The sequence below is a fragment of the Lontra canadensis genome, unplaced genomic scaffold (genome assembly GCF_010015895.1).
Source record: "Lontra canadensis isolate GAN:19392208 unplaced genomic scaffold, GSC_riverotter_1.0 scaffold8, whole genome shotgun sequence".
In the NCBI taxonomy this organism is placed as follows: Eukaryota; Metazoa; Chordata; class Mammalia; order Carnivora; family Mustelidae; genus Lontra; species Lontra canadensis.
Genome location: NW_022631002.1, coordinates 3,662,300 through 3,730,491, shown reverse-complemented (window position 1 = coordinate 3,730,491; position 68,192 = coordinate 3,662,300). Strand labels below are relative to the sequence as shown.

The following is a 68,192-nucleotide window of genomic DNA, read 5'->3' as shown; positions in this document are numbered from 1 at the left end:
GTTACGTGGGAGTATTCACTTGGTGAGAACCAGTGAGCGCTATAACTATGATTTATGCACTTCTTGAATTTATTTCTTTAATTACTTTGAAGAATAAAAGAGGGTCCTCTCTTGTCTCTGCATAATGACAACAGATCATGAGAAGCCTAACTAGGAGCCATGATGAGGCATCCAATTTCAGGAATATTAAAATGAAAAAAAGGGGGCACCTGCATGGCTCATTCGGTTAAGGAGTCCGGCTCAGGTCATGATCCCGGGGTCCTGGGGTTGAGCCCCGCATTGGGCTCCCTGCTTGGTGGAGAGCCTGCTTCTCCCTCTCCCTCGCTCGTGCACTCTCTCTTTCTCTCTCTCTTGCTATCCCTCAGATTTTAAAGATCTTTAGAAAAATAAAATGCAAAAAAGTGTATTTCAGGGCAATGAAATACAGCATTTACAAATCAACCCAGTTTTCACAATATTCAGGCCCCATGTGTCCATTTCAGAGCTGTAATGAATTTGTCCAGCGCCTTGCTGAAGGTATACCCCAGTGTACAATTTGCACAGTATCCCCGGCATCTACGAGTGTGTAAGACACGAACAGCGCTGGAGATGAGGTTGGCTCAGAGTGTGACCTTGTCCTCACTACTTCCCTCTCTCGGGGCTCACAGAGCTGCCCTGCTAGTTACCTCTAGATACTCCATGGCTCGGCATGGTTTCAGATTTGGACACGACCATACGATGTAACCCACAGGACCATACCACAATGGTAGCTCACTGTGTTCCATGGGCCACCCCATTGGAAATGTCTGGACTGTCCAAGGGCGCTTCTCTCCCGGCCTCTACTTAGCAGAAATGGACCCAGCCTCCCAACACGCTCCTTGCCAGCGGGTGTGGTCTTGCTTCTTCCGAGCCTTCATCTCCACCAGGCCCCTACCCTGTCATGTGCTGGGGCCCCCTGCCTGTCGGGACCATTAGATCCTCATCTTACTGTCCCTCCTGTGCGTGCATCTCATAAAAACTGGGTCTGCAAACTACTCTTCTTTGCACCTAGGCAGAAAACAGGTTTGTTTCCGTTCTATTGTGGAATGTGTGGGTTATGTTGGAAGCCCATTGAGGTCAGGAAATGCGTGGTCTCCCCATGCAGCCTAGCAGAATGCCTTAGGGGCAGGACTTGCCAGCTTTATGGACTGAAAGGTCAGTAGTTATCCTACAGTTTTTCCTGCTTTCAGTTGTAAAAGTGTGGGCAGTGGCATTTTTTTTTTTCTGTCTTCCTTCAGCTCCTTCCTTCGTGGAGGCCAAGGGCAATGGAGGAAGCATGTGCCCGTGATTAGGACTGGGTGGGTGGGCGGGTCAGCTAACTTGGCATATGCAGCCTGTGACCTGTGATCCCCTTTGAACTCTGGCCTGGGAGATTCCCACAACAACAGACACTCCCTGTGCAATTATTCTGTGCCGGAAGCCTCTCCTGGGAGAGCGCAGCCCTGAGGTCACTAACCCCAGGCCGTGAAGAGGCTCGCCCCACTAGAGAGTCTCCCCAACACTCTGGAGTCAGAACACTCCTGCCAGGTGCCCGGCTCAGATGCGTGCCCTTGCAGAGGGCCACCCGTGAGCAGCCCGTCCTGCGGGGAAGCCAGGGGTGCCCGAGCACGGCTGTGGAGACAGGGTGGGGAGCTGCCGCCACCCTCGCTAATGAGGGGGGTAGCCCCTGCAGCCAGCCTGCTGCTGTCTGTGTCCGAGGGAGGGTGCCAGCCAAAGGACCGTCCTCCCCCTGCTGGGAAGGGCAGCATGTGGCTTCCGTTGGGTTATCCCATCAGGACGCCAGCACGCCTGATCTTCACCCCAGTCGAGTGCTCCGGCCAGGCTAACACCTGCGCCGAGCTGATGTAACCTACGCCTTCAGACTTTCGGAGAGGCACTTAAAAATGTATGTTTCAACCTCTCTGTTTCTTTAATGGAGCCTTGTAACTCTTACAGACCTCAGGACAGAAATCAGCAGTTTCCTCATATGGGGACTTCCTTGACAATCTCGCTTTTGACTTCAGTGTCTGGAAACAGTTCCTCTGCAGATGAGTGCGTCAGAATGAAAGAATTGTATGACCCAGTGTGCGTCCTGATGTAGGAAAGAACGTTAGGGTTCGGAGCCCCACTGCCCAGAAAGAATTCTTGAGACATTCTTTGGTGCCAAAAGGTGGTTTTATTAAAGCCCAGGGACAGGACCCGGGGGCAAAAGGAGCTGCCCTGGGGTCATGAGGACTGGCCCTTGATAGACTTTCAGGTTGGGAGGGGGTTAGGGATAGCATCAGTCTCAAGGAATTTTGGAAGCAAGGTTTCCAGGGCCTTGAGCTATTGATGGGAAAAGGTCATTTATTACCGTCTAATAAAACCTGAGTCATGAGACCCTTCAGGTGTATATCAGTGGGCCATATGCTTGAGGGGTTTAGAGATAAAGGAAATTTCTAAAGGCATTTTGATATGTTAAAGTAGACTTAGAGGATCCTGGGTGGGAGGAGGTGGGGCTAGGGTAGCCTTCTGCCCTTAGCAAAGTATGATCGAGGAGGCAGTTGAGTCCCTAGAGGAATGTCCCTCTGCCTGTCTCAAGGACTTGTCCACGGGCTGTAGGGAGTAAGGAAATGTAATAATTTGTCTTCTGCCTTGGTTTTCCACATCACTTCTCTTTTTCGCTTTGGCTGCCAGGAAACTCCACTAAGCTCCTTGCCCAGCTTTGGGAATGGGTGTCGTTGTTACTGTTGTTGTTTGATTCCACGGGCCTCAAGTTGCCCTAGATCCACACTGACTAGATAGAAATCCGTGTCCAGCAGCTGCCCGAACACACTGACATCTAAAAGGACACTGGTGACATTTCCTATTGGACACGGATTCATTCCCTGGAATGACTACTGCTTCGTAGCCCCCGCCGGCCCAGACCTCTCTTCCTGCTTCAGAGGCGCAGTCCGCCATCAGCCGGCCAGAAGGCCATGAGCAGACGGACTTGTCGGGAGCCCGACGGCTGAGCCGCTCCGCCCCCCACCCCCCAACCCCGGGCAGAGGCAGATGAGAGCCCTCGTGGTCTCATGGCGTGAGAGGTTCTGAGCGACAGGAAGCGTGTTCTTACCAGCTGGGGCTAGTGACTGAGCTCTGGGGGCACTGGAGGGCCCAGCTCTACAGGGGGGCTCTGGGGGCTTACTGCTGCCCTTCTCTGACTGTGGGGCGGGGCGCGAGGGGAGCAAGCATTGTGTGGAGCAAATGCCCACTGAGCAGGGAGCGCTGCGGCTGAAGCTGATTGTTTGTGGCAGGCTGGCGGGAGGAGGGGGATGTGGAAGCAGCTCCCACACAGAGAGGCCGACTGAGAGGCGGTGAAGGGAAGGGGCTTCCGGATAACCTGGTGGCTTAGGCATTCAGCCGTCTCCCAGCCGTGCCTTTCCCTACAGGATGATGCCACTTAGCTTTCTCTTCCTTCTCCGCCTCCTCCGCTCCAGGGGTTTCAGTAGGCTCGGTCTTCCTGGAAACCATCCCTTCTTAGGTCTGATAATAGCAGAGCAAAGCCAGGTAACAGTGACCTCATAATTGATCGGGTTCGCCTGTTTCAAGGCAGCCCCGGAGACCAGAAATCTAAGCCAGGGGTCTGTCTCCCCTTCATTTCGGCCGCGCCCTGTTGACCTGCCCTTAGGTCTACTGGAAATTAAACGCTCTTTGGGGGACGAGTGAAGACCCCTGAGTGAGGTCACCTGTGTATTTGCAGATGGGAGAGGGTCAGCCAGGCCCTTGGCAGACAGCACACTCGGACCTCCCTCGGCGTGGTCGCGTACAAGCACCAAGACAGGAAGGAAAGACACAGAAATGGAGATGGCCTTTGAGGCATGCTGCTGTCCAGAGGCTTTATCCCCCCCTTCTGTTTCCAGACTTTTCTCTCATGATGTGTTCACGATGGAGGGAGATGGAAACCGCGTGGTTCCCACGAGCTCCACTTGATTCTGGGCCGTGTCCGTTCCACAGGGATCCGTGTGAAGCCTGGATCGGGTTCAAGGCCCACGTGGCAGACACGGGATTTGGCTCAGGCGTGGGCCCAGGCCTGGAGGTCACCACGCTCATGGCACTGTAGTGTCTTTCTTGTTTTGCCCTGACACTTCTAGGCTAAAGCAAATACTGGGTACCTCTGTGGGTCTTTATGTCCCAACCACATACTAGCTGTGTTTGTTAGCTTCTTACAGCTGATTTAATGAATTTCCACAAACTCTGTGGCTTCAAATTTCACACATTTACTGTCCTAGAGTTCTGGGGGTGGAAGTTCAAAGTCAGTCTGTTGGGGCTAATGACAAGGGTGGGTAGGATGGGTTCCTTCTGGAGGCCCCTGAGGAGACATATCCCTCGAGCTTTTCATATTCTAGAGGCGACTGAATTCCTTGGTTCATCTGCCTCCTCCATTCCAGCTCCTGCCCTGACTCTGGCCCTCCTGTCTCTCTCTCCTAAGGACCCTTGTGACTGTGATGGGCCCCCCCCTGAATCATCCAGGATCATCCCACGGCCCCACACTCAATCCTATCTGCAAGGTCCCTTTGCCGTGGAAGGTCACGTATTTGTAGGTTCTGGGGATGAGGACGTGGGCACCTTTAGGGAACCACTCATCACCCCATGACACCATTTGAAAAACCATTTTTCATTTCATTCTTCATTGGACATGGCCATTCTCTTTCCTTGTTCCATACTGATCTTCAGGCACTATGTGCTTTTCATAACTGCAGAAAATTCTGTTTCGCAGAGACGAGAGTTGCAGAAAGGAATATGGCGTGACCTAAGGGTGAAACTGGGAGCTACTTTGAGCCTGTAGTTTGGTCCGTGTCTGGAGGATGTCGAGTACTGCTGTGTTTTCCCTCAAAATAATTGTAATATCCCACAGCACCCCTGTGAGTTTGCTCAGGTATCCCAGGGTGCCCTGGCACTGGTTAGGGAACCCCGGCTGCGGGGTCGAAGCATCTTTGCTCAGTTCCTTGGGCTGTGCTTCATGGGGTGAGGATTGGGGGCACCCCCTTAGCCAGGCCGCCTGTTCTGGTTGAGCTGTGTTGGGTACAGAAGGCTGCCTGGTTGCCGCAGGGTGCCCACACCTGGGGGCAAACCATCCTTCAGGGGGTAAATCCCAGAGCTTACGTGAGTCCGATGGCTGCCGGGAGGTGCTGATATTCTGGTTCCTACCCAAGACCCTCACCTTCTCTGCGATTGGACAGGGCCTTCGCTGGAGGCGCGTGGGATTGAAAGTCTTGGGACTCGTGTCTCAGGGTCAAGGACTGTTCGTGATCAAGATCGGGGAGGGGTGTGCAGGTCTCGGTTTGCACTGGCCCTCTGCGACCCTGAGGCCAAGCAAGGCGGATTTTCTGTGGGAAGGTTAGCTCACTACTTCAGGTGAAGCCCTGGCACGTGACGTTCACCTGGGGGCTGGAGAGAGATCAAAGTGGAGCAGAAGCTCAGGTAGCCACTGACGGACTTTTGACCTCTGGTCCTAGACCAGTAGTTGGTCCAGCTCCGTACCTGCCCACAGGTGACTCCACGCAGCCATGCTCCCACCTCCCCCAGCCGCAGACTTCTCGTCTCTGAAATGGCGATAAAAACATAGTCGAGCCCAGCCGCTTGACGGAGGGGCCCAAGACAATGTTCTTATGCATCTTTGTGCCTCAGAAAGTGTTGACTGTTCTGATAATACCGCATCAGCGTCGTCTCTCAGCCGTCTTGACGTGGCCGTGGCTGGGCTCTCGTTTAGCTTCTCCCCATGGGTGAGGAGGTCAGTAACACAGCTCCGTAGCCTGGCCACGTATTATCTCATTTATCTTGCTAATACTCCAAATGAGTCTAGAAAAAGAAAAATTCACATTCACGTTTTCCAGAAACAGGAACTGGTCCTGACTTCAGTGACTTTCCCAGGGGCGCCTGGCCAGCTCCAGCTGGTGGGGCCCGAGACTCCTGATCTCGGGGTTGTGGGTTCAGACCCCATGTTGGCTGCAGAAATTGCTTAAAAATAAAATTTAAGAAAAAAATGACTTTCCCGGTGTGAGTCGGAGTGGAGCTAGAGCCCAAGGGAGGAAGCTGGCTTTCTCTGTTCCGGCCAGTCGTCAGGCAAAACACTCCAGCACACGCCGGTGTCGAAGGCTAGGGCTCGTGGAGGTTATGCTGCAGAGACACAGCTGGCCTCATTTTCCTCTTCTGCAGAATGGGCCCGCCCTTCCTTGCAGGCTGCCCCGAACTTGACCCAGAGTGAAACAAATGGATCAGAGTTCTGAACCTGGGAGGCAAGGTGGCGTTTTGACCTTACAGTTGAAAGGAAGGTGCAGATGTGAAACCCACCCGGTGTATGTAGCCGCAGTACAGGCTCGGGGAAGGTCACTCGGTAGCGTTCATCGTCAGCCCTAGTCACGTGCAGAGCTCTGATCCAGCAACACCACTTCTAGAAATGGAGCCCCAGGGGAATACCAAAGAGGTAGCTGTAGGGGGACGAGGTGGTGGTCAAGGGCAGGGGCTTCTCGGTCGACATGTGGTTGGATTGTGCATGTTGTCGCTTCCTAGCTGTGTGCCTGGACCTGGGAGTGAGCCTCTGAGCCTTGACTGACTGGCGTCTTGAGGTGAAGGATGGGCTGGCTGGACACAAGTGTGAGCCAGCGTGTTAGGGACGCGGGTGAGCGAGGGAAGACAGCACATCTGATCGCTCTCGGAGACACTAAACGAGAGGGAGTTTCCTGAGGTGGATGGGAAGGGGCAGAGTTACAGAAAGTTCCGGATTCACATGCAGGGAGCCTCATCTGATTGCTCAAGGTCTACCGGCTGGAGAAATCCTGGTGCGGGTTGCTCCGGGGTGCTGGGGGAATCAGAGTTTGAGCAGGGCCCTGTGGGGATGTGGTTGGGCAGCTGCAAGAGGGCAGCCTCCTTCCCAGTTCCTTCTGCAGCTGGGGCCACAGGGGCGGGAAAGGACGGGGGGCAAGGGGATGGGGAGGGGAGGGCAGGAGGTCGGGAACTTCCCACCAGGATGTTTCCACCTCGGCCAGCCCCCCCTCACCCCCCACGCCGCCCCTGTGCTCCTGTCCTGTGCACACAGCTGCCGGTATTTAAGCTGGTCCCGCGGCTGCCGTGAGCCCGGACGGACCCCGGGGTGGGGGGCCGACAAGCCCTCCCCGCACGCCTGGCCAACCTCTGCTCCGTGAGCGGTGCCCCTCAGCTCATCAGCCTCCTGATTCCTGGACTTCCCAGAGTTATTGCTGCTGAGGGCCTCTGTGCAGACCCTCACCTCCACCCAGACTTCTCTCCTGTCAGAGGACCCTTGAGTCTTCTTGGCGGGTCCGCCTTCCCTCTCAGCTCGCATCTGCCTCCCCTGCTCCCAGTCCGAAGAAGCGCTTCTCTGGGCTCTCAGAGACGTTGCCTGGAGACTCTCCGTAGTGCTCAGTGCCCCCGAAAGTTCTTGTTTGGGTTTCCATTTTATAAGCTGTCTCTTACGAGACCTCCCCCTGCCCTTCGCCACCGCCACCACCCCATCTCTTAGCCTGCACCCCCACACGTGACCAGGTGCTCCTTCCCGCCTGTTCACGCCTGCGTTCCCAGCTGCTGACGTCCTCGCCGACGCAGAGCAGCTGCTCAGCAAACACTGTCCAGGGCGCCTGGCTGGCTCAGTCAGCAGAACACACGATTCTTGATCTCAGGGTCGTGAGTTTGAGCCCCACATTGGGCGTAAAGCCTACCTAAAGAAAAGATAAAGAAATACTTGTTGAATGAGCACGTGGGTGGTTAAGGCCTTTGGGTTATAGGTGGACTTAGAATTTTCTCCTAGTTTGGTTGGTAGAAACTCGTGCTGTGAGGCCCCGGAAATGAACGGCAGAAGTATAATTGCAGGAAGGTCTGTTCTGCTTCGAGGCTCCGGGAGATCATTTTTAATATACACGGTCTGGAGTTGCAAACATCCGGCTGTGAATTGATGGCCTGGGTCTCTGAGCCTGTGGCCCTGCCGTGCCTCCGGAACCTTCCTTCAGAGCACAAGCCAGAGGGTCTGGGTGCAATCCGCAGGTGTGTTTTCTTCGGGCCGCTGCACGTTCTGAAGAAATGCAAACTAGTTGCCGGGATTGCGGAATTGGAGGGTCTCACGTAGTGCGTTTCGGGCATTTTTCAGAAGGTTCTTTAGATCTGGTGCGGCTGGGCCGGCCCTCCCGAGTGTAGCTCTGCCCGGGGACGGCACGGCTGGTTCCCGCTGAGCCCATTTCCTCTGTGTTCTCTGGCTGGCCCAACACGGAGTCACGCGAGGTGTGCAGTCCTGGTGTGTTCAGAGCGACCGTCGCCTCGACCTGCGCTGAGGCCCGTGATTACATTTCCTTCCTGAAGGAAGAGGGTGGGCGTGCTTCCAAGGCCCCTACCCACACACGGCCGCTCCCCCTGGTATCTCAGCTCCGTGAGCAGACACGGCCCCCCTGCCTTCTCTCTGCGCCAGAGAGGAGATCTCTGGGCTAAGGGGGCAGCAGGGTGTGGAGACGGAGGTCTGCTCTGCACACCGCAGCCCGCGGGGCCCTGGCACACCGAGGCTCGGGTTGCCCGCCACTTGTCTCTACCCAACAGTCAGGCCTCTCACTTTCTGCCTCTCCCTGTCACTCTGTCCCTCCTGCCTGAGCCCACACAGGAGGCTTCTGGGAAAGGATGACTCACACGCACTTCCAGAATTTCGAGTGAGGGAGATGCTGGGAGAGCCGTTTGCCAGCCTCAGGCAGGACCAGAAATAGCCAGGATGGTTTGCTCTGATCCTGCAGTCCTGATGCTGGGGTGTTCTGCTTGGTAAATTGGTGCAGCCCTTCTGACCGCTGGAAACCGTTTCCAGATACAGAAATTTGTTTCCTTTTCCCTTCCAGTGTTTTATTTATTGCAAACTGTATCATTATGATCAAGAACAAAATCAAAAGGAAAAATGACCTCAGTTACAGGACTATAATACACTGTCTTCTTTTCCAGCCCTTTTTATACGTGTGCTTTATTGTTATTTTAAAAAAATTAAAATTCATGCACTCCAGGATTCCTAGCACCCACTCCAAAGGACGGCGTGCTATGGGATTCAGTTAGTACTCGTTGACTGCAGATTATTTTGTTTACTTAGCTGCAAAGTGAACATCATTCACTGACGTTCTGATTGCTTACAACTGCATCACTCGCTCATGACGATTGCATCAAATTGTTAGAATGTATTTGCCATTTTCCTGTATTTAGGTTTCCCCCACCCCAGTTTATCAGGATTAGAAGTACTGTTGCAAGGAGTATTTTTTCCTCCATGTAACCGGTTTTGAGGGTTTAAATTATTTTCTTAGGATAAATTTCAAGAATTTGAATTCCTGGATCAGAGGATAAAATAATAAAAATCACAAAAAATAGTTTCTAGGGGCACCTGGCTGGCTCAGTTGAAAGAGCCTGCAACTCTTGATCTCTGGGGTAGTGAGTTCAAGTCCCACATTAGGTATGGAGAGTACATGCATAAATACATAAGCAAGCAAACACACTTTCCAGAGTCTTATTTATCCCTATTTTCAGGACGGCTTGAGAGTTTCAACTTTACCATAACCTCATCAGTATTTTGTTTGCATTTTAAAGTTTTTGCTCATGTAATAGTGTAAGATGCTACCTAGTTGTTTTAACTTGCCTCTCTGCATGCGCGGTTACCAGTGTAGGCTGAAGCGTTGTCTAAGCATTTAGTAAGAGAATTTCTTACGTGACTTGTCTGAGTCATTTGTATTCCTTCTTAGAACACAGTTTTCAGTTGGTTTCAGGGGAATTTATAATACAAATAATTTTGACCCCATTTTCCTATCATAACGACGGCGAACGAGATCTTCCTAGTGTGTGATTTTTCCATTTTGAATGCCCAGTGTGTCGTCATAGGTGCGATTTTCTGTGCTCTGGAGAGTCTGAGAATGTGGTGGCCAGAAGGACCTTAGAATGTGAGCCCAACCACAGTGTCTCAGACGGGGAGACCCTGGCCCAGGGAGCGGAGGCCACGGGCACAGGTGGCAGGAGGGGGACCAGGGCTGAACGGGCCTCCGACTGGCCCCCGCAGTGTCCGCCTCTCTGGGTGGTGGTCCTGTCTCCCGAGCTCCTCACAACCCTGTGTTTCTTTCCTGGCCCCAACGGCTCTTTCAAGTGGAGGTTTATGCTTCTCTTTTTTGAACCAAGGTACGCGTCGTAGGATCTCCTCAAAGTGTCCCGTTCCCACTGCGATGGCGAGGAGCCAGCCAGCCATTCCATCTCTCTGACTCAGGGCGTTTAAAAATATCCTGAGCTGGGCAATTTGGAGGAACCCATGATCGATTTGTGAACATTGAGTTCTTAACAGGCAGCAGACGCAGTCTAGTATAGAATTACTGTCAGAAGATGCACCAGTGCCGCAGCGGCGGCCACCTGCCTGCTGGGGGTTGGCCTAGAAATTCGGGGTCTGCGGAGGGTGCCGAGGGGGCAGGCCCAGTCTTGAGGCTGCCCTTGCCTGGAGGAGCTTCTGCATCAGAAGGGCTCTTGCTTCGTGCTGAGCTGTCTGCGGCTCGCCCGGGGAAGGCGGGTCCCAGACCTGGTAGGCGACACCCCCAGCTGGCAGTCAGGAAACCTGGTTTAGATGCAAAGAGTCCGACCTCTGCCTCCTGGAGCCCCGTCCCCAGCTCTCGGGGTACGTTCACACGCAGCCCTGTCAGTCCGTTCACAGACGTGCAGCAAACACCCGTAGTCGAGACTGCACAGGACAGCCCATGGCTCCAGAGGTGCGTAGACTGGCAGGACGAACAGAAATGGGAACACCTGTCCGTCACACAAGCGGCACCATGACTGGGGGTAGGCACAATGCTGGAGGCGCGCGCAGGCATCGGGAATAGTTTTGACCAGGGCTGGAGTGAGCTGCTCGGAAGAGGCGTCACCGTGTCCCCCTGGGAGATGGACAACATCCGGGCAGGGTGAGGCAGGAAGACGGGGTGGAGTGGGGAAGGGGGAGGGCGGAAGGACCAGGCACCGCAAGACACGTGCCTTCATCCGGGTGTCCTCATCCTGCAGGTGCAGGGGGAGGGCGGGAAGGAGAGGCTGGGTCTGGGCAGCAGATGACCCGCAGAAGCTGGTGGCGGGGTGGTGAGTGATATGAAAAGGGGCATCTGACAGCCTGGGAAGGGTCTGGGCCTTGAGGAGAAGCGTCTTCAGGTGGGAGCCCAGGGAGGGAGGGGCCCACGTGCTTAACAGGGGCGGCTTTCCCAACATGCTGGACGACACCATCTCCCATAGCCAGTGACACGGCAGCAAGCAGGCAGAAGTGTCCCTGGTGATTTTCGGATTCTAGCCCGGGCTCAGCCTTCGCATTTCTTGGCGTCAGTCGGGTGGGCCAGAGCAGGGAGGGGGCCGGCGGGTGCAGTGGCTTTGAAGTCACAGGTGTGGTGGGGAGAAGTCCTGCTCGTTGCTGTTCAACCAGTAGTTCCTGAGTGCCTACATGTGCCAGGTGTGTAGCAGTAGGCAGTCGGGAAATGATGTCCGTGTAGCGATGACCCAGATTCTAGAAGTTTGGAGCCTATTCTCTTTTCAGGAAATTTGTGGCCTCCTTTGTTCGTTGAAGTCTGGATTCTCAGCGCTAAGTTCCCCCTACGCAGGGAGTAGCTCTCGTGGTGATCATGTTTCTGTGTCTTCCATTCTAGATGCCTTAGGACCACGAGAGCCGCCCCGGAGGACTCCTGCTGGCCAGCAGCTACCAAGCAACCCGTGCGCGTGGCCTCCAGCTCCCGCTGACGCGTCTGGGAGTCCCGTCTGCTGGTCTTCCAGCCTGGAAGCCTCCCCGAATCATGGAGGCCCCGGAGGTCCCCGTGGGCACGCTGATTGACTTCGGGACTGAGCCGTCTGCCTCCTCGCCCCTGGAGATGCTGCCTCCAAAGCTGCAGGAAGGGGACAGCTCCCAGGGCGATGGAGCTTCGGAGAGCGAGACCACAGAGTCTGCGGACAGCGAGAATGACATGGGCGAGTCGCCCTCCCACCCATCCTGGGACCAGTACCGCCGCTCCTCCTCCAACGAGTCCTTCTCTTCCAACCAGAGCACCGAGTCGGCCAAGGACGAGGAGACCTTGGAGCTCCGGGAGTTCATGCGCGGCTATGTGGAGAAGATCTTCTCTGGAGGGTGAGCCCCCTGGACCCGCTCTGGGCTCTGTCCTTGACGGAGCCTGGGCTTCCGCTCCCTCACCGGCCAGGGGCGGGCCTCCTGGGTGGTTCTCAGCCCCCACCCCCGGCTGCAGGTAGAAGCACTTGGAGAGCTCTTGCTGCCTCTTCCGTCCCACCCCCAGGCTCCAGCCACTCCACTGACCTGTTCATGTCCTTTCTGCTAAATCCAGGAGGGCTCTAGGATGGCTTCCCCGCGTCTGAGTCCTGGCACATTAGCATCAGCCTCAAGCTGGGCTGGGGCGCTGCCGTGACTAGGGACTCTCAGGGCAGGGATGGTATAGCCCCGAAGGTTTCTATGACCCGTAATTCTCGCGATTCTCATGGCAGTGGAGCCTCAAGCAGCTGCCAGGATGCGGACCCGTCCTTGCTTCTACTTCTTGCCTTTCTTGGATGGTTCTTGAGGTGTACATAGGAGCCCCGGCCACTGGAGCAGCAGGAAGTGGAGTTCGGGTTGGGATCAGACAGAGGAGAGGGTGTCTGTGGGGAGGCCTCCAGCTCCCCACCAACTCTTGTTAATATTTCAGCATGTGGGTGGGGAGCCTGCAAATCCAGATTCCTGGGTTCCGGATGTCAGCCTTGTCCTGCATCCCCATCACACGCTAGTCACTGAAGGCCTTGCTGCTCATTCCCTGGATGGGGACCTGCAGTTGCCGCATCATGGGAGTTTGGTAGAAATGCAGAGTCTTGGGCCCCACCCAGACCTGCTGAGTCTGACTCTGCATTTCAGCCAAACCTCCACACTCTCTGTGCCCACACTTCAGGGTGAGGAGCTCAGGGACCAACGGGACCGTTTTCCCATTTAATTAAAGCAGTAGGAAAAATCTGCCTGCTGACACTATGTAAAGAGACCAGTATTTCCTACAGCGATTAAGGGCCCTTGTTTGTAACCTGGCGAGGTGGACGTCTGCCTTTTCTAGGTGTGTGTCCCTTCTCTTTGCAGTTAGAATAGGGAAGAGAGTTCCGTGATAGTCCCTATATGGGACGATCCCAAAAGGCATTCGTGTTTGATTTTGCACGCATTCTGGGAGAGCGGTAGATGTGGCTCTCTCCTAATTTTGTTTGACTAACACTGGAATTAGTCAGCTTTCTCTGAGCACACCCAGTTAATGAAAGGGGAGAAAGCGGAGAAGCCTGCTAATTTGTCAGGAAGGCCAATCTGTATTTGCGGCTGCCTGTCAGCAGTATGGGGCCCGGACAGCTGAGCCGGATGCATTTTCAAGAGCGTTTCAGAAATCACTGCAGACTGGCTGGCAAATTCCCCAATTTCATCTGGTGTTGGTATTTTGGGATAAATGAGACCAAGATGTTTTCTACCAAACCTTAAATAAACGAAAGATTGCATGAGCTCATTGATCGTCAGCCTTCTGTTTCTTTTTTATCTTGTCTTTAAATCTGGGGACAGAGTGCTCGCCTCCCACGATGAGGTGGTTTGAGGTCAGGTGAGCGTCCGTTCACCCCAGCTGTGATGACCCCCGGGCCCCCCAGTCTCTATCCCTCACATACACAGCCAGGATCGCCAGAGGGTGGGATGTGCTGGTGTAAGCCAGGCGTCCACGCTTGGCTGGGGGCCGTTCTTCCCCATTGCCTCTCCTGCCTCTTCCCCACTCTGGCCGTGTTTGTTGCCGATGACTGAAAGTTGCTTTTCCTGCTCTGCTCCTTTCAGGGAGGACTTGGACCAGGAGGAGAAAGCCAAGTTTGGAGAGTACTGTAGCAGCGAGAACGGAAAAGGCCGAGAGTGGTTTGCTCGATACGTGAGCGCCCAGGTGAGGGGGCGGTGACGGGAGGCACAGCTGGTGTGGCCTCTTCTCGCCACCTCTGCTGCTCCCACTCTGAAGAAAAGAGCCCCAGGAAACAACCCAGCAGAGAAATGAGTAGAACTTACTTAAAGATGTTCCCAAAAGGCCTTGTTAGAATAGCAGGAAACAGGAAGTTGCTCATCTGGTTGTCCCGCTAGAAAGAATGAGCGAGCAAACTCATTTGTAATTGCACAAGTTGCAAATCTGTGCAATTACAGAAAAGTTCCTTTTTGAAGGGTGAGCATGTGGACGATGTCCATGCGTAGTTTTATTCAGTAACCCACAATGTTCACTTTTACAAAGGTAACGTAGATGGTGACAGCCATGCGAGTTCAGAATTATTTTTTGTAAATACCTCGTAGGTTCTTTTTTTTCTGCAAAGTAGCTTTAACTCTTGTTTTTTTCAGGTATTTTTATCACAATTTATTTTTCTATAATTTTTTAAAAAGATTTTATTTATTTATTTGGCAGAGAGAGACACAGCGAGAGAGGGGACACAAGCAGGGGCAGAGGGAGAGGGAGAAGCCGGCTCCCCACTGAGCAGGGAGCCTGATGTGGGGCTCGATCCCAGGACCCCAGGATCATGACCTGAGCCGAAGGCAGTCGCTTAACAACTGAGCCACCCAGGCGCCCCTCGCAGTTTATTTTTCCAAGAGAAATTAGCAAATGCCAGTCAGCACGCATAGAGAAACGGCCCCAAACTCTCCTGTCCAGAAATGGCCCGTGTTGTCCTCTGGGGGTTTCATCCCTCCAGGCCGTTCTCTGTTGTATGGGTGAGTGTGTGGGACTCCTAGTTCTTAAAATTTCAAAGAGCTGCAGGAAAATGTTGGCTTGTGCTCTGCTTGGGGGCCCAGTTACTCTAGCACAGAGGAGGCTGCTCCAGTCCCAGGCTCACGGCCCAGCTGTGTCGGGCAGTGCGTTGCGTGGTGAGCCTGACGCCTCTTTGAGTGACAGCCGCCTGCCCGCCCAGTGACGTGTCTGCCCCATTCCCACACAGCGCTGCAACTCCAAGTGTGTCTCGGAGCCGACCTTCTACCGACTGGTGCAGTCTTTCGCCGTGGTCCTGTTCGAGTAAGTGATGCTGTGCCCAAAGCCTTTGTCCTAAAGCATGTCTTCCCCATTTTTCCTGCCCCGTACTAACCCAGTCGTAACAGCCACGCGAGTCATGAGCTCGTGCTTGCTCTGAACCGCACCCCCCAGCCCCCGCCGCTGGCATCCACAGAGAGGCCTTGCACCAGCCTCTTGGGGGAGGAAGTTAGGGTCCAACCCCCACGGTAAGGGAGGTTAGGGGACAGCAGCTGGGCGTAAGCGGATCCCTCCACGAGGGCCGTCAGGATAGGCGGGGACGACACGCCATTGACCCTGCCCTCCTGTGGTGGAGATGCAGCCTTTTCTGGATTTCTTGTTGTGGAGCACTTCCAGCTAGATAACCACCCACTTAATGATGCGATCAGATGCCTTCAGCCTGCTCTGCATGCTAATTAGGCCCTGCTGGAACCTTTTGTCACAGACAACACAGTAGAAGCTGGGGGGTGATGAAAGGGCCCCCCTCCACCTCTGTGTAGCTGTGGGAAGCAGGCCGTGTGACTCACGGGCTCTCTCCTCCTGAGGCCCCGGGGCCCTGGGACGGCTAGACTCACATCATACGTGCTGGACCTGCATCAGAGCAGGTGACAGCACCCCCGCCCCAACACACACACAGGCATGAAAGGAGGGGATGTGTCTCTGCCTTGGGAAAGGGAACAGCAGCCTTACTGATGGGAGGAAGAGGGGGGCACTTGGAGGAGAATTGGGAAAGGATGGGGAAGAGGAAGCCCCAATCTGATAGTTGTTTGTGCCCCACTTACCCTTGTCCCCTCATTGTGGCCCTGAAGCAGGTCCTGGTCCCATGGTTTGTCCCCATGTCCCTTTTGTCCTTCCAGGCCTGAAAACCCCCTCCTTTACTTTCCTTCCCCTTCTCCTGCAGCAGAGACATACCAGCTCTTAATTCCCCAGTGTCTCGATGTCTCCTTACCTCTTTAGTCCCTGCCCCCGCCACAAACATGGAACGTGGACTGGAGGAGAAAGACCATAAAGGGGAGGGTCCCTGTTTTTCTGGCACCTGCTCGGAATGTCCCATGTTGAGGATAGGCTCGTGTGGGGGGGATTCTGGGTCTCGGAGCTGGCAAGGGTGGAGGAACAAGAGAGTGTCATGGAAGGAGTCGGTTTCAAACAGGCACAGCTGTCTTGGGTGCAGCACTCTCGGCCCTGAGGAGACTTCCGCTTCCAGACATTCCTATCATAGGATTTCTCACGTTTCCCTATTGTGCAGACGGTACCTGTCTCACGTGGTAACATAGTTAATTCTGGACTGAGTTTGATTTTTTCCTTCAATAAAATTGGGGGGGGGGTAGGAAAATAAAATTCAAATCCCCACCCAACCAAAACACAGAATCTTCCCATTTCTCAGTGAGCATGTGTATTTCTGTGTGGGGGGGAAGAAAAAGGAAAAACACCTTATAATCTTTTAAAAATACATATTTTTTAAATTTGAGTTTTATAATTTTTAGTTTATTAGTGTCTTCTGTTTTTACTTTTATTTATAGTCCTTTATGATTTTATTGGCAGAGTTTAGTTCTTTAAGTTTTATTAGTTTTTTTTTTAAAGATTATATTTAGTTATTTGAGAGAGAGAGAGAGAGAGAGAGAGAGCACGAGTGGGGGGTGGGACAGAGGCAGAGGGAGAAGTAGGCTCCTTGCTGAGCAGGGAGCCTGACGTGGGGCTCGATCCCAGGACTCCAGGATCGTGACCTGAACTGAAGGCAGATGCTTAACCAACCAAGCCACCCAGGCCCCCCTTAGATTATTTTATATTCAAAGATAGAACTGGCCCTGACCCCACCGTCTAGATATATTGCATTGACTTTTCTTTTGTTAATAAACATTAAATACATTAAACAAGGTTAATGTAATAACCTTGTTAGTACAAGGTTAGAAACTAAACAGAAAAAAGGTCGGAAACTAAACAGAAAAAAAAAAGCACAGAAGAACAGAGTAGACAGGCACAGCACCTCAAATGGAAAGGAAACCCCCTTTTACAACCCTGTCCTCGGTCCTGTGGTCCTCCTCCCAGCAATAACCACTGTTGATGACACACATCCTGGCAAATATAGAGCTTTCTGAAAAGGATAAGCAGTTGGGGATTCTTTTTGATTGCTTCTACATAGCATCTGGGGAGTGAGGTATAAATGTGGGCATATTTTTTTTAAGATTTTATTTATTTATTTGACAGAGAGATCACAAGTAGGCAGAGAGGTAGGCAAAGAGAGAGAGGAGGGGAAAGCAGGCTCCCGGCTGAGCAGAGAGCCCGATGCTGGGCTCAATCCCAGGACCCTGAGATCATGACCTGAGCCGAAAGCAGAAGCTTTAACCCACTGAGCCACCCAGGCGCCCCAAATGTGGGCATATTCATAAAATTTTTAGCTCTTGCTTCAGGAGCTTGCAGTGAGAAAAGTGGGCAGGATGGTGTTTGAGCTGGCCGGCCTTCCTTTTCATTTTAGGTGTCATCAGATGGACGACTTTGGGCCCGCCAAGAACCTCATGACCATGTGCTTCACCTACTACCACATTGGTAAGGCCCGGGGACGCGAGTGCCATAGAGGGCAAACATGGAAACTCAAGGTTTGTCCCCTTGTAACATGGCATCAAGTGACGTTTCTTCCCCATTAGCGGTGCAGTTGTGAGGCTTCCAGAAAACAACAGAACTTGGGATTAGGGCGAGATGTGCAACGAGAGAGATACCTGAAACAGGAGGGGAAGGTGTGGTCCATAGCGTGGGTCAAGCGGCTGCCTCGCCGTGGTAGGAAGGAAGTCACCCAGCAGCTGTCCACTTGGTGGGCAATTTCGTGGGCGACTCAGGAATTGCTGGATGTGAGGACTTCTCTTTCACGTTTTAGCAAAATACAACACGGGGTTGGCCCTTGAAGAGTGTGGGAGGCGTAGTTAAGGGTCTTGGGGTGGAAAGCGTCCCTGGTGTGGGCCAGCGATGTCCCTCCAGCAAGGGCAGATCATTCTTCATCCTGACGTCTGACAGCTCTTCTGGCTCATTGCTCTGGAACTTTCTGGTCATTGGAGCTTGAGGGCTCCCCACGTGAGGTTTCTTGGGTGTGATGTTGGGGACTCGTTCAGGCCGCTGTAAGCAGAAGGCTGCTGGGGGCCTGCGCGTGGTCTAGAGCTGGGTCAGCGCGGCAGTGAGCACGGCCTCCCTTCCCACCTCTCTCAGGCTGCACAGTTTTGGTCTTGTGTCCAAACCCCGTGTCTTCTGCAGCTTGGCTCTGTCCTCCCCACACTCCCAACTGCCCATCCCCCCCGTGCCTCAGTTCTGGTGACAGCTGGGCAGACTGCCTTAGCGCTGGATGGGCCCTTCGTGCCAGACCTTTGAGTCAGATGGGAACCCCTCATCCAAACCATGGCTCCTCCTTCTCGAAGGAGTGGGAGTCACATCTGTGCCCACAGCAGCTTAAATTAGTAGGGGACACTCAGCACCTTGATGGTGGGGGGGTGGCCTTTGACCTGCAAGGCTCTGAAGGGGGTATCTTTTTTTTTTTTTTTTAAGATTTTTTTAAAGGTCTTACTTATTTGAGAGAGACAGTGAGCAAGAGAGAGAATACGGGGGGAGGGTCCGAGGGAGAATCAGAGTTCCCGTTGAGCAAAGAGCCCGGTGTGGGGCTCTATCCCGGGATTCTGGGATCATGACCTGAGCCCAAAGCAGACGCTTAACGACTGAGTCACCCAGGCACCCGAAGAGGGTATCTCTGACCGGCAGTCCCGTCTTGACCTGTCTGGGCGCCTCGACTTGAGGGCGACTCTGACCTGTAGGCGGCGCCTTGAGCTGCGGGAGAGCCTTTGGCCTTACTGTTCTCTCTGGGATGCCCACTCCCGCCTCGTCCAGTTTCAGGCCCACAGGGGGCCCGGAGCCTGTCCGGAGTCTGCTCCAGAGAGGCTCCTCCCTGCACAGGGAGAGGCTCCTCGCCCCCCTCTAGCCCTGGGCCTCTGCCGCCGCGGCGGAGCTCCGTGTGTCCGTTGCTCCTTCAGGTCCTCGGGCTTCAGGGCTGGGTCCACTCCTGTTTCTTCATTAGTCCGGGTGCTCCTGGCTGCCTTCTTAGATGCAGCAGGTGCTTAGCTGTGGCCCGAGAGGCCTGGCCCTCCACCTTCCCCTGGCATCTTGGGCCCTTCACTGGTTGCCACTGCCACCGAGAGGCTCCGGCGTCCTGTTGTTCCCGCTACACAGCGCGGTTCCTTTCCTGCCCCCTCCCGCCTCTCCCCCACTCCAGGTAAGCCGCACCTGCTGCCCTCCGAGTCCAAGGAGAAGCCTGCGGGGAGCATCGACTCCTACCTGAAGTCCGCCAACAGCTGGTTGGCGGAGAAGAAGGACATCGCTGAGCGGCTGCTGAAGAACACATCGGCCAAGACAGAGAACGTCAAGGGCTTCTTTGGGGGACTGGAGACCAAGCTGAAGGGACCCCTGGCCAGGAAACACGAGTACGTGTCAGCAGGTGGACTGTGGGGGGAGGGGCGGCTGTGGCCGAGGGCTGAGGCCACATGCCACCTGCCAGTGACGGTGACAGGGAGGCCGTGGGCTGGCCATGAAAGCATCCACTTGGCCACCCTGGGTGACCTTTGGGGCCCGCAGCACAGCTGCAAGCCCTGCGTGACTCCCCAGAGTTCTCTGGGGTTCACACATGCTGGTGGGTTGGCTGACAGACAGGGATGTCCTGGGGGCCGGGGTCTTCTAGGACTGATGGGGGGAGCATGTGGAAACTGTCAGCGGGCAGGAGGGGAATCACAGCTCCTCCCTGGCTCTTCCTCCCGGAAGTGTGGTGAAAGCTTGTGTGAACGGAACCAGGTAGGCAGGGGAAAGACCCCCGTCCCCCAGGACAGCCGTTTTGTGGCAGGAGATCAGGAGCCTTCTGGGACCGGGTGCTTGAGAACGGGGTGTTGAAGCCAAACCTCCCAAGAAAGGGGGCATGTCAGCCAGAGAACCCCAGGCTCCCTGCGGTCCCCACTGTCCTCTCCGATGGCTGGTTCCTGCCGGGAGACTTGGTTTTGTTCCTTGTCTGGTCCAAGCAGTTTTGGAATCAGAGAAAATGGTGCAAGGGAGCCTCCTTGCCACATCTCCTTAATCCTGGAAGATTGGCAGTTGGTAAATATAGCACCGACTTCATAACACTTTTTCAAAAGAAACCACATGAAATGTACCCATCGCTAAGAGACATAATCATGCTCCAGCCAGGTTAGACCGGTTCCTTTGAGCTGAGAAAATGGGTGGGGGGGTTCGTTATGTCACTGCTGTGGTTCTGTCCCCCAGGGAGGATGAGAACAAGCCCAAGGAGAAGCCACAGAAGACAGGTGAGTGTCTCCCAGTGCTCTCCTGGCCTAGCAGGTGTCCGGCTGTGGCCACAGCAGCGCCCCTGGTCCCGTAGCCAGGCCCCCAAGGGGTCTTCGACCGCCCCCAGCTGCCACCCTGGGTAACCAGCAGCCTCACCAAGCAGGCTCCTAACCCCCCTGGGCACCAGATTCTGTCCTAGGTGACTCCCAACTTCTCTCCACCCTGGCCTGTACTTGCCTATGGAATTTCAGCGGGGAGCCTCTTCTCTGGGGAGAGGATTCAGGAGCTAAATTCCTCAAGGCAGGGAAGTGAGGGAACATATTGGTGGGCATGGGGGGCCGTGCCAGGGCCTTCCCTCAGAAGGAGCCCCCACAGCCAGGCTGCAGGAGCGTCCTTCCCGGCCGCGGGCGGTGTTGGACAAGTGGTCTGGAAATTTCTACCTTGCGTTTCTATAACCTTTGGGGAGAAGCAGTGCCTGCCGGGAGGGTCGCTGAGGGGTTTGCCAACCTGTGGGGGCAACTGGAGCCACGGGCAGTGTCTGTCGCCCTCCCGCAGTGACCGTGTGCAGCCCAGAGGAAGAAAGGAAGGGGGAGAAGATCTACCTGTACACGCACCTGAAGCAGCAGCCCATCTGGTAAGGCCTCCCTCACACCTGCGGGCCCGAGCTCCTGGCCCCTGCGGCTCCCTTGCCACCGGGGCTCACTGCGCCCCCCCCGGGATAGCTGGAATAGAAAAGGGTAACCGTGGCAGGTGTGGGTGAGGATGTGGAGAAACTGGAACCCGCATACCCTGTCTGCGGGGAGGGAAGGGGGACAGCGGCCGAGCAAACCTGGCAGCTCCCCCAAATGTTAGCGGAGAGTTAGCCTGCAGCCCAGCAGTTCCGTTCCTAGCCAAGGGCTTGAGGGAACAGAGAACAGGTACTTGGGCCAAGACTCATGCACATTTAATAGCCCATAGCTGGGAAGCACCCAGATGTCCACGGGCAGGGACATGTGATGTGTGGATCTGCAAAATGTGATACCTCCCGACCACGTGGTCTTCTTCGGCCACAGGAGGGGCGAGATGCTCACCGTTGAGACACGGGTGAGCCTGGAAACAATTACAAGATAGACACGAAAGGCCACGTAGTAGATGATGCTGTTTATCCTCATCTGTCGTCAGGGACAGGCCCGTCCCTGGAGACAGAGCAGCTGAGCAGTTGTTGGGGGCTGCGGGAAGCAGGGGTCAGGGAGGGACTGTTCACGGGGACAGGGTTTCTTTATGGGGGCATGAAAATGTTCTGAGGATCGCACTCCGGGTTGCACAACTCAGAATATAGTAAAAACCACTGAATCGTGAACTTTGGAAGACTGAGTTTATGGTATGTGAATTATATCCCAATAAAGCCATTTTATACGAATGTCTAGGAATGAAGGTCGAGTAAAGTAAGAGGCCGGCGGTTGGGGGAGCCCTTGCCCTCTGTCTCGCTCTGTGGATCACTGTTTGGGCTGCCTTAGTCCCTCCAAAGGGTCTCCATCGCCATGCTGTGTTCACCCCCAAGTAGGCAGAGAGCTGGCCCCCGAGTCCCAGGGATGTCAGATGCGCCCCTCCCTCGAAGGCCACAGTGGCATAGTTGGCGGACCCTTGATCTTTAGGAAGAACGTTTCTTACTTGTGTGTCCCTACGAATATGTTTGTTCTCTGCACGCGGTCTGTCCGTGCCAGGTTCCTGTTTATGTTACTAGACCCTGTTCTCGGGCAGCAGGTGTCCCCAAACGCCCATCTTCCTCTGGGAGGCCCAGCGGGGGTGCAGAAGCGGAAGACAGCCTTCCTCCATGTCCCGCAGATGGATGTGGACTTTACCTGCCTCCGTGTCATACCCTCCTCCTGGGAGAAATATGACCCTTAGCCAGGAGCCCAGGGAACCACCTTGGTTTGGGACAAAGGCACCTGGCCATTTTCCTCTTCCCTGCTCTGCCTCTCTGCGATGTGTCCACAAGCCGTGTGTTCTTATCCCTCCGGTGTGCTGAGAGCTGCCTCCCAGCCTCCCCGCAGAGGACTGACACTTGGCTCTGTCTCCCAGGCACACACTGAGGTTCTGGAATGCGGCTTTCTTCGATGCTGTCCACTATGAGAGGAGAAAGCGGTCTCCCACTACCAGGTAGGAGCAGCGTCTGGGCCCGCCTTGCCTTGCGGCAGAGGCCCGGGGACTGGCTTTATTTTCCGGTTTCTGCAGAGGAGAGCAGAACGGCGGCTGAGTCGGTGCGTCCGTCTCTTTTTCAGCTCCTTCTGGCCCCAGTGCCCGGCGAGCTGCCTGGGGGGTCCCGGGCACGCTCAGCTTCGTGGGCGGGGGTCGATGGGGGTTCCTCGGCTTGCATGAGCGCTTTCTGTCCTGGGCTCTGGCATGACTTGGGCTGACCCTCCTCTGAAACGCACACTCCCCCAGAATGAACCCATCAGGACCCCCAAGGATTGAGTCTGCCTATTGCTGTAAGAACCGCGGCCACAGGACTCGGGGCATGCAGGGCCAGCTGCCCCCCCGCCCCCCACCCCGCCGCCGCCGCCATAGACTCAGCTCGAGAGAGCTAACCTCTGGGGAGATGCGATTGCTACCTTCAGCTTACTGCTCTGGTCTGCAGCCTGAGACACCCCCCCCCCAGCCTCCCTGACGCTAGTCTTGCCACATCAGAAGACCCCCTTTGTAAACGGTCACACAGAGCACAGGGCAGAGTGAGGGCTGGTGGTCCTTCCTGCTCTGGCCACAACAAACCACAGTTGCTGCCCACTGTATCGAGTGGCTGGGCAGGAAAGGGCAGTAGCCCTCCCAGTCCTGGCTCCCCTATTGGCACCCCCTCTCTGTCATGAACCTCTCCTTCTCTAACAGGGGGAGACCCCTCAGCCTTTCTCCCTGGCAGGGGACAGCAGGTGCCTGCTGTGTGGCCGGTCCACCAGCTCTGGGGGGATTGGAAGTGCAGTCGACCTGTCTGCACGGGTCGGGGGCAGTGACACCCTCCCCGGGCGGGACGGCCTGCAGTCCACTGTGGCTGCCTCTCCTGAGGGAGGCAGAGGGAGTGCGCAGAGGGCAGGATGCCGGAGCCGTCCCGGGGATTCTAGAGAGAATCCCATGCTCTGCCGGAAACCAGACTGAAGGAAGCGCTTCGATGCTTGTAGGCGAATGGGGTTTCCTCCTGCTGCTTACGTAGCTGTCGGGCTCCTAGCAGATGAACGGTCTCGAGTACCCCGTCTCTCTCCGTCTCTCTGTTTCTGCCTGTAATAACGCTCCTCTCTCGCTGTTCTCTTTTTTCCATCCACATATCTTGCATGACTTTGACATGTTCCTCTGTTTACCTGTTTCTGCTGCCGCTCCAGAGGGGATGCTGGAGAGGAGGAGAAGAAGAGGTGTGTGTCCACGTGACTTTGTTCATGTTACGGGGCCGGGGGTCCCCGCCAGGGCCACCTCAGGGTGGGAGCCGCGCGCAAGCTGCTGCAGGAGGCAGAGCCCGAACGCAGGGGCAGCTTAGCACCGCCGCCCGGGGCAAGCCCCGCGCTGGGACAGGCCGGTGGCAGGTGGGGTCTCGCCAAGGGCAGAGCACCAGGAACAGGACATATAGAAGGCACTTGAGACCCTGCAGGGCCTGGTGTGAGTTCCACTGGCCACTCCAGCCCCTCCAGAGCAGGCCTCGAACCCACCCCCTTGACTACACGCTTGGTAATCTGGTCGTGGCATGAAGCCATGGGGGCGGCGGGGGGGGGGCACAGAGAATCTGGCTCTGTCAGCCAGGTGCCGACGTGTGTAGGGGTCTGGCAGACCCTCCCCTGACCCTGCGACAGGCCTGGGGTTCAGGTAGGAAGACCGCTGCCCCCCGCCTTGCCAGCCATGGCCTGGTGTGGAGCCTGTGCACGCGCATGTGTGTGTGTGTGTGTGTTTGTGTGTGAGGGTGCCCCCCGGAGAGAAGGGCCTGGAACAGGCTGTTTTCTTGGAGCCCCCAGTGGGGTCTGAATCTCATCATTTGACCTTTGTATTTGCTGGGTATCTTTTTTTTTTTTTTTAAAGATTTTATTTATTTGTTGGGTATCTTTTGTAATACATTTTGGTAGCTCAAGGCCTGCCTACTCACAATACAGTTTCTGGTACAGTGATTGTTTTCGCCGGACATTTCCTAAAGCACGCTTCCTTTCATCAGTGTTATATTTTTAGTGCTTATTGTTTATGAGAGATCTTGTTTCTTACACAGCCTTATTATGGCTATAAAAGGAGCATTTAGGCATAAGGACGTGGCCTTTAGTACAAAGCTCCCGCGTCCCCACAGTGTCTTGGGGAGCATGACTCACCACAACCTCCAAGGGGCAGGGCTGCCTGGTACCAGTGGCTGAGGCCCGGGAGAGCTGAAGCATCACAGCCGCCTCCAAGCCGTCAGCACCAAGCCCACAAGGGGGTGCCGGCCTCTGGGCCTCACTCTGTGCCCCAGAGCAGATGTGGTCTGACCACACACATCTCAGACCTGCCCCCTGGGACACCCACACATGCTCCCAGCCTCAGCCGGATGAAGGGCGAATGTTCCTCTGAGACTGGGGTGCGAGGGTGGGCTCTGGATCCCTGGGCAACCTCGTGCCTCCAGCATCATTTCTCCTCTTCAGTAAGCCCGGTTGGTGATACTCAGAGGCAGAAAGGCCTCCGTTTCCAAAGGCATCTGTTGCTCACAATCCAGTTCCCACTGTGGCAGTGTAGACACACATCCTGCAGTCTGTGTGGGATTAGACCGTGCCTGGTATTGGGCATTGATCTCAGTTTTCAGGAACTGATTGGATGGCAGGCAGCACCTGACCTGCTAAGTGCCAGCGGCCTTCCACGCCTTTCTTCGAAGGTCAGATTAAATGCCCCACTTCTAGGACTTGCCACAGCCAAGAGAATCTCCTCATCCAGGTCAGGAGGGTTAGGGTAGCTGGTCATTCCCACGTGGTGTGGGGTTGTGCATTGCACAACCTGCACAACTGTACACAGCAGGCCAGATGGTGGTATGGGGATTCATGTGCCCGGACAACCACTGCAGGAAAGAGGGTGAGAAGGAAAATGGGATGGGATTAGTGTCATGCCTGGAAGCATGCTCTGGGTATCTCACGGGCGTCCTGTCATCGGCAGGAGGAGGCTGGGAATGCTACCTGTCCCCGGTGTCCTGTGGCCTTCCGCTAAGCCACAGCAGCACGAGTGGCCCTGGGCCCGGCGGGCGGGGAGCAGTTAAGGTTTGATGTTGGTTCTTTTTCTCTTCCTTTGACTTCTTCACTCCCTCACTCTGCCTTGTCTCTCCCTCGTCTCTTCTCTCTCTCTAACCTTTAGTCAGACTCATCACCCAGAGCATAATCTTGAAGGGGCAGTGGGCTTAAGCAAGCATCTCCTCCACACCTGTATTTGCCCCTGCAAGGAGCCCGCTTCTCAGGGAGACACGGAGGGGCCGGGAATGTGCTCGAGACAGGGGTGCTCTCCCAGGGGAGGGGGCCACCACACCCACAGCGAGTGGCTGGAGGCGGCTTTCCATCAGGACACACAGCTCACAGGGCTTGGAGAGCAGCGTCCCCGCCCCAGAGCCGTGCGGGCTCGTGTCCCTCTCCAGGGAGGACAGTCGGGCTTCAGAGTCCTGCCCGGGCAGCCGCCCACAGACCGTGTTGCTTTCTCTTGGCGTTTCTGCACTTTGTGCTAAGGCCTTGTGCCATCTGCACGGGGACCTTTGGGGAGATCGGGGTCTCATCCTTGTGCTCTGGGGAGGGGCGCAGTGCATGAACCTGGGCCTCTGAGGAAGTCAGGGCCGGGAAGTACAGCCGGGCGAAGATCCAGCCTGACGGGCCAGTGGCCCTCAGCACGGCCAAGCTCCCCGCTCCCTGGGCCTCCCTGCCACAAGAGGCTGACACGCTGCCCCCTCCAAAGAGCCCGTGAGACCTGCAGCGGGAGCGCCAGCCCGAGAGACCTCCTGGATGGGTTCTCAGCTCCCCCTCCCCTGGGACGCCAGGGGGACCCTGTCCTCTCTGCAGGTCATCCTGCCTCCCCAGTGGCGTCAGGACCTCCCATCTGTGACCCACAGAGAAGGACACGGGGGATGGTGTCCTTGTCCCCTAGAGAATGTTCTGGGCAGCCACTGAGCACACACATCATTGCTGGGTCAGTAGGAAGCATATGAGCTTTCGGATCTCCTCGTCTCAGGAAGGACGGAGTGATGGAGTTCGTGTTTGGGCCTGTGAGGCAGAGTGGCAGAACCCTGGGCAGGCTTTGTGGAGGAGCAGATCCAACAGCTCTCTGGGGGAGGTGCTCCCCACTGTGTGTCGGGGGCCCCCTGTAGATCAGAGCAGGGGGGGTGAGAGGCAGGGGAGTGTGACGGCATTCGGGAACCCTCTCCTGTCACCTGTGCTTGCAGGGAGAAGTGGTGCCACATGACCCAAGAGGAACGCAACGACAGTCTACGGTTCAATGAGAACATCACCTTCGGGCAGCTGGGGTGAGAGCACGGACGACGACCCCACCCTGGGGGCCCCGACCGAGTGGGGCGGTGCGGGGTTCTCCTGCCGGAAGGCCTGTCCTGGTGCAGGGCAGAGGGGAACACCGATGCCCGGATATGGTGACAAGAGGCCCCCCGCCAAGGAGACCTTCCAGCCTGACCTGCGGGGCATGGCAGCGGGGAGCCGTCCCTGACAGCATCACACATCTCTGTGTCATTGTTGCCCTGTGTTCTCACGCAGCCCACAAGCCCGCAGTTAATGATGTTTGACCCGGCTTCCGGTTCCCAACAAACACGCCTCGTGCCCCCCGTGGTGGGCAGTTGCACAGCAAGAGTAGCCCTGGGCCAAGGCGACTGCCCTTTGTTTCCGCTTCTCCCTGCTCCAGGCGGGTCCAACCCCCCCGCCCTCCTCTCCTCTCAGAGAGAAGGAAGGGCAGCCGCTCATGGGTGTCTTTTCCTCCAGCACGTTCACTCACAACATGCTGGCATTCGGGCTCAGCAAGAAGCTGTGTAATGATTTCCTGAAGAAGCAGGCCGTGATCGGCAATCTGGACGAAGGTGAGCGGCGACCAGAGGCGGCCAGGGCTCGGGCTGGGGAACCAGTGCTCTGCCCCACCCCACCCCACTCCAAGGATTGCCGTGGTGTTCATTAGAAACGTGATGCTGAACTGTCGGGCAGCCTCACCCTTCCGCTCTTCCCATCTCCCTACATGCACGGGACGCTTCCCATTGCATTTAAAGGCCTTTCCTGCTAGGCAGCATTTGCCGGGGTGGGGTGTGGCACGCTGGGGTTGGGGAGCTTCCCCGCCCCCGTGTTTCCAAGCGGGGCCAAAGGCGAAGATGGGCCTGGGCGCTCAGACTCTGAACTTGAAGCTCTGCCATCAGTTGCCCTTGCTTCTAAGTGGCCTGCTCTGTTTCTTGAACCACACTGCCGTGATGGGTGTAGGGGCTGTGGCATTTCTCTAGAGTCTCTGACTTCTCTAGCGAGAGAGGATAGGTCACATATCCGCCCCCTACTCTGTTAGAGCCGGCCTTTACGTGGCATCCCACCTGCTACGAAACGGCTTTCCTCGTGGTCTAAAAAGGCTTCCGCTTAAATACACATTTGGATGGACACAGTGGTCTTTAAAAAAAAAAGCGGGGAGTCGGCTTGGGATTCTCTCTCTCCCTCTGCCCCTTTCCCTCCCCTGCCACTGCTTGCATTTTCTCTCTCTCAAATAAATCTTTTTTAAAAATCCTCCATCCTGTGCCAAATTAAGAGGGGCCACAGAAGAGTGGACTCAGAAGGTAGGAGAGTGCCCGGTGCTCCCCCGGAAAATCTCAGAACACGCCCATCAGCCCCACAGCACTGGGCAAGACACTGTGCCCTGGCCTGCCCTGCGGCCCTCAGTCCCTATAGGACTCAGGCCTGGCTCCCTTGGCACGGTTCGTCCATCGGCACGGAGCCTTCTCTGGGCTTCACGTTCTTTCCATAAAAACACGTGTCTCATTTCCAGGGAGCCCAGTTCCAGGGGCCAGGCGGGCAGCATGCTAGCGGCTCATGGCTTGGTGTTCCTGGTGACGCTGCCATTCCCACTGAGGTCATGCTTTGTTACTGCCCACATGCCAAGAGCAGGGCCTACCCGTCGGTGTGGACATCTTTCTTCCAAGAATTAACGCTGTTTTCTTTTCCAGAGCAGTACAAGCTGCTGAGCGACCACATTGAGCAGATGGCCATTGAGTAGGCAGGCCATGGGAGGTCGCCCGGAGCACCCTCCAGGAGGACTGAGGGTGCACACCCCTCTCCTGGGCCAGCGACTGGCTGTCACCCTACCTGATGACCCTGCATGACCTCGGAAGCACCCAGAGCCGCTCCACGCTGCCCTAGAACTAGCGGTTAGAAGAATCTGGTTGCCCGTCTCCCCACCTCCCTTCTGCCTTGTCTGCTCCCCCCATCCGCGTGCCAAAGGGTCTCTGGGATTACACGGCTAAAACCAAGGTGATCGCCCCTGCTCCTGGGTGTCAGGGCCACAACACAGGACCAAGCAGGAGGAGGAGGAAGGACACCAGGGCCCCGGGCAGTGCCTGCTGCAGCCGCCTGCAGGAGAGGGAGGGTGTGAGGTGCACGTGGGAATGCAGATGGGGGCATCAGGAGCTGGCATGCGCCAGTGACGCGGGTGACAGTCCGGGACCCTCTTGTTCAGCGGGATGGAGTGGGGGTGCTCCCCCAGTCAGGGCTCCTGCTGAGCCACGGCCTTGCGGAGGGGGCAATGGGCCTCCCCGGGCAGGCCAGGTCAGTCCATGGCTTCTGCCGGCTCTGTGCCAGCTGCCCACCGTGTGACAGGAATCAGAGTCATAGGAACCGCTAAGAGGAAAGAGACACTTGGCTATTTTAGGGAAGGAGAGAGCCTGGTGCCGAGGACCTCCTTCCCGGCCGCAGAAGGCCCAGCAAGGGGTGTGAGCGTCCTGGAGTCCTCGTGAGATCTGCGTGGTCGCTTGGGAGTCACACCAGCCCAGAGGTGGCGGTGTCAGAGCACCTGCAATGCGCTGCCCGCATGGCTCCTTATGACGCAGAGAGGGTCCCCCACGTCCTTCCTGGGAGGGGCGCGGGATGCCTGCCCCACCAAGAGGCGCCGACAAGAGAAGTCTCTTCAGTCGCTGCAAAACAACCACCCTTGCTGTTCGGTATTTCAAGGAAGACGGAAAAAATCTGTGTCCATGTCACGGACAGCCGGGCAGAAGTGGCTTCTGGGGGCAATGGCGTGAGGCTCGTGTGTGGAGTGGCCATGAGGCCTGGGGACCCTGCCCCCCAGCAGCCATGGGAAGGCACCTCTGCCCCCTCGCCCCTCACTGGCTGACCGCTTTCCTGCACACTCGGCAGATACCCCCTTGTCCCGCTTCTGGTGCCCAGGAACCCTGGCTTTTCTCTTGGGGTCTATGCCAGCCCGAGGGGATGGACGTGTGACAGCAAGCAGCCAGCATGTGGCTCCTCTGGCATGAATACTTCCCGTCCGTCCACTTCCCTCTGCCTCTGCCCCTTGCACTTGGGCACTGACCTTGAAAGTAGGCCCGTGGACACTCTCCTTTCCCCACATCCCTGCTCCTGTTTCCCCTCTCTGCCTCCTCACCTCTCAGTCATTACAGCACGGTCTGCCCTGGAGAACAGCAAAACCATGCCTGGTGGTCACTGACCCGGCCAGTGCTGGAACGCTTTCCGTCCTGGGATGCCTCCCTGGAACATTCCAGAGACAAGCGGGCAGTGACGGAGCTGTAGCTGCATGTCTCGGTGAGGACCGGAGAGGCGACGTGAAGCTTGGTGTGATGGGAGTGGGCTGGTGTCCAAAGGCTGGATCCTGAAACTCAGCTTATTTTTATAACGGTATCGTTCGTGTGTGTGTGTGTGTGTGTGTGTGTGTGTGTGTGAGAGAGAGAGAGAGAGAGAGAGAGAGAGAAGTCAGCCTGTCTGGCGATGTCACCACACAATGCACAGCTGTGTTGCTGGGGCAGGTTTCACAGACCGGAGGTCCCCCCCCCAACCCCAGGCCAGTGTTGAGCCCAGGGACAGTGCATGTCTCTACCGATGGCATTTCAGACAAATAAGGTCAAATTAAGGGGTATGTGGGCCCCTCCTCCAATGCTTCTGTCGGATAATGCGTCCCCTCCTGAAACACTCAACCGTGACCCCTGAATCCGTTGTGCTCCCCTCCCCCTCTGTAGAATCAAGGCTGCATGGGGGAGGGGGTCTGTCCGAGTCCCCTGCAAGGCTCTCCCTTCAGCTTTGGCGTCTTTGGCTTTATTAGTCACATCTCAGTAGTTAGTTGAAATGCGTTACAACTTTTTCGTAAGGTGCCCCAAAGACTTATCCTTGTATATATGAGTTTTGTATAGAAGTCTGATTCTGGTTTCTGGAGGGAGTGGAGTGGGTTCTGAGGCTTTCTCCAGAGTGCCCGGGAGCAAGGCCCTGCCCTTTCCCCCCTGGGGCGGAGCCAGCAGGACTCCTGGGCCTTTGGAAGGAAACACCCCTTTGATTTCTTTGGGCTTTTCCAAGCACTTTAACTTCGAAAATGATCTTGAGAGGTTGATTCCCCCCTGTAGGCCTCCTGAAATAGCATTTGAAGGTGGAAGCAAGGACCGCTTGGGGTTTTCTCCCCTCCCATTGCTTGTTCTTCTGGATGTGGCTGGCAGAGTGGGGTTGGGCTGCCCAGTTGGCTCAGACCGTGCCGAGACCTGGGCCCTCCTCGATGCCTCTGGCCACTGTCATTTGGAGGAGTCCCGTCCCTGGAAAGAAGGCTGGCAGCTTGCCCTGCTGAGATGCCCTGGGTCCCTGTGACACAGTCTCTCCCCTTGAGGGCCCGGCCAGAGCAGACTGACAGGGGACACTCTCAGAGGTCCAGAGTGTGGAGAAGTCTCCGTCTGCTGCACACACATGGACACGTTGGTATGAGAGCTCTGCGAGCCCTTCCTGTAAACTCAGGAACCGTAGACTCAATGCAGGAAGGGTCAGATCGTATCCTAGAAGAGAGCTTCCCATCCCGGTAGGTGGAGTGTCCAAAGCCAGGAGCTCTGAAGTCTCGCCCTTCATCACGGGTGGTTCGGACTTTCTGCTAGCTGTCCGCCAGGGCTGTGCACATCACAGTGAGCCTGGACAGACAAGCCTCTCAAATAAAAAGTTCCCTGCTTGACAAAAAGGATGATGTTGAGTTGCAGCTTTTGAAGGTGGGCCAGGCGCTGAGGGAGAGAGAGAATCCCAGGCAGACCCCACGCCCAGTGCGGAGCCTGAGGCAGGGCTCGATCTCACAACCTTGAGATCATCACCTGACCCAAAATCAGGAGTCAGATGCTTAACTGACTGAACCACGCAGGTACCTCAAGATGCGGCCCTGTATGTGTTTAGCTGTTGTTTTCATTTTAGCAATATCGGTAGGTGGGGGGTGGGCACGTTAATAATTTGGATTGCATCTGCCTTGTGTGTGAGCATGTGTGTTGAACCAAAGGTAGGAGAACCGGATTCTGATACCCTAAGTTACTTGTACAGTAACATGGAGTGAACTATGATTTCCTGTTGCCAAAAAAAGGGGGAAGGTTTGCTAAGTTCTTACGTTACCAAAAGGAGGACCAGAAAGAGTCCCATTTCCTGAGTTCTGTACCCAAATTAAAATCTGGGATGTTCGGGTGAGCCAAGAAGCCACCTGGGGGCAGGTTGGCCCATGACTGCCTGTCCAGGCCTCAAGCTGCAGGCTGGACCCTCCGGCACACTCCAGCAACCTCACCATTGGCTGACTGGTGGGCCCATCAGCATTATTACCAGATGACCTAAAACTGCAGACTCCTGGCAGCGGGGTGGAGGCTTGCGGGGGGGAGCCCTTTTCCTGAAACAGTGAGGAAGGTTGGGAAGGAGAGTCTGTCCAGAGCAGGGAGGCCCGGCCCCAGCCTGCGGAGAGGGGGTTACAGTGCTCAGACCAGTCCAGACTGCTCTCTTCTCTCCCTGTCTTCAGTCAAGGACTAGCTGCTGGATGGGGGTCCCTCGTGCCCCCCAGCCTCCCAGCCCCCTCGCTCTCATGTCTCTGCTGCCTCCCCTAGCTTCCCTATAAGTCATTTATTCCTTATGACCCTCGGGGATGAGTTTCACCAAAAAGGGAACTGGATGGGCTGGAAGCACCCCTAGTTGAGCAATGTGCAATGTTCAGACCCCAGGCAAAGCCACACAGGCCACCGGTGTCCTGCGTCCTTGTCGTCGTGGGGCTGGGAATAGGGGCGTGCTGACTGACCAGATAACAAATGCATGGGTCATTTTCAGATTGTTCCCCTTCAGCAAATATGCTCGATGCTAAGACCGTCCTCCATGGCAGGCTCTGGTGGGACCTCATTGGTGTCCCTTGCTGTCCCTGGGGCAGAGAGTTTCATGCTCTTTGGGGAGGGATGGAAGGGTCCCATGGGAGCTGGGGTGCTCTGTTCCCAGGGCGCTGGCCTGTGCTTCCCGAGTCCACCAGAGCTCAGGAATGGAGCCCCACCCCAGCTGTGTCCAGCCAACTCCCGTGTCCCTCAGATTCAACTGGGGAAGCGTTCTCAGTGCAGGGCTCTTGGTTACTAATGGAAATGGATAAACTTATCATTTCCAGAAAAGCATCAGTAGGTCTGGGTTTGCCCATCTTCCTGTCTCTTCCACACACACCTGCCACGGGGTGTCCGAAGATGGAGGGGATCCCAGATCCTCATAAGCCCCAGACTCCAAGGCTTTGACAAGGTGGAGTCTGAGCAGAGCCCACCGCCACCTGGATCCCTCCCGAGCTTCCCCCAAAGAGGTCTGCACTTTAGCTAAAGAGACTGCCTGTTGGTAAATCCCCCTTGAGCCACGGGTCAGTCCTAGAATTGGGGGGTGGGGGCTGTACCTATTCCCTCCTTGGTCCTGGACATGTGCTTGTGAAAACGGGAAGAAGGCGCTGCGGGCGTTGTCCCCCAGCGCTGACACAGGTGTGGTCCTGGTCTCTCCTGTGCCAGAGACGGCGTGGGTTAGCTTCCTCCGCAAGGTCGTGAGCGAGCCTGGGTCTCTCCCTTCCTTAAGGCATCTTAAAGAAGACAAGCCAAACCTTTGAACATTAGGAAATGCTAGAAATTCAGACATTAGACATAGATCCCCTTCAACTATGTTAATGTGTTGGAACAAGGCCTGTTACAAACTGCAGCCTCTGCTGGGGCCCTCGGGGATGGTTTACACGTCTGCATTAATGCGTTCTCTCCTTCAGCCAGCCGGTCTTGGACCCCACATTTGCCGTTGCCCCACCCAGACCTTGCCTTTAGTAGCCCCAAAGTAGGGTTCCGTGATGCAGGTGTTGGTGTGCCCCTTATGCAATCCCGTGTCCCACCTGGTGACGTCATGCAAACAGTATTTTAAGGCTGAGGAAGTTTCAAGGTGGCAGATCTCAGAACAGTGCTAAAATCAAAACTGTTTCCTGTGAAAAAAAAAAATCTATGTCTCTATATTGCACCTCAGGTTGTCAGAAGGTGGAAACTTAAATAAATTATCTTTAAAAAAAAAAAAAAGCTGTTCTGTATAATTTTTGTTTTCACCTATGGGTGAGGCCTTCTTGGAGAATTGGCCATCTTCTCAGGGGCGTGAAAGGGCGTCTGTGCTGGCGGAGAGGCGACCGTGGACGGGACCACAGTCCCGGCCTGCAGGATGTCTGACACCCCTTCTGGCTGGAATCCCGATCCTCTGAGCCCCAGCTGCCCCCCTCCTGTGTTTTGGGGGCTTGGGGTGGGGACTCTCGGTGGCATCCCCTACCTGGCAGGAGCGGGGTGCCTTTATCAGTCCTTTCCTGTGTGGTTGGACAGATGTGTTTTGTGAAATGTTGGGGCTTTTCTCTCTTTCGGATTGTAAGAAGTCAGTAGCCATGTTCTAAATCTCTGGCCTAAATGGATGAGGGAGGTGTATCTGGGGAGCCGTGAAGGGCCTGAGGGAAGGGTCGGTCCTCAGCCCGAGGGGGGCTCAGGGGCAAGATGGGGTGTGCTCCCTGGGGTGAGGGCCTGACCTCCATGTCCCCAGGTCTCCCACCCCGTCTGGAGAACACCACTCCCCTGTTAGCTGAACATAGAGGTGGGTGGTGGGTGCTCCCAAGCCCAGGCTTTCCGCTCTGACTCTTCCTCTTGTGCTCGGGGTGGGGGTGGAGGGAGCTCCAGCAGCAACAGGCCAAGGGTGGGATTCAGAGGCAACTATCCAGAAGGGGAAGGATCCCCTTAGGGCAACAGAGACGCAAAAGACCACAGGGTAGGGCAGGGTAGCCCCAGGAGAGAGGCCAGGTCCCGTTCCACCTCCCTACCAACTACCAAATCGTTCTGAGCCTCGGTGTCTACATCTGTAAAATGGGAAGGAACATAGCGCCTATCCCACATGGTCCTGTGAGAACCAAACGTGGTATTCACAAAGCACAGACGGCTTCTCGCTGCTGCTCTTGCCTTCATTATCCCCACGAAATAAACCAGGGAGCTGTGCCTGCAGGAGGCTAACCTATGAAACACAGGAAAAAAAAAAAAAAAAAAAAAAGACTGGACTTTTCTGTGTCGGTTTTGTAGGAATAAATTTAAAGCCTCTTATTCAAGATTCACAAAACTAAATATAAAATTTAAACAGGGAGGCTTTCAAATGGTGCTCCCTGTGGTTTGTAACCTTTCTCCCCCTGACTTCATGGAAGCCCTGAGGGGTCCCCCCTCTGTTTCCTGGAGAGGGTGCTGCTGCCCAATTTATGAGTTGCTTAATAAGGCCAACCAGGTCCTCTAATTTATTTGGCTGAATTTTGTATTTTAACAGAAGCATCCCTGTGCCTTATCCTCCCGCGACGGGTCCCGTCCATGTCATTGTTTCGGCGTTCAGCGTTCTGAAAGGGAGACATGCTAGCTCGTTGCTGTTCTAACCCGTGATTCCCTAATGCGTGATGAGGGCCTCTGTTGGCTGGTATCGCACTTGACCTCTGTCTTCTCTGCCGAGGTGTCTGTTCAGACCTGTGCCCGCTTTGGTTGGGGTGGGCTGTCTCCTTACTGTGGAGTGATGGGAGTTCTTTGCATATTTTGAATACAAATCCTTTGTCGACATGGATTTTGCAAATATTTTCTCTCCATCTGTGGCTCGTCTTCTGGTTCCCCGAACAAGGTCTTCCAAGGAGTGGGAGGCTTAATTTTACAACGCACACATCACTGATGTGTGTGTGTTGGGGGGGGGGGGGTCGTCTTTCGGCGTTTTGTGTTAGGACTCGTCACCAGACCCGACGTCCCGCAGACTGTCTTGTGTATTTATTCTAGAACAGTTACGGATTTGCATTCGAAATGTAGCAGTGGGCAGTTTTGAGTGAATTTTGGTGTACGTTGTGAAGTTGTAGCTGCATTCATGCCCTTCTCTACGGTTTCCAAGTAATTGTCCCTTAACCGTCTTTGGATAAGGCTTGGGGTCTTCGGGTCCCTGCGGTTTGAATTTCAGCACCTGGGGGAATCCGCATGCCTGACGGGACACGGAGCTGTGGCTGGGCGTCCTGCACTGCCCCGGAGGGCCGGCAGGGGGCAGCCGAGCCTCCCCTGCCGCCCTGCAGGGCGCATGCGTGTTCCCGCCCCACACTGTCTCCACGTGCCGGCTGACCGGAGATGGTGAGGAAGCTGAGGAGGCGAGGACGCGGAGGGAGGAGAAGGCGAGGGCGCAGAAGGAGGAGGTGAGGAGAGGAGGACGCGGGAGGAGAAGCAGGCGAGGGCGTGGGAGGAGGAGAGGAGGACACTGGAGGAGGAGGCGGCGAGGACGCGGTGGGGAGGAGGGGAGGACGCGGGGGTGGGGGAGGGGAGGATGCTTGGGGCGGGGGGCAGCATCCCGCGCATGCCCAGTCGGGCCGCCTGGCGCGTGAATTGGCTGCGCGGGGACGCGCCCGGTGCGGAGCTTGCAGGCTCGGTTGGTGGCCGCGGCGACGGCGGGACTGCGCGTCCCGCGTGGCTGTGGCGATGGGCCCGTGGGCGCGGCACCGTGCCTCGTGGGTCCCCGGTGACCTGGGCCTGCCGCACGGGCTGTGCGCTCGGTTCGGGCATGCGGTTCGCGCGGGAGCAGGAGGCTCCAGCCTGTGGGTCTCCGCTCTCTGCTTGGGCCGTGGGGCTCCTCGGGCTCCACGGCCTTTGGGTTGTAAGTTGTGTCCCTGGAAGCTGCCTTGGACTTCGCTGGGGGCCACACTGAGTCCGGCTGAGTTGGGTAGTGTAGGCGCTGGTGGTGTGGATTCCTCCAGCCCGTGGGCACCGTCCGCCGCGTCCTTGGCCGGCCTGGCCGTTTGCAGGGTGCGGCCTGTCCCCTCCACGCCTGAATCAGGAGGCCAGTGCCTTCCCCGAGTGGGGTTTCCCCTTGAACCGTCGGAGCACTGCCCGCAGCGGCCCTCCTGCGTGTTCACCACGGTGCCCGCCGCGCTCCTGCGCCCCGCAGCCCCACTGCCCTGCAGCAGCGGCCCCCCGTCTCGCTGTGCCTGGACGAGGCGCCCACTCACCAGGCCGGTCCTTCCCGCCGGTGGCCGGGCCCGTGCGTTCTCTCTGCACGCGGACACCTGCGGAAGTTGCCCTGGCACGCGGTGGGTGAGCTCCCCCTCTGTGAGGAGGGGAGAAGCAGCGAAACGTACCCGGGGAGGGGGGCCATCCAAGTCCAGTGGTGCAGAGAGCCCCCAGTCATGCTCCTTCCAGCCCCATCCAACCCCCCTCCGCCTCTGGGGCCCCAAAAGAGAGACGCTCTGAACTTTCCTGCGGCTTCCCAAGTGACCATCCACACAGATGGTGGCAAGGAAGGCTCTGGCCGAGTGCAGCCCTGGAATTAGGAACCATCCGTGCGTTGGGGGCACTGGGGTCAGAGCCAGAAGGGATGAGTGCCTACTGTGTACCAGGTGCCCCCCCGGGCTCCAGCCCGCCAGGTGAATAAGCAAGGCCATCTGGGGTTTGGACACAGCTGAGGTTGAGGAAGATGTACATTTGTGTGTGTGTGTGTGTGTGTGCGCACATACATAGGCGTATAAAAGTATGAGATACAATATATAGTATAAGATGTGACTCCGTGTAAGATATAATCTACACATTGTTTTTACCAATTGTCTATTATATAGAAAATACAGAATGTTTCAGTTAGTTTTGGAATGAGTGTTCTCCCTGGTAGAATCAGGGTGGACTTCCCTGAGGAGGTGCCATGGAGCCGGATTTGGCGCTGTTCGTCCCGCAATGATCCCATGAAGGCTTTGTGTTCCCCACTTTGTTAGGAAAATCATGGTCCTCACCTCCTTCTTTCACCTTCGTCAACCCTCCACCTCCCTAAACTTGTGCGATGTGTCCCTGGTCCCAGGATTATCCCCGGATATCATGGCCATGTCTTAGGGGTGACTCATGTCCCCCCACAACTCCTATGTTGAAGTCATAATTCCCATTGCCTCACAATGTGGCCTTATTTGGAAATAGAGTCTTTGTAGATATAATTAGTTAGGATGAGGTCACCCTGGGTCTATTACTCCAATAAGGCTGGTGTCTTTATAAAGAGAGGGAATTTGGACCCAGACACGCGCACGGGGAGGATGCCATGTGAGCATGAAGACAGAGATCTAAGCCAAGGGAGGCCAAAGATGGCCAGTAGGCTCTGAAGACTAAGGGAGTGGCCCAGAGCACCTGCTCCCTACGGCCTCAGCAGCTGCCCACTCTGCCGGCATCTTGAACTCAGACGTCAGGCCCCCAGAGCCATGAGAGCGGAACTTCATGCTGTTTGAGCCCCGAGTTCACCGTGCTTTGTTGAAGCATCCCTGGGAGATGAATCTACCCTGTTCTCAGAATCAGCAAGGGCTCAAAAATCCGAGTCCCCAGGCCATAAGGTGGGAAGTGAGACCCAGCACGATTCAGGTTAAGAGGCACCCCGCATTTATTGAGCACCAATAGTGTATCACAGAGGCTAGGCCTGTGGATCCCCAGAGTAACTTGTCAGTGAGCGAGATTGTCCCTGCACAGATGAGGAAACAGAGACTCGGAGGACACGGGACTCACCCAGGGTGGGGACCCAGCAGAGCCTCCAGCCCACCCCAGCCCTGAGCACCCGGGGTCAGCCTCTGTCTTTCTGACAGGGGAGCTGTGGTCCTATTGCTGGGGTGCCCGCCCCTGTCCCCTGAGGTCCTCCACGGGGTCCTCCTCAGCAGAGTGTTCCGTGCTCTCCTCCTCCTCGTCTCTCCTCTGGCTCCGTATGGTGGTCTGAGTGCTCTGGATGGTAATAGTCATCGGCACAGCAATAGTATCAGTAATACTCTGGGCAGCAACGAGGATCGAGCACTTTCTAAGAGCTCCCTGGAGCTCTCTTTGCCTAGTACTCACCACAACCCTATGGGGGGCTCCTGCTCTTAGCCCTACTTTGCAGGGAAGGAACCTGAGGCACAGATTTCCTGAGGTCACACGGCTTGGGAGCCGTGGATTTGGACCCAAATCCTCGCTGGGGGTCGTACTTGGTTCACCGCCTTTAGAGAGAATTATTCTGGAAGCCTGCCCCCTCCACTGTGGGGCGAGGCTCCCCTGGCCCCCCAACCCACTGAGTGACTGAACCTCCCCTGACCGGCATGAGGCGGCTTAGTCTCTGTCTTACTTGGTTGAGAACTCAGAGGTCTTCCTGCGGAAATAGAAATGTGCTTTGCTGAGCTTGTAGGAGAACGTGGAGCATATGTATACCGTATGACTCTCCGAAAATCTGAGAAATTCAGACTTCTGAAACCCGTGGGCCCCGGGGGCTGGGAAACAGGAGTGACCTGGCTAGAGCCCTTGCTTCTCAAGTGGACACACTTCAGGCTGCCTCTAGGGGGCGCTCAGGACACATGGTGGCTGCCCTGCCTGGTGATGTGTGTTACTGATTCCACCTCTGACCTCCGCCCGTCCAGGTCAGAGCCTGGGGCTGGTCTCCACACTCCCGAAGCAGTGACTCCTCCTCAGGACCTCGTGCGAATCCCTGTCCTCAGATGCCCTCTCCCCGTCACAGGATTCACTCTCCCACCCTCAGTGCTCACCTGGCCAGTGAGAGCCCATGGGACAGCTGGGGAGGGCGAGGTATCCTTGAATGGCCGAGCATCATAGTGTCCGTAAACCCCATGCATCTTGGTTCTAAAATCCTGCCCAGGAGAGACCGGGATGGGCTGTTTCCAATCAGGAAACGAAGGAAGGACCAGGGGAGGGGAGTGACGGAGGGAGAGGAGGGAAGAAGGTGACCTGAGCAGAAACCAGGGGTCAGACACTAAACCCACTGAGCCACCCAGGCAGCCCAGCATGCTTGCTTAAGACCAGCCGTCAGGCTGTGAGGAAGCCCACACCAGCCGGAGAGGCCTCAGGGAGGCAGGCATTTGGGCTGTGGACCCCTGTGGACCCAGGCAGGTGGGGCCACGTGGATGTGTGGCTCCTGGAGTAAGTGGCCCAGGACCCCGAGCCTGGGTGTGCCCTGTGTTTGGTCTAATACCCTGCTGTCAGTCTCTTGAAGTTCTTAATAATCACTGAACGAGAGGCCCACATTTTCATTTTGCCCTGAACACTGCAAACCCAGAGGCCTGTCCTGTACGCACGTGACAGCCATCATCTACCAGATACGGGAGAGGGAGCCTTCAACGTGACTCTAGCCCCAGCCACTGACCGGCTGGAAACCCAGGAAAGACCTGCGTAAGAGCACCCAGCTGAGCCCACCAGCCCCGGAACCACGAAAGAGAATTCCAGCGAGTGACAGCTGTTTGAGGGCTCTGGGACTGGCGCGATTGGTCATAGCTAAATGAGCACGTGCTAGGTACTCATCAGATTAGGTGGGATGATAAGCAGTCCGTCCCCATCAGAGTGTAGCCGTCATTGGCCTGGGATGCTCTTTGTCACTGTCAACTTCTCTGCTTTTTTAAAAACCCCCAAGTGATGCTGAACTTGATTCCTGAATGACAGACTTGGGAAAAACCAGCCCACCTCTAGTTGTGGCACCCAGGGGCAGGTATTTAAAAGAATTTATCAGAATGAGTCTTCAAAATTATCACCGTGGCAAAATGTTGCCAATAAAAATGGTTTCTATCAAGATACCTAAAATCAGATTGAGCCCCACACCGTCAAGTAGAAAGTGGGGCGCTTGCGGGGTATACCTCCAGATCTCTCTCCAGGTCGTAGCTCTCCAGGATCTGGAAGGCACTGGAATACACCTCCACCGCTTTGGCGTGGAAGACTATCTCGATGGTGACAAAGTCTGAAAAAATTTTCTGTGGGGAGAGAAGCCCAAATCATCACATAAGCAGCCCCGTCGTAAGGGGAGTCCTGGAGTCATCGTGAATGTGGACAAATAGGGGTGGGGGCTGTTAGTCGTTCTCGTGGGGACAGGTCCTAGGCCCGTGTTCCTTTTAATTATTTTGTCTGAACAGACTATACATTCCCATTCAGAAGCCGCCTCGCTCGGGAATTGTTCTGGAAATGCAGAGGGCTGTTTCCTGGTGAAGGCTTCCTGGGGGGCGTCCGTGGCTCTGCTCTCTCACCTGGACTCCTCTGCACAGCCTTTGCTTCTCTCACGCTGAGGGACGGTGTTTGCAAGGGGACAGCTATGACACCTCTGGCCTCGGTCACCCGTGGGCTAGGAGTGGATCTTCCCGGAGGCGCCTCACCACCGGGCAGGCCGGCTCATCCAAGTGTAATACGGGCTCGTCTCGATCGCACGGGTCTGCTCAGCTCAGCGAGCTCTGACAGAGCCCCTCCAGCACGGCCGGCCCCAGCGAGGGCCCCTCCCGCATGCCAGGCCTTCGCAGAGGCTCCTGCTTGGCTCTGGGCCCCGGCAGGACATAGCCCCACGCAGCCCCACAGAATGGACTCCGCGGTGGGCCCATCGTGGGGGGATCTGTGTTTTCAGCCCTCCAGGGGATTCCTGCTGCCCGCGCAGCTCTGCGAACCCCTGTGCGAAAGCATCCTTACGTGCTTTCACAGGCCTGAGCGCTTTGGGACTATGATCATTTTATTAGACATGGGACCTAGACCTGATGCAGTGACCGCATCATCTCCAGTTCTGAGTGTCTGCGCTCTCAGAACTGGGAGGGCTCTCTCAGGGCTTGGATAAGCACCCCGTACAAACTTCATCCCCCAAGTTTAGAGGATGCCAGGTTTACACTGCATGCGTCCGCTGGCCCCCAACTGCGGAAGCCGAATCTCGACTCTCCTCCCAAACAAACTCTTGCTGGCGCCCCGCAGAGCCCTGCTTTCAGGCCACATAAACATCAAGTGCTTAATAATGGCCCGCTGGTAGTTCAGGTTGCGCCCGCAGCAGGGATGGCAGAACACTCATCACCCCGGGTTCTGTCCTTGTGCATCCGTTTCCCAAATACTGACTGAGTACTCGAGGTGCCAGGCCCTGGACCCGGTGCGGGGACCCAGCAGGGGACAAGGAGGCAGGCGCCACATCACGCCCCACGTGTGCGTGCCCCACGGCACAGACGCAGTCCGGGGGGCAGGCTTGGAACAGCAAGGTGCAGCCCCCCTTCACACCATAATGATTAGCATGTGTCACGGGTCTTCCCCAAGGTGTCCGCTCCATGAGGACAGGGGCCTTGCTTTCTGGCACGGTGCCTGGCACACTGTAGGTGTGTATTCAACGTTTGCTTGATTAATGAGTGAATTAGAGATACAATTAACCCATCCCCCTGAGATCGCTGTCCCCAGAGGGAGCAGAGCCATGAGTTAACATCAGGGCTGGACTGGCCTGGGGGTCCAGGTGAGTTTCCCCAAGTTGAGGTGTTAACTTGATGCAGAGTGTGGGCAAAGCCTTCCTAGCAGAGGGCACAGCCTGTGCAAAGGCACTGAGGTGTGTTGGGGTTTAGTACACTTGAGCTTGGAGAGATGTGTCCCAGATAAGGCTGGGCTGGGGCTTCCGGAGACTTGGGGAGGATTTCTACCTTTATCCCTCGAGTAAGGGAAGTCATAGGAGGGCATTTAGCCCAGGAGTGACAGATTGCAGCTGCCTTTGGTGAGATCCCTGGGGCTGCAACTTGGGGGTGGGGTTGTTGAGAATGGGTGCAGGGGTCTCTGTGACCAGCTGGGGCTCTGGGCCCAGGAGCCTGGGTTGCACTGCAGGGATGGGGAAGGAGGCAACCCCTCTGCCACCCTGCTGTGCTGAACCATGGCTTGCTCAGGGGAAGGGCAAAGAAAGGGGGAGGAAGTCAGAGCAAAGGCTGTGGGTCCTTGTGTGGGCTTGGAGGGGGTTGTGGGGTCAATGTCTGCCAAATTCTCCTGGTGGGGAGCTGGGTTTGGGTGCTCAGAGGAAGGGCCTTCTCCCTGCAGCCAGGATTAGGCCAAGATAAACTGTCCTGGGAGCCCCGGCCCCAAGCCGTCTGGGCAAACAGCTGTACACACACATGTGCTCACACACACGCCATGGACACACGTGCTTGCACGCTCACACAGATGTATACAGGTTATACACACATACGCAGATGTACACACACGCGCGTGTATACAGACACTCGGACGTGAGGCCAGAATACTTCTAGCGCAGGGCCGAGCCCACTTACCTGCAGGTCCTTCAGCTTCTGCTTCTGGAAGGTGTCGATCACCTCCTCCAGCTGGTGGGTGATGCGGCTGGCGTCCACTGAGGCCCTCTGCACACCGGTCTCCGCCTGGCTCCAGAGGCAGAAGGGTCATGGGGTGGTTCCTGCCTTTAGACACTACTCTGGGTCATTTTCCATTCTTCCCTTGAGTCGTCTCTCCTGCCTCGTGACATCTCTTGCCAATTTGGTCATCGAAGGAAAGGCCAAGTAGGACCATGGTGAAAGGGCCAGGCGCTGCTTGGACAGACCTGCTTCCTAGCTGGGTGACCCTGGGCAAGTCACTAAACCTCTCTGAGCCTCCGTTCCTTTGCTTGTAAGCAGGGGGCAATAATAACAGGTGCTTCTCAGGGTCGTAGGAATTAAACAGCGGGCACCTGCTGAACTGTTGTAACAGGTGCTCCGCTTTCAGTAATAATTCCTGCCTGTGGAATGTTTTTAGGTAATTGAGTAATTCACCTGACCCAGCTCCTGGCCAGGAACACGAAGAACCTGGATTTTAGAGTCAGATACCCTCAGAATGGAGTTCTGGGTTCGCCCCGGCCTCCCTTGTGTGACCTTGAGCCGGTCCCCTTTCTTGGTCTCGGTTTCCTCATCGAGACAATGGGCATGAGGCTAGAGGTGCCCACATCCGGTGAGCATTCAGTAAGTAGCTCTGATGAGGAGGTGGGGGCACGGAGGGGGTGACTCCCCAGCTTACTGAACAGTGCAAACGAGGGGACAGAGCCCAGGTCTCTGGACCCCCGGCCCACTACTTGCCCTGCACCTCTGACCTGCATCCTGAGCAGCCAGGCACAAGCTCGCCTGGTGTTGTGAGGTCATTTGTCCCTTGCATGAGATCCCGCCTTCCCACACAGACCTGGGGCACTCACCTGGGACTGAGAAGGGTCCTGTCAAGGAGCCACATCAACCAGCAGCCCCGACCCAGAGGACCCCGGTGAGCAATGGCCACCCTGGCCCAGCAGCCTCAGGCCCGACCCCCAGGGAAGGATACGATCATTTGCCGATCCGAAGGCGACTTCTGCCTCAGTTTTTCCAGCTTTTCCAGTTGTTTCATCTCGTTCTTCTGGACTTGTTTGAATTTCTTGATCTCGGCCTAAAGGAAAGAGGAGAGTTGTTTCCTGGATGTCCAGGCAGGCCAGACCCCGTCGGGCAGGGCCCCCTGCTTACCCGTGTCTGCTTGATGTGCGCCCCATAGAGCTTCAGGGGGCAGATGACCTTGGTCTCCAGCCTCTCGACCTGGGGGAGCATGGACACGCAGAGAGTCAGAGCAGACAGGACCCCGGAGGTGCGTGGAGCCTGGGGGCCTGCAGCCTGCATTTAGAGAGTGCTCTATGGCGGGAGCCTGTGGGGGCTTCTGGAAGCCTGAGACACACCCTGCCTTGCCCCTTAGGGTTGTGAGCACCTGCCTGCACTCAGGGCTCTGCCTCCCAAAGGCTCGGGTAATACCTTTCATCTCACGAGCCTTATTTCCTCACCTGTGAAATGGGTATACTGGGAGCCACTGTGATCCCAGTTCTCCAGCCTGCCTTACAACTTGGCTGAGGGGACTAGACAGACTCACTTGGAACATGAAAGAGCCCGGATTCAGAGCTTCCTGAGCTGTGTTCGGCCCCCGAGGGCAGAGCAGGGTCTGTGGGGGTGATGCCTCACACCTGAGTCAATGCCTAAATGCCAGACCTTGGAGCCCCCCATCCTTTTCCCTTGGGCTCCTTAAGACCCTGATTGCTGGCCACCACCCCGGGGGTCCTGAATCAGCACGTCCTCATTGTGGCCCAAGATTCTGCATTTCTCAGTTCACAGGTGAGGCTGGTGCTTTGAGCACCAGTGGCAGGGGGATCCCCAGAAATCTGGGCATGCGGATGGGCCGGGGGTTCTGGAATCCCCAGCAAGCCCCTTCCTCTTCCTTGTCAAGGCTTATGACCCTGCTGGGGTAAAACACAAATCTTTAATAATAATCAATTTCCTGGGAGTCAAAAGGAAAAGGGACTTCTCCCCTTGCTTTCCTTACAGCATTTTCTTTTAGAAAACCTACAACTGTAAATCCCTTTCTCTGTCCCTTTGGGACTTATGTAAACCTTTTTGAAAGCTAAATAGGATTCTTGATGGTTTACAAGCTGGGAATGGCAGGCATCTCTTTGAAACATCAACATCAAGGAAGATGTGTCTCCCCAGGGAGTTTGCTCTGGGGCCTGGCTCCAAGCTCTGCCGACCTGCTGGTGACAGAGACAGAAGTTTTACTCTTCCTTGGGAGAGAGGTGATCTGTGGCACAGGTGCCACCCAGCTGCCTGTGAAGTACGGAGGTCCTGTGGAACCAACGGTGCCATCTGGTCCCCTGTCCTGAGACGGTGCGTGCAGGGTGGTTTCTGTCCCGCAGTGCTGGGGAGCGAGGGCTCTACCTGCAGGCCCCGATGCGTGGCCTGCAGTGTGTCCTGTTTGGTGCTTATTCAGAAGAGAAGCTGGTTGGATCTTGTCTGCAGTCACACAAGGCTTTCTGGGCTGGCAGGTGATGTGTATTTTTAATCCTCCCCCTAACACGCTGCTGCCTCCCTGCCCTCACCCACCAGGGTCCTGGGCCCTGGAATGTGCCTCCTGCCTGGGACTCACGGAGCCGGCAGCTGCAGCCCTCAGGCCTGGCTTCCCGGGGCCCCTGCCTTGTCTGGTCTTCGTCCAACTGCCACAAAGCCTCCAGGCTCTTGGTCCCATAAAGGGTGGCGTGACCCCCAGGGAGAGAGCGATGTGAGTGTCTACCCTTCGGGGATGCCTTTGGCAGAGGCAGGTCCTTGAGCTGGGGCCCCGGCGGTGCAGCTCCCCCCGTCAGGCCCGACCCCCGCCAGGGGACTGGCGTCCTCCCGGGCCACCCCACCTACCTCGGCCTGCCGGTAATCCTGCACCTTGGCCAGGTCCTCGGCGAAGTTCCTCATGGTGGCCCGCATCTCTGGGTGCTCGGTGTTGGCGAAGTCGGTGAGCTGTCTGACGAGCTGGTCAGCCTTGTCCCGCAGCCGAGCCGTCTTGCGGGTGTAGGCGGCCAGCAACGAGCAGAACTGGCCAAAGTACTTCTCGGCATTGGTCACAGTGTTCTCCATCACCCTCACCTGGCTGTCCCTGGGGAGGACGGGGCCTGAGAGGCTGTTCTGGCAGGTTGGGACAGGGACACAAGGGTCTCCCCTGCATCACTCCCCATCTAGCTGTCGAGCACCCCCCGGCAGGTGTCTGGTCCCCTCCCCCAGTCATGCACATGGTTCTATCCAGGCAGATGTGGGAGACCAGCAGGGTGGAGAGAGAGGCTGCTCAGACTGCCGACAGGAATGCCAAGGCTGGTTGGACTCCAAATCCAGCCTGAGCCTCCCTGGGACCCCCCGGGGGCTTTGATCTTCCCGAAGCAGTCGCTCTTCCAACCACCTCCAGCTGCCACAGCCCCTTCCCTCCAAACTCCTGATTCTGCTCCCTTCCCCCACTGCTGAGTTTTGAAATTCTCTGCCTTCTCCAAAGCCTGAAAATTTAAAAGAAAGCTTAAACTTTTTTAGGGGGCCAGTTTTAGGTTGACAGAAACACACTTAAGTGGAAAGTCCAGAGAGGTCCCATATGCCCTCCCCTCCGGGCGCACGTGGTTCCCCTGTTATTACCAGGGGCTGCATTTTTAAAGAGGCACGTAGAGTGGTTGGGAGAGACCCTCGAGTTGGCGATGCTCAGAGGAGCCCAGCACCAGAGCATACAGGCGAGGGGCAGGCAGGCTGCACCGCCACATTGACAGGGTCCGGCCAGAGGCAGTGCCGCCAGGGACGATACCACAGGGGCGCAGGGTCTGGGGCCTTGGAGGCACCGAGAGGGGTTTCCCAGGTGGAGCCAAATGAGGGAAAGAGGGAATGGACCCTGTGAATTTGGCTACCCTAGAGCTGTGGGTGATCAATGCTAGAGAAGCAGAGGCCAGATTCTGGAAGGTTTCCTGGGCTTCCCTTGACCTTGAGGTGGGGTGCTGCGGGAGGGAGGGCACCCTTTACCACCACCCGGCCCCAGCAGGCCTGGCTGCCCCATCTCTCTTGGTGCATCAGACCCCCCAAATCCTGCTTCCCCTTCCCTCCCAGCCCAGGCCAGTGCAGGGCCACTCACCTGGAGAGAACAATGCTCATTGTGACCGGAGGCTCCAGCTGTCCTAGGCGAGGGGAATGAGGCCAGGGCCCCAGGGGTCCCACAAGCCAGGGAGGAGCGGGCGGGGCTGGGCGCAGCTGTGCGGTCTGGGCTCCAGGGACGCTGGCACCTGGTTGCCAGGCAACATGGCCACCCACAGCCACCCTGGGAGGAGCCCCAGCTGGTTGCCTGGCAACCTCTCCCCAGGCCAGCCTTGCCAGCCTCGCACTGGCTGGGGGGAGGGGTCCCAGAGAGCCCCCATATCCTTCGTTTGAAGTTGGAGGTTCTGCAGAGCCAGGCAGTGTGGGGTTCTCTAGCACAGATTGGATTTAGGGCAGCTTGCTTGGGGCTCAGCCATGAGGGGCTGCCGCCCAGCCTTCCCCCAAATTCTGGGAGCAGCCGGCAGGGTCCTGGGATACCTGGTTACCTGGGAGCGGCTGTAGGGGAAAGCACAGAGTCCATCTGGGGGGTCCTGGAGCCTTGTAGGTGAATGGAGGGGACAGGGACCCCAGCCCAAAGGGACTTTTTTAACATTTCAGTCATCGTCTTGTTGTTCTCCCCCTTATTTATAAAAACAGTTCTTGCTCATTATTAGAAAAGTAAGAAAGTAGAGAGAACCCGAAAGGAATTCCCAGACCACATGATGAAGCTGTACTAAGGTGCATGTTTTACTAAGTGGAAGCTGTGTACCTTTCACCGCGTGCACATTTCACCTAGAGAAGGACAAAGGTGCCAACGCTGTAAGGGATAGGGCGGGCGGAGGGGCAGGTGTGGTCCAAATGCCGAGCTGCTGCTGTCACGGGATTCCCTGGCTGCATCTGCTCCTCCTGGTGCGTCGGCAGGTTTTCAGAGTGGAGAGCTTTTTTCTTTCTTTTTTTTCCTTAAGCACAGATAAAAGCAAGGACTTAAGAGTCCACTAAACACAGGTTTAAATCCCAGAACCCAGCCCTGCTATGGGACCTTGGGCAAGTCACCTCCCCTATGAAATGGGATCGTGACAGTACCTTGTTGCCTGGTCCTCGTTAGCAGAAAGAAGTCTCTGGTGTGATGGTAAAGGGACAGGGCAAGGCCGGACTTCCACAGCGGTTCCGTGCACATCGGCCCAGCGTGGTGATGGCTCCCCCGCAGCGGGTCCTGGGTGCCCCACTGCCTTGTGCTGCTGCCTGCCCGCTCCCTACACTTCGCTCTGCCCTGTGTGCCCTTAGGCTCACCCCTGCAGGATGCTGGGCAGGGCAGGGGCTCCTGTGCTCCCCACTCTGCGCACCAGGTCCCGTTCCTTTCAGGTTCTTGGCCCCCTTCACTCTTGGGGCTGTGCTGAATTGAATAGCGTCTCTCCCAGAATGTCCCCCTGGAACCTCCAGAAGTGAGCTTATTTGGAAAGAGGGTCTTTGCAGATAGAACCAGCTGCGATGAGTCATGCTGGAGTGGGACGAGCTCTAGTCCAACAATTGGTGTCCTTATAAGAAGAGGAAGCAGAAACCCAGGGAGACGGCTGTCTGACACAGGGGCTGAGACTGGAGGGACATGGCCGCTGGCCAAGGATGGCCAGCAACACCAGGAGCTGGAAGAGGCACGAAGGATCCTCCCCTGGAGCCCTCAGAGGGAGCTCAGCCCTGCCCCCACCTTGACTTTGGACCTCTGGCTTTCAGACTGTAGCATAAACCTCTGTCGTATTAATACTTGTTTTGGTATGGTGGCCCCAGGACCCTTGCACGTCCCCTCCCTCCCCGCAGCGCTGCTGTGTTCCCACATGGCCAGCCTCTCTCCCCATGGGGGCTGTGGCCTGCCTGTTTTCTCCAGGTCTTTTGACTTCACACGGGTTCCCTATACCTTGATGATCCCTTTGGTTGATGAATTCCGTCCTGAGCAAGCCTGGCGGAGTATCTTGTCCATGTTAAGAGGCGCCCACAATGAAGGTGGCACTTTTGCCCTGGGTTCTGGATCTGGTCCCTGGTCAAACAGGCATGCTGCTCTGTGTCCCTGTTCCTCTACACTTCTTTCTTCCAGCTTCAACACCAGCAGGCCTCTCCTCCTCCTGGAGAAATGCCCCCCCAGCTGACTCCCCCAACCCTCCTCTCTTCTACTCCCCACCTGCTCGGGGAACTTTCAGACAAGCGGCCTTTCCTCGCTCGGTTCCCTTCACTCCCTCTTGTCTTTCCTCATTGTCACTATATCCAAGGCCATGGCCCTGGCCCGTGGCATCCAGGCCAACAGCCTGCTCGATGGATTTTGGCCTTTCTAGCCCCCACAATCCCAAGAGCCAACTCCTTAAAACAAGTCCCTCATTTTTCTGAGGGACTGGTTCTGTCCCTCTGGAGACCCCAGCTCTTGTAGGGCGAGGAGAAGCTACAAAGGTCTGCAGGCTTCTGCCCTCCAGGAGGGGCGTCTGTGTAGTCGGTGATGGCCACAGGAGGGCAGCAGAGACCCCCTTATGAGGGCCTCTGGGGCACAGGACAGTGTGGTGGGGGACCTGGAAACCCAGCACTGGGAGCACCGCCCAGAAGAAGCCACCTTAACACTGATGGCAGAAAGAGCAGTTTGGGGGGGGGGTTGTCAGCCAGAAAGGGCGACGTTTTAGTTCATGTCTAAGAAACTTAAAAAAAGGAACTTCGAAAAATGAAAACCACCTTCCCATAGGGCCACATAGAGACCTCTTGCGGCCGGAGAGGGAATAGCGGGGGACAGGGAGCTGCGGGGGACAGGGAGCTGCAGGGCTCAGTCTCTCTTTCCTATAAACATATTTCTGCCAAACCCTACAAGGGAGGCAGACATCCTGAACCTCTGCCCAGACCCCAGTGTCTGCAGGCTTCTGCCCTGACCCTACAAAGAGCAAGGACATTCTCCTGCGAGCCCTCATGGGGCTGTCACACCCAGAAAATTAACCCGAACGTGATACCCACTCTCAAAATTCCCATGTCCCCCACCGTCCCATGCGTGTCCCTGAGTGCTGGCTTTCCTGCTAATTCAAGAGGAGTTGCAGTTCCTGCCTGAGTCTATCTGGTCTCCTTAAATTGGGAACTGCTCCTCAATCTTGTGGATACTGACTTTTCTATTTTGTAACTTTTCATTTTGAAATCATTTCAGTTGTACAGAAATCATGCAAAATGCTTTCATCCAAATTCCCCAGTTGGGAACATTTTACTGATTTTACTTTGTCTTACCACTCTCTTTCTCTGTGTGTGGGTGGTGTTCTCTGATCTACTCGAGAGCCAGCTGCAGACCCGATGGCCCTTTACCCAGACACTTCACGGGTGTTTCCTAAGAGCAGGACGGGCCTCGTGCAGCCACAGTACAAATGGCGAAATCAGGAAACTAACATGTTTTTTTTTTCCTATTATCTCATTGACCGACTTTGTTCAGAATTCACATTTGTTGTCCTAATAATGTCATTTTGGTTAAGAAGCAAACATCGTTTTCAGGCTCACCTGCTGTCTCTAGCTGGCCTGATCCTGACGTGTGTATTCTTGGCCAGTTGTTTTAGAGAATATTGCTCCATTTGGGGTCACTGATGTTTCCTGAAACATTGCGTTGTACACTTGGGAGGAGTGCTCAGAGCTGGTCCTTGGTCTGGGCTCAGTCGCTCCTCTGTCTGGGATCAGGTGCTGCTGATGGTCCCCTCCTCTCCAGCTCTGGGCTCCTGGTAGGGACACAGCCCTACACGAGCACACAGGTCCTTGCCTCATGGAACTTTCTGTCCAGGGGGCCAAGTCTTGGCTCCTGGCTGGGACCCAGGACAGGCCAGGACTCCTCCCTGAGCCTCGGTGAAGTAGGGATAATAATCGTCCGCCCTCATCATGTCACTTTGGGGTGATACTGGGAAGGACTCTCGGTGTCTGGCTATAGTAACCCAGGGCAGGACGGAAGTGGCAGGTCCAGGTGGTCAGAGGGCCTACCAGGGCCCGCGGAGGCCCCGTCCCCACATGGAGTCCGACCTCACTGGCTCAGGGAGCTCTTCCCTCCCAGGATCCAAGCCTCAGACATTGTCAGTGCAGCCAAAGATTGAATTAGTTGTTTTTTTTCCAGCAGCCACATTACACTGTGCTGACATTTCACAGACTGTGCAAAGCCAGCAGGCTAATGCACAGACTCGGGGAGGGGGGCTCAGTTTGGGGCCTCTGCAGACCCCACAATTGGCAGTGGTTTTGTGACCTTGCCAAGCCCCAGCATTTCTGCCGATTCTGAGTCTGGTTTGGGGGATGTGTGCATGGATCTTGGGGGTCGTGCTAAGAGGCAGGGGGGATGGGGTTGGGTGGGGCCCCTCTCTGGGTCCTGGTTGGTGAAGACAGTGGGATGGACAGGATCCCCTGGGAAATGGCTCCATCCCAAATGGGGAGACACTGGGGGACATGAGGGCCGCCCAGAAGGGGCATTAGAGAAGCCGATGCCAGAGTATTGTTCCCTGGGTGCTGGGCCTTGAATTGGCAAAGAGCAATAAGGAATGGGGCAGAGTGTCTCAGTTCCGTGCACTGGGCAGTCTCTGGAAGGGGTGGGGGTGGGCTCTCATCCAGACTCTGCCTCCTGCTCTGACTCCTGACCTCCAGGACATGAGAAAATAAATATGTGTTGTATTAAGCCCCAAGTTTGTGGCCATTTGCTACCACAGCCATAGGAAACCCCCTCTAAATTCCAAGCTTGGTCATCTATCCCTTCTCTGGGTCTGGCCACAGAGAACACAGAGAAACCCTGAAGAGTCAGAGAACTGGTGGGGGCACCTGTCCAGGAGGCGCTGATTGTGGAGCCCCCACTGCCCTCATGGGCTTTAACAAGCTCCCTACTCCTGGACATGGGCCCTAAGCTCCAGACTGGACCCCTGGTACTTTGCTCCTGTTCTTCCCATTGCCTGAACCCTGATCCTCAGCCCACAGAGCCGCAGGAGGAGTACTGTGGAGCCAGAGTGCCCAAGTCCAAATCCAGCCCTGCTGAGTGCTGTGGGGCGGTACTCACTCTCTCTGAGCCTCAGTTCCCTGCCCAGTGTAATAAGGATGGGATGTGTCTGTTCTACTAGGTTCCCAGGGCATCATGTGAAATAATATCCATGAAGCTCTTTGTCACCATGCCTGATTATGTCACTTACTCTTCCCATCTTTAAGGCCATGTTCAAATGCCTCCTGTTCCTGGGCTCTTCCCTCTGACTGCAGACAACCCTTTGGATCCCATGTACCAGGATACGGGTTTAGTCACCTGTAATGACAATACAGTTGCTAAAATTTGGGGGGCTCTTACCCTGGGCCAGGCACTAAGCTAAATAGTTTACATTTGCACATTGATACATGCCACAATTACTATTATGCATAATAATTATCAGTCTCATCTCAGAGTGTGCCCCAGCCTCACACAGAGTAGGTCCCCTTCAGCCCCCGTGCACTTGACTGCAGTTCCACCCCCCAACCAAAAAATGGTATGTCATTTAGAAATAGTATTGCCACAAGTAAAAGGAAACCCCAAATAATCATAGCTTTAGGAACATGGACATTTATTTCTCACTTGTGTGATGTCAGGATGTCAGAATCTAGATTTCTTGCATCTGATTCTTCTGTTGGATTCTATTCCTAGAGTTGCCTCATGGTCCAAAATGGCTGCTGGAACTCCAGCCATCACATCCACCGTCTATCTAGTAAGAAAGAAGAGAGGGTCAAAGAAGACCATGCTGCTTTCTTTACTTAAGTTGTACATATCACTTTGTGCTCATATCCCATTGGCCAGAACCAAGTCATAACCACACCTAGCTGCACAGGAGGCTAGGGAATGTAGTCTAGGCTGTAGGTCCCCACTTTTGGCAGGGCCCACATCTACCAACTCCCCATGGATTCCATTGGCACGCACATCCACAAAAGCCCCAGCTTCAGGAAGCTTGATGGAGACTCCCTCGGTCTTTCTGAATGGGAACCCAAAGTCAGGGATCTGGGGAAGTTGGCAGACACCCTGTACTCTCTAGAACTCAGAGCTCATGTGCTGACCAAGCACCAGTGACAGGCCTGATGTCCTGTCTTTCTCCAGGCCAGTGGGTTCCCTGGGCTCAAGATCATATTTGTGGCATGCCTCACTGCCTGTCTGCAGTCTTGACCAAACAATTAGAAGGGACTCTCAGATTTCTTCAAATGAGCAGAAGAAAAGAAAGAAAACCCAAAATATGTTTCCCTTGGAAAACCTGGGGATGATTTCAAAACCTGATGATGCTCAAGTCGGGAAAGGGTTGGAGTTGCTGCTATCTGGGTCCACCAGATAGAAAAGTCCGGAATGCTGTAGGGGAAGGGCCCTGGAGGGGAGGGTTCAGGAGTGGGCAACTTGCCCTGGGGAGACCATGCTGTGTGACCTGGACAGGTCACTTCCCCTCTCTGAATCTCATGTTCTGATCTGTATGAGGGTGGGACCACGTGTCCTCCCATCTTTGCCACCCTGGAGATCTGTCCCACATCCCATAGCCCCCCCATATTCTGACCCCCAAACAGCTTGCCGATGGGCAGAAAGCCCTCATCTCCTAGCTCAGCACCATCCTGGAACGCTAGGCTCCTGAGAGCTGGGCTCCATTTCCTCTCCTTCCTTCCTTCTGCTGGACTTCTGGACGCACAGACATTTCTGTAGAACAGGACAGCCTTACCCTCCCAGGCAAAGGGAGCATGTAGGAGCAGTTAGCTCCCTGCCAGGGAAGAGAGGGAAGGGTGACGCAGAGCAGGAAACCCCAAGACACAGCTTACTCATATTTTTTTACAAAGCATTTCCCCCTAATTATAGAAGATCCAGAAACATAGGTAGAGAGAGAACAATCCATACGCCCCCCATCCAGAGGTATCCATCAGTACCATGTGGAAACATTTCTTTACCATCTCTTCGGTGACTACAGTCTCCTACTCTTTGCATATCATAGGCATTTCCGGGTTCTGCACAAACTCTGCATTGGCGTGACTTTTGTTATTTTCCACCTTTTTGTTAAGAAAGATTTCGAGTATATAGATCAGTGGGAAACAGGATGCCGCAGTCTGTCAACCCACCATAGAGGTTTGGGAAAGGTCAGGTTTCTAACAGTGCAAAAGCCAGCCCAACAGCCTTGCTGGGCACTCTGGGCCCCTCTAGGATGCGGGAAGGTCTCCAGGAGCCTGTGTCCCATGAGTTCGGGACCCTTTCCCTCAGTGGGAGGGAATCACCAGGGCGTCCCCCTGCCCCCCACCAGTGGGGATCCAGTGCCGAGTGCTCCCAAGTTTTCTCCAGCCACATCTCCACGACAGCTGCTGGTAGAATACCACCACCGATGCGGGGGGGGCACCTGTGGCCCCCATGGCTGGCCACATGCCAAAGCAGGCCTGGTTGACATTTCCATAGTCCAAAGCAAACAAATGGGGAAGATCATGGAAAATGCGACAATATACTCACCAAGTGCGGCTGATCCCAGTTTAAAAAAAAATTCCTCAACTGCTGATCTCCTTTGCTTTGGCCAGGGTCATGTGTCTCCTCTTCGGTGCAAAGTGGCAGTGGCTGAAAGTGGTATTTTGAAAAATGTCCTCATTTGGCAAAACACAAAGTTGGCAACCCTATGTTGGTCCCCAAAACTGAAGGAAAGAACGAATCACTAGCGTTTAGAGCCGTACTGGGGACTGCCATCTGGTGTATCTCGGTCTCTCGCTTACCGCCTGCCTGGCCTGTTCCAAGGCCCACCAGCCCAGGGCCTCCAGAAGGTGGGGGGACAGGACACCTGGGACACAGGTCAGCCTCGGAGGTCTGTGCGGGGGAGGGGGAACTCCACCCGGTGGCAGGGATCCAGCTGTGTGGGACGACGATGTGGCACATTGGTGCCTGTTCTCCAGATGAGGAAACTGAGCTGGGGATGGTCTGTTCTGTGCCTGAGAAGAAGACCAGAGCCGGCACCAAAGCCCGAGCCTCCCCTCCCCACTGTGTCTTGATGCCACCAGTCAGGAAAACGCAGAATAATAATGTGGGGGAAGCCCGCGCAGACCCGACAGCTCACTCTTGGGCCAAGACAGGATATTTTTTTAAAAGTTCCCCAAACGGAGGTCTTCCTATCACAGCACTTTATTCAAGTAAGGATTCTGTAACACACACACACACACAGCTATGAGCCCAGAAGACAGCTGTCCCTTCCTACTGATGTGTTCTAAGCATGTGGGGTCCTTACTTCGTGCCTCTGTTTTGAGCTCCTGGTAACTTCAGCGTGTTCCTCACCGACCCCCAGCCCACCTTTTGGGGACTGCCACAGCCAAAGAGCTTGGTTTGAATCCTAGCTCTTCTGCCTCCCAGTCGGGCGACTATGGACCAGTTCTGACCTCTCCAGGCCTCAGTGTCCTCACCTGTAGAATGGGAATAGGAAGACAACCGCCTTCCTTGTGGGAGGGTCAAAACCACCACCGCAGTCTGACAGCGTCTGGCGCAGATTAAAGGCTCCTAAGTGTCCCTGAGCAGGGGCATGAGCAGGGCCTTGGGTAGAAGCTTCCTGGTGGAGCTGGGAGCACAGTGGATGTGAGCCAGTAAAGTGGGAAGGCACCCAAGAGCAACTCTGCTGACTTCAGGTTCCACTGAAGCCCGCGGCCACCGTCCAAGCCGCCTCTGTCAGAGGGAACGAGAGTGACCTCCCTGCCGGCTCCCCAATCCCATGGGGACGACTCAGCGTCGCTGGACAGAACTTCTTTCTTGAAACAGTAAGTGCTGAGCGCTTGCGTTTCCTCTCTCTCAGGGCGGCCTCAGCACATCCGCCCTGATGAATTGATGTCCCGCCACATTTGGCTGAGATGACCGCCTCCGAGGCCAAGTCGTGGGGGCTGGGCCCCAGCCAGGCCAGGGCACCATCCAGGAGCAAAACTGCAGCGCTGGGGCCTGGCCATCACCCCCACCCCGAAACCAAGGCCCTCCTGGGCGGTCACTGTGAGGATGGGGTCTGCCTGGGCCGGGCTGAAGCCGCAAGTTGTCAGAGCAGAGCTCGCCAAGGACTTGGAAATTTCCACATGATGCCAACGTCGCTGTGGCTTTCGGACGTCTCACTGTTGAAAAAAAATCTTTAGATCAAAGCAGCACGCAGTCAGGATTCATTCGACACTATTTTTGTCAGGAGCAGCTGCTCTGGGCTGGGCCCCGGGGACCGCGGGGGACAGGACAGGTGCGCTCCCCGACTTCCTGGAATCTCAGGCTAGCGGGAGCCCCCCTAGCTGGAGCACCCTGGGAGGGTGAGGACTACATTCTACATTCGTAAGAGCAGGGAGGGAGGGAGTTCAGATCCGAGAGGAGTCACCCTCACTGCCGTGGTTGGAATCAGACGGACAGACAGTAACCTGGAGGGGTGGGTTTGCAGACAGACCAGAACCCACGTGCACTGCCTGCGGGCGTGGAAATGGGGGCAGCCGCCCTGGCCCTTCCTCCAGAGGCTAAACACACACTAACCACGTGACCCTCCCAGCTATCTGTCCAAGACAGATGAAAATGGCCACAGAAATGCGTTTGCGAGCATTCGCAGCAGCACTGTCCACAATAGCCAGAAAGTGCCAACAACCCACGTGTCCACCAGCGGGTGAACGGATAAGCGAGTGCGGCTTGACCTTGCCGTGGGATGTTGTCCAGCTCTCGCGAGGAACGGAGCTCTGACACAGATGGCCGGGCCCTAAAAACACCCAACTAAGTGAAAGAAGCCAGTTTTGAAAGACCTACGTATGGTGTGATTCCATTTATGTGAAATGTCAAGAATAAGGACATCAGACAGAGTAGATTAATGCTTGCCAGGGCCGGGGGAGGGAGAAGAGGGGCAACCCTGAAGGACACGGGGTTTCTTTAGGAGGGTGAAGAAAATGCTCTCGGTGATGAGTGTGCACCCCTGTGGCTATGTCGCGGACTGCTGGGGGCGCTCGGTGGGTCAGGCGTCTGACTCTAGATTTCTGCTCAGGTTATGATCTCAGAGTCGGGCCGGGCGCTCGGTGTAGAGCCCACTTGAGAAAGTCTCTCTCCACCTCGCCCCTCCCCCCCACATGTGCACACACTCTCTAGCAAACAAAATCTTTTTTAAAAAACTGCTGAATGGTACCCTTTAAAATGGAGAATTTTCTCATATGTGAATGATACCTTAATACTAAAAACAAGGCGGAGGAAAGAGCTGGGAAATGGGGGCTTTCAATCTCTCACGGCCTTCTCGGCTCATGAGTCCTGGAAAGTACGCACAGTATTTGTGCCTTTGAAACTTCCCAGACCTTCAAAGCCAATGACTCCAACGTCTTCTTCAAGGTCTTTTTGCTGGAGGTTATTTCTATGGCCTCGACTGTCCAGAGAAGGGGCCGGTACATTTTGAGCACAGTTAAGTGGCTCACAAAGACATGTGAGGAACAGCAGGGAAATCTGAGATGGCCACCTCTTTGTTTCTCTGGAGGTCTGAACGCCAGCCAAAGCCTTTTGCCCTTCAAAGCCAGCCCTTGCTGGCTCCTCTCAGTTTAAATGTGTAGCCTTTTCATGAAAAAGAATAGAGAGACTAGTGCCAGGTACTGTTGGGCAGGTTGTCTACTGTGCAACATTTATTGAACATTGGTATATATGAAACTGTGCCGAGCACTTTACCTGTGATGAACTCTGCTTAATTCTCCCATTCACCCTGCAGTGAGAGTTATCCTCAGTTTATGAAGACAGGAACCTTGGGAAGTTTCATGAGTCCCCAGATTCATCCTCCTCTCACAGTGGCTTTGGGAAGGATGCAACTCTGGCAGGAGCCTGACCTTCCTGCAGAGCAGGTCCTGCCTGACCCCCTAGGTCACCCAGGGAGCTTGTGGCCTGCCTATAGCTGGAAAGGGCAGTGGTGAAGCACGCAGGCCAGGCATCAACAGGACCCCGTCCAACCTTGCTGGCTCTGTTCTTATGGAAGCTCTTTAATCTCTCTGGACCTTGATTTCCTCATCTGCACGGTAGGCAGTGATAATATCTTTCTAGAGCTGGTGTAAGGATTGAACAATTTAACGTGGGCAGAGAAACCCCAGTCCATGGTAGTGTTCAGAGTTATGTGTTGGCTGCTTTTTCCCATCAGTCCCTGAGGACAGGGGACTCAGCTTTCCCTTTCATAGGGATATCCAGTGTCCTGTGCAGTTCCCGGCACATGGGAAGCCTGGAATTAATAGTGTTTGAACAAATGAATGAGTGAGTTCTTCTTAGTGCAGAGTCGGGGCCGAGACTGCAGGAGGGGCCTCTGGAAGTCACCAGACCCTGGTTGAAGAGGCCACAGCCCCCAGATGCCCCCGCCTGGGCAGAGGTCGGGCTCTCTCTGGGTGGTCCTGCCCTGGAGTTTGATCAGCACAAAGCCTAGAGAATGTGGCTGGAGGGGCCACCACGCAGTGGGGGAGCTGGAGGGGGAGCCCTGGCCTCTCCCGTTCTGGCCTTGCCAGCGCCATGACCTTCCCCACCTGGCCCTGTCTGTCTCACTGGCTGCCCTGGCCACCAGGGACTCTGCGGGGCTGCCTGGCTTGCCTTTCACATGGAAGAGGCACCTTCCCCATCTGTACCACCTCTCTGGGACGTGCCTCTCCGGCTCTCAAATTACATTCCATTCACAAAAAACAATCTTGATCTTAAAACGGGTGAGCACATTATGGGGGAAAAAAGTGAGGTGGAAAAATGTGGTCAGAGAGCGAGCAAGCTGGGATTGGGGCACAGGAAATCGCTACGCCCTCCCCCCTTCCACCCACCCACACACACATGCCAGCTGGGGAGTCTTTCCATCTGCTGCGTGGGCTTCTAGTCTCTGAGCTGCCCGCTGTTTGGAGGGGGTTGTGGGGGCTGAGCCAGGGAGGCCAAGAAATTCAGAGGTGGAGCCGCTAATCAACCATCACCCTGTCCTTTCTTCTTGGGCAGGGTTGCCAAGTACAGTTGAGCAGGTTGTTCACTCTGTGAGAGTACCTGGCTCGCTCCAACAAGTCATGTGCCCTGGTATGGAGCTCTGTTACCCAGCTGGAGCATCTTTCCCTCCCATACAAAGGTAGTGCCTGGACTAGTGATCCTGGCTCCTGTCTCTTTCTTTCTAATATGCCTAAAACAGAACTTGACTAAGGGTGACCCCCTCACTCTAATACTCCCCATGGTTCTCACTGACCTACAGGATGATAATAAAAAACACATTTCCTGACCACTCACTATGTGCCAGACTGTGCTGAGTTTGCATGCAATGTTCCTTCCTTACCATCACACACAGTCTTCACATTACAAAGCATAATACGTATACAGAAAACAATATAAAACGTGTACATCCTATTTAAGAATCTATAAACACTTTAAAACCTCACACAGCCCTGTGATGTCACCACTGTTACCATCCCTTTTTCCAGATGTGGAGACTGAGACCTAGAGAGGGTAAATTGCAGGCCTGAGATCGTCCAGTTGGTGGTAGGGCAGGATTAGAACCCAGGCATCTGGCTACATAATGCTATAGGGATCTCGTGCTGCTTCATCTTAGGGAGGCCTCGCAACAACCCACCAGGGACTTCTCTCATTGTGCTCATTTTCCAGATGGGACCCTGAGGTCAGAAGCATCAAGCGTTTGTCCAGGGCTCCAGACCCACTGTGGAGGAGGCCATACTTACGCTGTTGCACTGTCCCCATGCATGCAATAGGTGCCGAATAAATGTCTACTTGAGGGTGGCAGGTGTAGGAAAGCACACCAGCAGTCAGGCACCTCTCCAGACACCTCTGAGCCTGCTGGGGGCCCTTCCTCTCCTCTCGGCTCCTCCCAGTACTCCTTGTGCCCAGGGGAGGCTTGTTCCAGGCCAGAGTCCCCCTGGGTGGCCATGCGTAGGAGTGGGGACTTTGCCTTCTAGTCCCTTTCCCCCACTGAGCCCCGCACATAGTAGGACCTAGATGAACACAGTAGGACCTAAATGGAGTGGAATCCCGGGCAGCTGCAAGAGCCAGTGTTCCAGTTCCTATTGCCTGGTCATGCCACCTTGGGAAGGTACTTCTCTGCCTGAGATCTTGGTCCCTTCACCTGCAGGATGGGGTGAACAGCTTGCCCTCCACTCTGTTGTGTGACTTCCACGGCCTATGCCCTGTCCTGAGCCTGGGAATGGGCCAGCGCACAGTAGGCATGCAATCATTGCTTTCTTTCCTGGGCTGGAGACCCCAGCAGTGGCAGGACTGGGGTGCAGACAGATCCGGCGGCCTGCACAGAACCGGAGACTGCTTTTCACATTGAATCCTTATCCACGTGGCCCCACAGGCTTATTCCTGCTCTGGGATTTTTTTTTCCCCTGTTGCATCTGTCAGTATCATAAATACTTGCAAGGGGAAGAAAAAATTTCCCCAGACTTTACGTCAACACAAACAGCCGTAATTGGTCCTGGAGCCTCATAATTCTCCGATTGTCTTGACCGTGTGTATCTGGGAAATTCACAGCAGTAAAGGTGAAGGGTGTTTTCATTCGTAAATTGAAGTGGAGGCTTTGTCTTCAACTGAAATTTGGCTCCAGCCCCTCGCCTTGGGGCACTTTTTCTATGTGTGTGCAGAAATCTGACTTATCACTTTCTTAGGGGAAGGAGAAAATGCATGAATATTTAATTATTCTGCCGCCAAAAGGGGAGGGTTAGAAGCTAAACGAATAAAGAACTGGATTTTTCATTGCAAAGGCCAAGGCAGGATCTGATCGAGCTCTTTGGATTTTCCCTCGTCCTCCCCCCGCTTCATCATGTTGGGGGCCACAAGCTGTCATGTTTCTGCTACTCCGGCGTCTCTAGTTTTGGAAAGGACCAGCTGTGGGCGAGTTTGGGTAATTTCCGGTTGGTTCTTCTGGGCTCCTTGGCATATTTTGTTTTGGTTGCAACAAACATAGGAGAAGGGGTGGCGGAGGCGGGCGGGGGATGGAAGAGGGGAGGTAAGGGCCAAGCACATCTTTGGCCAAAGAATTGCCAGCCCAGAGGGAAGAGGTCGGGGGGAGGGGTGCCTGTGGCTGACCTGTGGCTGACAAGGCTAGAACATTCTGCAACGTGGAAGCCAAAAAATTCCGAAAGAAACATTCTGTAGCTTCCAGCCTATAAGAGGAGGAAGAGGATTTCCTCTTTGGGCAGCTTCTGGGGGCTCCAGGGGAGGGCCCCCATCAATGGCGGCCCCTCTGGCGTCCAGCACTAGAGGGGCGGGGAGTGGGGGCGGGGGACAGGAAACAGGGTCAAGAGTCTGGGCAGGACCAAATTTGGAGATACTCAGGGGCAAGAATTTTAGCCCAGGCAGAACAGGACTGTGTAGGAGCAGACCATCCTCCAGCAACCGTGATCCTGGGAAGAGCTGCGTCTGCCTCTTGGGAGGGTAAACTGAGGCACAAAGAGGCTCCATGTTGCAGAGTACATTTCCAGCAGAGATGCGTATCCAAGGAGACGAAACACCAATACCACTTGCTGAGCACCAACTGTGCACCATAGACTTCCAGTATGTTCCCTGAATCTTTAGCACGCCCTGCAAGGGACAGGCCCTGAGGCACATAAGACAGGAAAACTGAGGCTCAGAGAGGTGAACAGTGTGGCCTAGACTCCTTGGAAAGAGTTTAAAGTGTACTATTATAGTCTCAACAACAACAGTATACCGAACATCAAGGCATGCAGTATAAACTGTTGAACATAAAATAATGGGGCATTCAAAACTTCCGTAACAACCATTAGGGATAATTAAGACAATTGCATTACTTGGATTTTGTTAGGTCATGTCCCTCTGTTGCCATATGACAGAAAATTGATGTGCTTGATGTGCAGTCAGCTTAAATGTCACATCAATCAAGCTATAATAAAAACACAAAAAGATTTTTTTTAAAGAATAAAGATGTCCACAATGCCAACAGCATCCCCTTAGACATGGCACCTTGTGCAGTGAGCAACCTGAACAACTGTCCACAGCGCCCCTGATGCATAAGCAGATTTGAACTTGGGGCGGCCTTCCAGAGCCTCGGTACCACCCAGGCTCCTTCCATGATTTAACTGGCTTGGGATGTGGCCGCACCCCAGCTCCTAACCACAAAGACAAAAAGCACTGATGGGTCAGAAAGGAACAGAAGGAGCAGAGGGTGCTGGGATTATACAGCTGGTCATTGAACAACACATGGGTCCACTTACTTGTGGATTTTTTTCGACAAGTACAGTACGGCACCATAAGCATCTTATGATTTTCTTCTCTCCTGCTTTATTGTAAGAAAACAGTGCGTGAAGCATATAATATCCAAAATACGTGTTAATTGACTGTTCCTGATCTCAGTGAGGCTTCTGGTCAACAATAGGCTATTAGGGGTTAAGTTTTGGGGGATCAAAAGTTATACATGGATTTTCTACTGTGGGGAGAGTAGTTGGCACCCTTGACCCACCCTCCCCCACGTATACAGGTGGTATCCTTCTCTCCCCAGGGCTAATACAGGGCTTGGCACACCGTGGGTGCTCATGAGTGCGGTCGGAATGAACAACTGTACATGTGAACGGAAACTAAGCCCACGTCCCCTCCCCTCCCTCCTCATCTGCAGCCCATGAAGCACTGAGCCAGGGCATGGTGGCAGATGGAGGCGCTGCAGTCGGAGACCCCACTGAGTCGGGGGAATGGGAGCCAGTTCCCACAGGCCCCGGGACACAGTGAACCGTGTGAAAGCCACCAGCCAGAACCTCTTGTAATCAGGGACAATGCTTGGCCCTCAGTCCCGAAGGACATCCCGGGGTCTCCGGAGACGAGAGCCGTCCTGCCAAGCGCCCTGGCCTTCTGCCCACCCGGCACTGCTTTCCGAGGGTGGGACCCACCTGGCGACTCCTTCCTTCCAGCTGCTGGCTCCGGGGGTTCCGGCCACACCTTTCCTGTGGCCGCCCCTTCTCTTCCCGGCCCCCACCCTGCTGGCCAGGCAGCTCCATTTTCTGCCCGCCACCACCCTCAGCCCTTCGGGGCTGCTCCCCTGAAAGGAGGGGAGAGCAGGGGTGGTGCTGGCTGGGACCTGTGTGCCTGGCTGGCTTGTCACGCTCTTGGGGGTGGCGAGGGGGGTTCTGAGTTGGGGCACCCATCTGTGTGATAACCAGCACATGGGCACTCTCCACACAGACTCCCTGGGGCTTTGCTCAGTGGTCCATAGGCAGGTGTCACCCTCCCTTGACAGATGGGGAAACTGAGGCTTCAGGGCTTGAGTGACTTGACGAGGCAACATTAGCTGAGGCTCCCAGCAGCGGGCAAACCTTAAGCTCAGGCCCATCTGCCTCCAAACTGGGAGTGACTGACCGCTGCACTGTCCTGCCTTTCCAGAGGTGAACCCAGGACTCAGCCACACACTCAGGCTGTATCTGTGCTTCTCATGCCTGGTAGAGCTGCCGGAGCCATGTTAGAGTTAGAGAGAACCCCCCAGACCCACCCCGCCAACTTCTGGCTCTGGTAACATCCAAGAAAACCCTGAATGGGCCAGAAAGTCAAGTGGCCTTTGCCCAAAGAGCAGTTCTTGGGGGGAGGCCAGAGTGATGGAATATTCTGGAAGACAGGCCCTGGGTGTGGGTGTGTTACCACATACACCTGGTGGGCAGATGTCTCCCAGGAGCTGGGCAGTCAGGGAGAAGAGGGAAAAGAGGGCAGGGCGGGAGAAAGAAGCAAAGGGAAGGGAGGCAAGGACCGAAGTCAAACCACAAGACCAGGCAGCTGTATGTTCCCCGAGTGAAGGGCAAGGAGGAGAAGAACGGGCAGCTCCTGGGGGAGTGGACCCCCAGGGCCTGGAGGTGTGTCTTCTCTTCAGCCCCCCAGCAAAGCCTTATCAGTAGGAACCACTGTGCTGCGGGGGGAAGAGCCCTGGTCTGGGGGTCAGGAGAGCTGCATCCTGACCCAATCCCATCACTTCTTAGCAGCTGTTTTCCGGGGCAGCTACATCACCACTCTGACCCTCAGTATCTTCATCTGGAAAGTGAGCAAAGCATAGTGTCTACCTCACTGGTGGGGAGGGCTGGTGGTTGTGAGGAGCAGACAAGCCATCATGATGAAAGCCAAGTGTTTCTTGGTGTTCCCACAAGTCGGAAAGAGAGGGAGAAGGTTTAGGCCATCCCAGGAGGTCAGTTTGAGGGTTGAGGGAAAGAATCCTCCATTTCCTCCAGGGCTTGGCCTTAGTTTGGCCCACTTCCTGCTTCGAAATGCCGCTCCTTTAACTCCTCCATTGTTCCGCTGCTCCGCCAAGGCCCGGCCTGGCCAGGCTGGTTTAACTGTCCTCAGCCTGAGTCTTAAGGCAAAAAGAGGCCACTCCTTGCAAGACCCTGCAGAAAGGGTCCCCATCCTCACCCCAGCATGGGCTACAGCCGCCTGCGCACCCCCTCCCAGTTGCTCTAATGCTCAGGGTCAGTAGGTCACGCAGTGACCTAGCCCAGCTAAGGAACCAGCACGGTGGCCACCAGCACCAGGGCCGCAAGTAACCCTGGCCAGGCCCATTGGGGCTCGGCCTGGCTGGCCAGCACGCTCTGCCACCCACTCACTGTGTGGGCTCTGGACCCCAGTCTCCTGGCACGCGGGGCGACTAAGGGGATTGGGAACGTTCTGCCGGCTGTGCAATCCCCAAGGTGTGAGTTCTCTGAGGGACTTTCCTTCACCTCCCTCCGCCTAGAAAAATCTCAGGGAAGAACTTTTCATTGGCTCTGTTTAAGTCACAAACCCATCCATGCACCAATCGCAGTGGCTAGAAGGATGGCAAATTGTGATTGGCCAGGACTGGGTCACTTGCTCCTCCCTGTTGTCTAGGGGCAAGGGCCAACCATACGATTGGCACCTGCCCCCAGAAACTCAGGGTAGGGCCAGGAGAGCCCCATTCCCCAAGGTCAGGGCACAGTGCCATGGGCAAGGAGTAGGGGTTCAGGGCAGACCCAACCAGATGTCCACACTCAAGCTAAGTTCACAGTGATGTGACTTGAGCGGGCTGTGTGGGTTCAGGCAGTGGGACCCCACCCCTTCTGCCGTGTGTCCAAAGAGAAGGGGCATGGCGACACCTCTTGTGCGGTCCCGGAGCGGTGGCCGGGCTGTCCTGGTGCCCTGGGCCTCCCCTCCCTGCCGCTAGAGCACATGTTGCAAACATCTGCCCGGCAGGGCGGCTGCTGGGGGTCGCCTCCTGGAGTTCCCCGCTGCTGACAGGAACCAGCTCGCCTTTTTATTACCCGCAGCGCACATCTGGGAACACTCTGGATCAGTCTGGTCGAGCCAGTGGGCTGAAGAGCTGACTCCCGGCCAAGCTAACGGGCTGGGGAGGGGGGCGGGGGCGGCGGCAGTGGCGACAGCCTGGGTCTGGGAAGCGCCACCCCCCACCCCTCCCGCAAAGCTGCCCTGTGTGACCGCTGCTGGCCGGCTGCCACAGGGGCGGTTGTGTAACCAGCCTTGTCCAGGAGGGAGGGGATGGCCTGGGCCCAGGGTGGGGTCCCACCAGCCAGCCTGACCTGCCAAGTCTAGAGAGGGGCCTGGAGGGGTGGTTTCAGGATGGGGATGTGATGGGGGCTGGTGTTGGGGCTTCTCTGATTAGGGTTCAGGAGTGCTTACTCCCCCCCTCATTTCCTTCCGTTCTTCTTTCTGATCTTCCTTCCCTCCTCTCTCCTTTTCTCTCCTCTCCCCCCGGAAACTTTGCATCTTCTCATTTGAAGAACACATCCTTAAAGATTCACCTTTAAAACCGAGTAGGAGGCAAGATCCTGAACAAACATTTTTTGTTTTAATTTTTATTTTATTTATGTATTTTTTAAAGTGGGCTCCATACCAGTGCAGAGCCCAGCATGGAGCTCGAACCCACCACCCTGAGATCAAGACCTGAGCTGGGATCAAGAGTGGGATGCCCAACTGACTGGGCCACCCAAGAGCCCCTGAACAAACCTTATTTTTAGATAAACCTAGTCTTTTTGCTTCGAAGGATGACTGGGTGGTCATCTCTTCTGCAAATGCAGAACCCCACCAGAGAAGCTGGGTCGGCCCCCAGGGAGGCAGGGCAGGGGGTGCTAATCCCTGGTCTCCTCAAAGCCAGAACAGCAGGGAAGCCCTCAGGTGCTGCTGAGGCCCTCTGCACCTCCCGCCACAGCCAGAACCTCCCCTGCGGTCACTTCTTTGTTTTCTTCAGAGAGTGACCCAACCATCTGGGCTTAAGGCACATGCTGGTGATCTGGGTGGTAACAGCGTGAAAGACAGAATGTTAAGAATAAAACAAATCCAGTAAGTAAATGCAAGTACTTAAAATTAGAGTGGGTCTATAAGTGGAGTAAACCCATGAGGCCGAGGTCAACCTGTTTCAGAAGGGCGAGGCTCCTTCAGCCTGGGCGGGACAGGGAGAGAGGTCCAGTCTGATGAGGCATGGAAAGGATCCTCCAGGCAGTCAGAAGACAAGGTGCAAAGGCCCTGAGGTGGGAAGAGCTTGGTGGGTTCTAGGATCTGAACAGAAGCTGGGAGCTTTTATGGACGGAGCAAGGAAAGAGGAAGGAGAGGTGGTTGGGGGCAGGAGAGGGCCTGATTACAGGGGCCCCAGGGGCCTCGGCCAGGACTTTGAACTTTGTTCTAAGAACAATGGGGAAATCACTCCCTGAGCTTAATATTAAGCAAGGGAGCATCGTGACATGGCTTACGTTTTAGGAAGACTACTCACCAGATGGCAGGAGAACATAAAGGGAGACAGATCAGAGGGCGGGGAGGAGTCAGTTATAGTCATTTAATCAGAAGTGATGGTGGCCTGGGCAGGTAGGGCCCTGGAAGTAGGACAGCAGGTTAAATCAGCAGAATTAGAGTCTCCCCCCTCACTGGGGCCTAGTTGGCAAGGGGAATAATGAAAGAGGTATTTAAATACCAAAGACAGGGGCAACTCTGTGGGCTGCTGGAGTCCTTAATGAGGGGAAACTAACCCATTCTTGGAATGATCAGGAGGACTTCCTGGAAGAGGAGACATCTAAGCTGAAAATGGGAAGACATGGAAGAGTCAGGAGAAAGGGGATTGGTGCAGCAGGAGAATGGGTTTCCAGGCAGTGGGAACAACCCATGCCGGGCTGGAGACGAGAAGCAGCGTATGCCTGAGGGCTACAGAAAGTCAGCATGCCCAGGGCCGAGGAGAGGAAGTGCTGCCAGGGACGTGAGTCTACTCGAGTTTTGACTTGGCAGCTTCTTGCTGACCCATGGATCATTAGCCACTCAGCAGCTGGGCCTCGCCCGAGGGGTGGCAGGCCATGTGGGACAGTGGGCTCCTGGGTTAGGAAGCCCAGCATTCCTGTGCCAGCACTGCCCTGGTCCGGCTCTGAGACAGACAGGCAGGGGGAGAGAGGCAAGGCTTCAGGCCACGTGTTTCCATCTTGTGGGGCCTGGAGCCCTAGGCCTCACTGTCTCCTCCTGGATCTGGGGCTTCCTGCTGGCCTGGGGCCGGTCTCCCTGCATCTAACTGGCAGACCCTGCTCAGACCTCAGGAGGGAGGGTCCCTGAGATCAGGTGCTGGCACCTTTTTCTGTTTTGGCTGTATAGGATTTTTGTGAATTAAAAGAAGAAAATGTATAGTGTATCTGACTACGAAAGCTATTGCACGGGTACGCCTGGGTGGCTCCTTCAGCGAAGCGACTGCCTTCGGCTCAGGTCATGATCCCGGGTTCCTGGGATTGAGCCCCGCATCGGGCTCTCTGCTCAGCAGGGAATCTGCTTCCCGCTCTCCTTCTGCCCCTCACCCCCACTCGTGCACACGCTTTCTCTTTAATAAATAAACAAGAGCTTTAAAATTTAAAAAAAAATTAGAAAAAGAAATAAATGAAGCTATTGCATGAATAGCCTAGCTTTCAAAAAACTTCAGAATATTTTCAACAATCCAGAACCTCCCTTCAAGGTGCTCTTGCATGGCTACAGAAGCTGGTGGTGACGTGGCTGCTCAGCCACAAGAAGGGGTGTTTGGAGAAGTGGACCAAACAGATGGAGAAACACAGAATATGGGAATGAAGTCCACAGATATTTATGGGCTCGTCGCTGACACCCCATAACTATAACTTAAGCACTAATGAGCCCATTTAACTCAGCCTTGGCCTGTTGTCCGCTGTGGGCCTTGCCCGGGGAAAGCGAGATCTACGGAGGTTCTGCAAGGACTCTCCATTCGGGGAACCGAGACTATACACCGCTCACTTCCCTCTTAGCCCTGCACCCCACCGCAGGCCCGACCCCAGGGTTGGTTTGAACCAGGGTCCGACTAAGGGCCACACTTGTAAGGGCTGATTTCATATCTGAGCTCAGTACGGAGATCCTTTAATATGTAGGCATCGCCTTCATGCCTGTCTCTTCCTCTGGTCCCCTCTCCCGATCTGTCCCTGTCTGTTTCTCTC

General features: G+C 55.5%; 2 protein-coding genes and 1 long non-coding RNA gene across 7 annotated transcripts; 1 reads left to right on the top strand and 2 right to left on the bottom strand.

The window, feature by feature from the left end:
- The first annotated feature begins 11,639 nt into the window (after positions 1 to 11,639).
- Positions 11,640 to 28,825, top strand: KIAA0513 (KIAA0513 ortholog). 2 transcript variants are annotated; one of them, XM_032853829.1, is made up of 12 exons: positions 11,640 to 12,112; positions 13,817 to 13,916; positions 14,947 to 15,020; positions 17,488 to 17,558; positions 19,261 to 19,468; positions 20,295 to 20,335; positions 20,871 to 20,949; positions 22,377 to 22,454; positions 23,663 to 23,692; positions 26,698 to 26,778; positions 27,242 to 27,336; positions 28,453 to 28,825. In XM_032853829.1, the coding sequence occupies exons 1-12, from the start codon at positions 11,784 to 11,786 to the stop codon at positions 28,500 to 28,502; spliced, it is 1,236 nt and encodes a 411-aa protein (XP_032709720.1). In that variant the 5' UTR covers positions 11,640 to 11,783; the 3' UTR covers positions 28,503 to 28,825. The 2 variants fall into 2 exon arrangements, with proteins under 2 accessions (XP_032709720.1, XP_032709721.1); XM_032853830.1 differs by lacking the exon at positions 23,663 to 23,692.
- A 9,418-nt stretch (positions 28,826 to 38,243) lies between these two features.
- On the bottom strand, positions 38,244 to 47,629 carry CIBAR2 (CBY1 interacting BAR domain containing 2). 2 transcript variants are annotated; one of them, XM_032853831.1, is made up of 9 exons: positions 46,927 to 47,629; positions 45,687 to 45,921; positions 43,986 to 44,054; positions 43,810 to 43,911; positions 43,688 to 43,693; positions 42,783 to 42,887; positions 40,380 to 40,493; positions 39,282 to 39,407; positions 38,244 to 38,490 (listed from the first exon to the last, which is right to left on the bottom strand). In XM_032853831.1, exons 1-9 carry the CDS (start codon positions 46,944 to 46,946, stop codon positions 38,371 to 38,373), a joined length of 897 nt encoding a protein of 298 aa, XP_032709722.1. In that variant the 5' UTR covers positions 46,947 to 47,629; the 3' UTR covers positions 38,244 to 38,370. The 2 variants fall into 2 exon arrangements, with proteins under 2 accessions (XP_032709722.1, XP_032709723.1); XM_032853832.1 differs by having other exon boundaries at positions 39,282 to 39,383.
- Positions 47,630 to 48,058: 429 nt separating this feature from the next.
- Positions 48,059 to 54,509, bottom strand: LOC116865580. 3 transcript variants are annotated; one of them, XR_004382238.1, is made up of 4 exons: positions 54,313 to 54,509; positions 52,429 to 52,555; positions 52,019 to 52,125; positions 48,059 to 48,894 (listed from the first exon to the last, which is right to left on the bottom strand). It is a non-coding gene; the product is annotated as an uncharacterized LOC116865580 (long non-coding RNA). The 3 variants fall into 3 exon arrangements; XR_004382236.1 differs by lacking the exon at positions 48,059 to 48,894 and adding an exon at positions 50,407 to 50,459; XR_004382237.1 differs by lacking the exon at positions 48,059 to 48,894 and adding an exon at positions 50,407 to 50,459 and having other exon boundaries at positions 52,429 to 52,551.
- Between the last annotated feature and the right edge of the window lie 13,683 nt (positions 54,510 to 68,192).

What these genes read in the sequence shown, in the direction of transcription:
- KIAA0513 (XM_032853829.1), top strand. Translation starts at nt 11,784, where the DNA reads ATGGAGGCCCCGGAGGTCCCCGTGGGCACGCTGATTGACTTCGGGACT. An exon ending in GGAGAGGAGGAGAAGAAGAG is followed by an intron (nt 23,693 to 26,697) that starts GTGTGTGTCCAC and finishes CTGTGCTTGCAG; the next exon opens with GGAGAAGTGGTGCCACATGA. An exon ending in GATCGGCAATCTGGACGAAG is followed by an intron (nt 27,337 to 28,452) that starts GTGAGCGGCGAC and finishes TTTCTTTTCCAG; the next exon opens with AGCAGTACAAGCTGCTGAGC.
- CIBAR2 (XM_032853831.1), bottom strand. Translation starts at nt 46,946, where the DNA reads ATGAGCATTGTTCTCTCCAG. An exon ending in CGCACATCAAGCAGACACGG is followed by an intron (nt 43,912 to 43,985) that starts GTAAGCAGGGGG and finishes TCTTTCCTTTAG; the next exon opens with GCCGAGATCAAGAAATTCAA. An exon ending in ACCTGGAGAGAGATCTGGAG is followed by an intron (nt 39,408 to 40,379) that starts GTATACCCCGCA and finishes GATTGGAAACAG; the next exon opens with CCCATCCCGGTCTCTCCTGG.